This window comes from Falco punctatus (genome assembly GCF_963210335.1).
Source record: "Falco punctatus genome assembly, contig: scaffold_67, whole genome shotgun sequence".
Lineage (NCBI taxonomy): Eukaryota > Metazoa > Chordata > Aves > Falconiformes > Falconidae > Falco > Falco punctatus.
The window spans coordinates 150,283-222,371 of NW_027660125.1; the positions used below are offsets into that span (position 1 = coordinate 150,283).

General features: G+C 44.6%; 1 long non-coding RNA gene across 1 annotated transcript; it reads right to left on the reverse strand.

Annotated features, from left to right (window-relative positions):
* Positions 1 to 16,892: 16,892 nt before the first annotated feature.
* LOC308057913 lies at positions 16,893 to 44,697 on the reverse strand. Its single transcript, XR_013925515.1, has 2 exons — positions 44,168 to 44,697; positions 16,893 to 17,236 (listed from the first exon to the last, which is right to left on the reverse strand). It is a non-coding gene; the product is annotated as an uncharacterized lncRNA (long non-coding RNA).
* Positions 44,698 to 72,089: the final 27,392 nt, after the last annotated feature.

The following is a 72,089-nucleotide window of genomic DNA, read 5'->3' on the forward strand; positions in this document are numbered from 1 at the left end:
AGAGAGGCCGGTCCCAGCTTGGCCTGGGTTTGACTTCAGCAGGTGTTCAAAATCCTCAAACATCTGTCAAGTATAAAGAAGTAGTATTTTCATTCTAAGTGAATTCTCCAAGCAGCGTTAAATTTATACTTTCAAAAGTTACACTTTTTGCGAAATTACACTAGAAACTACATGTAAAGCTTTCTCCTTGCAATATACGCCATTCAAATACAAATGTTTCTGTCAGTCTTTCAAGTAATTTTAGTGGTGGTTGATTCTTGTTTTGCAGAATTTCTAAAGCAGGCTTTCAATTGGCAGTTCTTCCCTTAGGTTGACACTTGATTTTTTTTAATTTTTTTTTTTTGTCCACTATTGTGAGTATATGGGAAAAAATAGTCAAAATAATGATCAAACACAAAGCTGCTTCCTTGTTTGGGTACCGTGGGCACACCATGGACCGTTTTTTACCATGTCGGTGCTCATTGCTGATTGTTTCAGTTGGTAAAGAAGCTGACCTTCCATAAGGCTTTCCTTGTAAGTCAGCTTCAAAATGAAATTGCTGTAGTTTCTCCCAGAGGTAGATCCAACTGAGGTTTAAAACTGTTTTTAATCGTATTCAGCTTAAACCCCATGCATTTCTGAATCTGGTTTTGAACACTGACATCCTTCTTGAGTAAACAGAAGCTGCTTGTTCTGCCTGTGGGCAGCAGTTGTTTTAGACTTACAGAAGGCTTGCTGAAAAATTGTCGGGTCTGCCATAGGTAAGTGGCGTGCTGATTCACCAGTATTACTTCTGGTCACTGAATCCGTAATATGTAGGCAATGCTCAGTATACTAAGAAAATGTATACTAACCATAGTAAAAGTTTACGATGCTTTGATCTGATGAGACAACAAACTCCTTTTTCAACAAAATGGCTGTAATATGAAGATGGGTTTTTTTAATTTTATTTTTCTAGTGTGCACACTGGTGTGTGTTTCCCTATACAAACTTACAAATAACGGATAAATCACTCAAAGTTTTTTTTCTCTATCTTGTACAACTGATACCATGCACAACGGAATGAAGTTAGAATTCTTTAAAAAGTTGAAAAGTACAGTAAAAATATGAACTCTGAAAACATTTAACATTTTTTATGGTTTGAGTTGTCTCTGCAAGTTCATCATGTTGGAATATCTACTTTTATATCAGTGCTTGTTTCTCAAATCCTCCGTTAAATCCCAGATGTTCTTTGAAACAACAAGAAGAAAAGAGGCTCAGAGTAGAAGTGCTGTGTGAGAAAATGAGAGAAGACCTCCGAAGGAAAGAAGATCAATATTGTAAAGAGATGGAGGAGAAACAGAAACTTGAGTTACACTCTAGGAATTTAGAAATGGAGTTAAGAACACTGAGAAAGCTCCTGAAACAGGTATATTAAATAATGAATTAAACTCTTTGTCTTATTTTCTGCTTCTTTTCAATTGTATTCCAGTATGCCTAGAGAAGGAGGCGCTTTGTTCACGGAAGAGGCGTTGGATAACAATTGTCAGGTTTTGAGAACAGTAGGGTACAGTTGGTTCACAATTGGGCTGGTTTTGTTTTTTTTTTTGCTTTTCAGTTTATTATTCCTTTTTTCCTTTTTCAAAATTGAGGTTTCATTTGTATTTCAGGCAAAGCCTTACCTTTTTTTGAATTACTACAAAACATCCTGTATTTCGCCTTCTTAAATTTTCATAAGAAAATTTAAATTTATTTATTTATAGGTGGATTATCATAACGGTGGGGAATCAAAAATGTTTTCAAGTATGCAAGGGAGAATGGGAAGATGTATTGCTAGCTCTGTTTTTTCTTCAGATGCAAGCAGTTTTATTGTATTACTGTAGGTTGAAGAGGAACGTGATGAAACACAGAGACAGCTCTCTCAGGAAAAGAGGGCCAGAGCCCTTCAAGAAGGAATTTTGAACAACCACCTTGGGAGACAAATGGAACTAGAAGAAGAGACAAGAAGATCTATAGGAAAAAAATCAGAGGTAAGCAGATTTTTTTTTCTAATAATAAATTAAATTTCACCATGTTTGTTTTAAAGTCATAATAAATCTTACATAACTTTTTCTGTTTCTTGATGGTTTATTTACTGTTTACCAGTGTAACTTATCTGGGTAAATACCTTTCTTGTTTTCTCTTATGTCTAAAAGTTCTGGAAAGCAGCATCACTCCTATATGTACCTGAATTACTTGTGCAAGTAGGAAACTAATAGAAGACACTGTTTACACCGTTTCTTAACCTATCTGTTATTTTCCATTTCATAGACATTTTGTCATCACTTTTTAGGCTTTCTAGCAGTGAAACACCTAGCTACCTATGTCAAGGTTGACCAGGAAGAAAGTTGTTTGACAGTGTTTGTGTTTCCATTGCTTTTTTTTTTTTTTTAGTTATTCCCTTATTGAACTTACTTACTTCAAGTATGCCTTTCTTTTCCACCTCCACATAACTAAAATTTTATGATCGAATATCAGCAATGAATTCAACTCTCTGTAAGAGTTAGAGTAACTGGAGGAGAAAAAGCAATCATAAGCACTGTATTAAAAAAGATCTTGAAAAGAGTTTACTGAATTTCCTAAAGAATGTGCAGTGCCTGGAAGCCTTTTTGTTCTTGGCTGTGCTGCCCAATAAATACAGAGTGAATGTGTTTAAGTGGAAAAAAGTTATACATACAATAAAGAGGAAATATACAGGACTATTGCATTCCGGGGGTGATTGAGTTTTATAGCTAACTTCCAGTAACACAAAAGGATAAGTGTTCAGAAGACATTTGAGAAGGAAAATACCCTTTCTAGCCTTGTGTTTACCAGATCTGTAGCACACCTAATTCAACCTTAAAGGCAGTATTATAAAGGCATGCACATACAAGAAAGCGCTGTCATTTTAAAAGCTTTGGTTGCTGGTTTAAGGGGGGAAAAAAACGTAACTGTATATTTGGGATGTTCATTTAGGTTTTAAGGATATGTTGCACTTCCGTTGTGTACGTACGTTGTACATGTGCATGGGTTCACAGAGTAGCTTATTGCCTGAAACTTCATCTTTGAAGTCATGCTTTAGTACTAGAAATGTTAAAATGCAGTTTATTGCTGCAGGTTTTTTGTAGATTCATTTCCCAATTGGCTCTTTATTCATTTTCCCTGTCATTCAGGAATCCAGCACTGACAGAGAACAGGATCTGTTGTACAAGAATCAGTTACTACAAGATGAGATTGCTATGCTAAGGCTAGAACTCACTCAAGTAAGACTTAGGCACCAGGAGGAAGAAGGAAAATATTTAAAGGAAAATGAGACCTTGAAAGAAAAAAATGAAGCTCTCAAAAAGGAACTTAAACTGAACAAGAAAGCGTTAAGACAAATGTTTTTTCAGTTCAACACGGAGCTGGACTTACTAAAGACAGAATCTGCAGTGCTGACTTCCAAACTTGAGCAGACAAACAAAAGCAGAGACAGACTAGAGACAGAAATTGAATCATTTCGTTCCTCCCTGAACGCTGCAGTTCAAGAACTTGAACTTCATTTGTCATCAAAAAGCAATGCTGAACGAAGATTTCACAGAGAACGTGATGAATGCCTTTGCTTGCAAGTCGAGCTCCATCGTGACCTCTCTGACGTGCAAGAAACCAACAAGAGCTTGTCTCTGCAGCTGTGTAAAGCTAAAAGCAAAGCTAATAGGCTAGAAAATGAGCTTCACCAGTTGAAGCAAATGCTCAGAGAAAAAGCTTTGCTTTTAGAAATGGCAAAAAAGAATTAAGTCAAGGCCAGGGTCGGGCAAAGGAATGTGATCATGCTCGACAACTTGAGAAAGATCCAGTAAGCAAACTTGTAATAAAACAGGAGTCCTTGCAGGAGCGATTGGCCCAGCTCCAGAGTGAAAAACCTTTTTACTCCATCAGCAATGGGAAGAGATGCAGAACAAGAGGATCATGAAAGAAAAAATAGTGGATTATGTGCAGCACTGTTTTAATGACATTTTCAGCAAACTTAGAGCTGATAGGGAAAAGCAAGTTTATCTAATAGAAGAGCGAAACAAGGATTTAAATGCCAAGTGTACTGATTTAAGGGAACAAGTCTTTAAATATGAGACTGACGTAGTAGAAAGACAGGTAAAGTATATGCATAGAAAGAACAATTTAAAGTTTGTCCATTCTTGAAATTAGTTTGTTCCTAATGTATCCGGTGTAAGTTCCATGCATGGGACCAAAGAATACTGATTTGTTCTGGTTTGTTATGTTTCTCTCGGAATTGCGGAAAGTTTTGGCAACGGGGATATTAGTCCTCAGATCTAAGCAGAGAACAGAAAAAAGGTATCCAAGTCTAAGCTTTGATCAAGAAAGGTGATTCTTCTCTAGAACTTTTTTTCATCTATTTTCCTTAGTCCATGTTATGCCCTATAGAATAGTCTTAAGTATTTGATGGTTTTGATGTAAGTATTGCACTGATGACATGAATGAGAGTGGTATAAAAGGAGGAACCATCCAATACACGAGGGCTGAGAAATGAAGGTACAGAGAAGTGAAGTGGTTGGGGATAGATTTATATGAAGCTTCTATAGAGGGAAAAAATAGGTTCTCTGTAAGCTGCTATCAAGATTGAAGAGTATTAGTAATGTCCAGCTGTTGATTTCTGTATGTGTTTTGAGGGTTCTGAGGGGCCTACCTGTTCCTCAAAGTTCATGTCAGACGGTGACCTTAAGCTTTCCCTTTTATGATGTGTAGCCACACTCCAGCAGTACTGTCAATCATTGTAAACTGTGACTTGCTTTGTATTCTTACTACCAAAATAATGGGTTCCTTTTGAAGATCATGTGAGAGAGTGTGTGTGTGTATATGTATATAGCTATATATATATATATGAGCTATGCAGATTTTTGTAAACCTAATCTATCAGTACTTCTAAAACGAGCTGAGTAAGAAGACTACAAGAGGATGTGATTCAACATACCCTTAAAGTGTATCTCAAAGGAGCTTTCAGATATTTGTATTCATTTAATTGTATTTGTATAGTGAAGAAACAGAAGAAAGAACAATCTAACACAAAGTCCTGCCTTCAGTCACCAGAGTAATATTTGCAGTCAAACTGTGGCTCTTAGATCACAACAGATTTCTTTGGGTTTTGTCAGGAAAAAAATACCTGATGGCAGTGTGTTCCTGTGTATTGTTCAAGGAAGAACGATACCTGAGCCTTTTTTATGTGTTAGGAAACAGAAATCCTTGTGAACAGCTGCTGATAGTCAAAGGTTCTCAGCTGAGAAAGATGACGAGAGGTCATCATCCATGCAGATGCCTGCTGGTGGCAGGCAAAATTTCATACTTTTGGGTTCAATCTAGACAGGTCTAATTGTATAATAAAATAAGTTAAAGGCGTATTTCATGTTCTTAGAACTTTCTTCATGCTCATTTAACTGTTTCATTAGGGCATGTTTGGACAACTGCAGCAGGAGCTTGCTGATGCACCTAAAAAGCAATCTATGCCAGAAGCTTCACTTGAAGTTACTACACGCTACCACAGTGACCTGGAGAGAGACAAGCTGCGCTTGCAAAAGGAGTTGGAAAGAAAGTTGAAAACTAAGGTACTTAATGTCTGTAACTATATGAATAAATCTGAGTGTAGCTGTTGAAAGTAGGAGCGAATGTTGTCCTTTTGCACCACCTTTTGCAGTGTTCTTACGAAAACTGAAGTATAGAGGGAACCAGAGGAGCTTTGCAGGAAAGCTGTAGGGTGATTTTGTGTGTGTGTGCATGTCATCTTATCCCCCAAAGTTGTAACCTCATCCTGTCGTTTCTAGAGTATTCCTTCTTCCCACCAGCTCCAGCTGCTGTTCTTGGTTATGGTTCCTAAGGTGTGTTTTACACTCCACATCAACCTTGGCCATAGGTCTTGGATGGGTGGAGGAGAGCTTAGGCCTGTTTCTGTGTAAGTTACTGCATTGTCCTGCGCTCTTGTCTTTTCCGGCCACCTTACTTTTTCTTCTGCCACTGTTGCTTTCACAGACGCAGAAGCAGAACATGCTGGCTCTGACATCCAAGGACTTGCACAGCAGGTGGGAGGAGCACTTGAAGTCAAGATCCCACCTTGAAGAGCGCGTTGCTCAGCTGGATGAGGAGAAGGCTGAACTGTTGCAACAGGTGAGCCCAGAAAATTCTCCAGGCACCGGGCCAATACCCAGGAGAACCACATGCACCTTCTGGTCAGGTTCTTACATATCATTGCTTTCTGTTATCCCTGCCATTCAGGCTGCGAGTACCTTATCATTTGGGGGTCACGGAGGAAGCAAATAAAAGCTAGATGGGTATCTTTGTGTAAGTTCTGGAGTGGCTCTGTTGGGAAGAGTTCCCAGTGTGGTTTGCTATCAGTTGAGCACATCGAGCAAGGCCACAGTTCCCAGTTCTTCCTTGGATTTTGTGTGGTCATCTTCTGACCCCTTGGTTTCTAGGCAGGTTTATGTTTCCAGTGCGTGTATGGAGGAGCTGCTGTATGTTTTCAGTGTAGCGGGAGCTTAAAAGCCTTGCAGAAAAACATACTGAAGGAATGCTGGGTAAATGAACGAGTGCTTGGGAAACAAGCAGCGCCTGCCAGTTGCCAAGGGGCAGCCTTCCCCTTTTCTCCTTTTCTGTAGAGGGAAAATGGAAGAACAAAGTCAAAACAGCTGCCAGCTCTCCTCTGGTGTGGCTGAGAAAACACCAAGAGGAGGAAAACCAGCATGTGGCTAAGTAAATGCCCACACAGAAGAGGTGGAGGTAATGGCCGAGGGGAATAAAATGTTGAAGAACTCCAAAAGATCAGGTTCCTCCACAAGCCCCTGCCTGCTGGTTGGTGGAAGATCCCATGAAAGCTTTGGATGGATCGATGTTCTCCCATGAAGTGCATACCTACGTAATCCCTACTATGAGCAGAGGCACTGCCAAAAGTGTTCTCCAGCATCTTTTCCACCTGTTATGTCTAGAAGAGGATGGCCTTTGCTTCAGGCGAGGGCATCTGTTTCTGTAGTTACATATTGGTCTGTTTGATGTGAAACCTGAAGGGATGGATGGAATAGCCTCGGGAATTCCGTCCCATGGCATTCTGTGGAACGTGGCTAACGGATAGAGACGTCCGGCAGCTTCTCTGTGGAGAGCGCTAGATGCACAGACTGTACGTAGGTATTTTTCCTGTGCTCTGTGTGCGTGATACATCTTTCTTTTCTCTTTTGAAAGTGCGAGAGTGAAAGAAAGGAAGTGAAGAAGCTGGTAGAGTTGAAACGCCCAGTTGAACTACGTCTGGCCCAAGAAATGAAAAGAAACCTCGATCTGCAGAAAGACTGTAAGAGGTACGGCTTTTTAGCGTGGTGAAGAGGTATCCCTGCGTAGGAGTCATGTTTTATTAAACTTTAGTGTAAAAATAGGTGTACCTAACTGTGAGCAGATGCCAGCCTCGTGTTAGTTCTTGCAAGGTACTTCTGTACACCAGCCCCTAGTTTTCAATAGCTGCCAAAACAACTGCAGCTGCAGGTTGCTCTGCAGTTCTCCTGGGAAAAAGGGAGTCTTTCATTCCTCTTTTCAGGTGAAATCTGGACTCTCCAAGTGTATGTGGCACAGGAATACTGTTTTTTCCTGGTAATTCCTGGTGTGTCAAGTACATTAAAGATAAAGCAAGCTGTGTCTGTGCTGTTTACATGAGAGTATGTGAAAAAGTCCAGTTTTGTTCCTTTTTGCTTCATTGTTTTCATGACTAGTTTGCTGTGCAGGTTGAAGAGGCTGCTGAGCAGAGCTACGAAGGAACTAAGGGTGTATGAGGCGAGAGGGGGACTGTCCCAGCTGAATTTGCAGGGAGAAGTGAAGAAAATGGTCAATGAAATTGGCAGATTAAGAACAAAGGTGAGCTTTATTTTGTTTGGGTTATTGTGGTGGTTTTTCTTTTGTAACCTTTGTTCTTTCTTTATACTTCTTTTCATGTTGTTGATTTTGACTACTTTTTTCTTGGCTGTATTTCTGAAATTATTTGGCTGGTTTTTGATGTTCCTTCTATGGTCACAGTAGTAGGCGACTGTAATACTGATGTAGTAGGGGTAAAGATGGAAGTGTTACGTACACAGCAGTATCTGCGAGGGCGCATCAGGGGTAGGCTGTCCTGCAGAGGAAGGGCAAAGCAAGAGCCACAGCAAGGCTGGCAGGGTCTGTGACCACACAGGCCAGGGATCAGCCCCACAGGCCCTCACCAAGAAGAGCAGAAGAGTTCTGGGGACAGTTCTGGGGACAGTAAGCAGAGTCCTCCAAGAGTGCAGATCACCAGGCCAGTCCATAGGGATGGGCAGGTCTGCAGTCCTACTGGGACGTCACGTCCATGGGTGAGGGCCAGGGCTGAGAGCAGTGAAGGGCCAGCACAGGCCTGGCTGCAGCTTGAGGCCGTGGCAGCATCGTCGGGCTCCGACGGATGCATTCCCTCTCGGAAGAGAGGGGAGTAACGCCACCATCACTCGGAACAACTCTGTGCAGTTGGCCTTGCCCAAGGTCACCCCCTGAAGCCTGTCTCGGGCACGAGTTGAGCAGGAGGCAGGTGGGGGTTTGCTTTTCGGAATGGTGTCTTTGCTTCCCAGGGCACGATGCAGTGTGAGGTGATGCGGAAAAAACCCTGTAACTTGTTGCTTACTAGTAGCTGACTCAGTCCGTCTTTCCCTTGTCATGGAGACCCACAAATGCTTTTGAGGTTGCTCTGGCTGTTCGGTAGCATGTAACCTTTTAGCTGCTTCTCCGCTCATTACTGAGATAGCTGTGTTTCAAAGTTATGCTCCTTTTTAGAAGATATTATTGTAGAACGAGTCAACTGCCTTGACAGTGGCTCACTTGTAGTTCACAGGTTAGCAGCATATTTGTGTTCCTGTTGGAAGAGTTATTTTGAATGACAGGGAATGGAATTACGTTTGGGCAATTTTAAATAAGTGTAAAGTTTCTACGTATTTTAGAGACTTTCAAGTGTTGACTCTGGTGGTTTCCCCCTCTTTTTTAAAAATAAAAGATGATGGGATATCATGTTTTATGGTTAATAGGTATAGACGATGGATGTTTCTGGAGGGGGAAAGAAGGGGATAGAAGCTGTAGTTGACCATTGGGACCTATGGGAAGTCTGATATTTCCTGGAAATCTTTTGAAAACAAACTGTAGCTTTGACCTAAAGAGACTGTCTTCTGCCACCACTGCTGTAAAAGCGGTGTTCTGAACTACTACTTCCAGATCTATTAGCGTAATGGAAGGAAAGGGTATCCGTTTCTTGTCTTGTCAGTTCTGTGACGAAGCTTTGACCGTGTGACAGCATGTGACAGTTCCTCTGAAGCATGATACATGGTCTATTCCGCACGTCACTATAACTCGAAAGTTATAAAGTAGGTATGTTTATTGCGCGCAGATGCACGGGGGATCGCTCCTCCACAAAGCGTGCATACCCGAAGTGACGAACCATCCCACATTTATACAATGAAACAAATGAATATTCAATTAACGCCTATACATATTTGTTACCTAAACCCCGCTTCATATGTTAATTAGCTTATCAGTCCGTTTCCTGGAATGTGGTGGTCTTGCAGGTTTGTAGGTGATTCATGTTCTTGTGACCATCCAATCTTCTCCAGCAAGGAGACTTAGCACTCCCTCCTTCTAGATAGCATTTGAATGTCTCTCATCTTTTCTCGTTCTCTTTTAAATAGCCCCTTTGTTAGAGGAAGAAGGGCAGGCGTCTCCCCGTCTCCCCTTTGTTAGAGGAAGAAGGGCAGGCGTCTCCTCAAAAACTGTAGTTGTCTCCTCAGAGCTGTGTGCCTATGTGACCAGACACCGCACCCATGACTAGTCACCATACCCACATTCCTGAGCAGACATATACAATCACAGTCGGTGTCCATTGTCCCCATTTCACACTATTTCTCCATATCAATCCCCCCTTTTCTATCAAACTAAGTAAATTCTTTTACTTAAGCAGTCTTCCCGAATGATATAAAGCATCATACATAAGTGTTACCCTTTTAAACATTCTCCAAACCCACAAATATAACATAATGGTTAGTATTAAGGAAATTCCTAAACTGATCAATAAGATCACAAGAGTACCATAGTGTTAAGAATTCCTGTTGCAGAAGGTGACCAGCCAAAGAGAGTATCCCACCAATTATGGTTTCCATCCTGTTCTACCTTTTTTAAAACTTTCTTGATCCCCTCTACATCATCATGGATCATAAGAAGAGTTTCATGTCCCTTTTCTTTGGTTTCTTCCAGTATACGTTGTAAATCTGCATGTTTTAATAGTTCTTTTATACTGCTTATATTTAGTCCTATGGGGGTAGGAATTATCATCTGTGATAGGGTAAAGTTAGATGTAAAATTACAGATACAGTAATTTGAATATTGTGCAGTCTCCTTTACCTCCCCATCTACAGTTATTGTGTTACACTTAGTTCTCAAACACGCACATCCCTTCCCTGCATATATAATTACTGTTTTCAAGTTTGCATTTGGTTGGGCCTCGAAATGACATATTTTCTGATCTGTATCTAAACAAGTATCCTGAGCCATTATAGTATTGCTTTCACAGAGGAAGGCCTGCTGCTCTCGCATAATACAAGATTCTAAATCTACTGTTTGCCACTTGTCGCCTGTCTTTCTGGCCCATGTTCTATGTTCAAAAGGTTATTTTCCTAGGCATATTATAAAGATGGGCTCGGTTAAGGTAAAATTGTGCCAACATTCCCGTGAATTAAAGCACATGGCTGTATTTAGAAGGGTAAATTCCTTATCTACCTTTCTGACATTAATCAGGGTGTCTCCTGAAATCTTGGTGTTATCTTTTTCATTATATGTTTGACACCCTACTTTTATCCTATCTCCTAATTTTCCCCATAATCGGTCGACTTTGTGTACATCCTCCCGATCCCATTGATTCTTTTGGTACACCTCATTTTCAGAAAAAAAAACCACCATAGCTAGTTTCGCCTTTGAGTCCACCTTTCCCATTATTCCAGTGTGTTTTTTCTGGGCATGATTCCAAGGCCAGTTATCAGGCTCTTGGTTGTAGGCAAGAGAGAGGGTACAAAAAAACACAAATGGTTTAAACCCACTATTGATCATTTTAAGAATCTAAACGTTCCTCATATATACATATAAAATCTGTTTTGATCAAAAATATCTTTGTTTGAGTTGGGGCTTACTGATAACAAGTTGGACAAGACTGGCCACTGGCTCAGTCCCAGACTCTTTTGTTCTATATTGTTTGTTGTGGTGCCCTTCCCATATGGTGGATCCACAACCGCTCAGGTTCACTTACTTGCCACCCATATTGTTCCCATTTGTCCGAGTAAATTTGAGTTTCAGTTCTTTTTTTATCTGGGGTTACTTTCCACGAAGTTGCAGGGGCTTTCTTGATCCGGGTATGGTGAATCCAAGAATTCTGTCCCTCAACCTTGATTGCAGTGTAGGTGGTGAGTAGGACTTGAAAAGGTCCGGTCCACTGTGGTTCCAGGGTTTTATCTGTAAAACACTTAACGTATACATAGTCCCCTGGTCGTATATCGTGAACAGGTCCATCCAGACCCCTACTGCGTGTTCCCATCACATGCTTGCATTATTCTGGACACAAAATGTGGTCCTCTATCCGAGGACATTACCGCTGGGACTCCAAACCTAGGTATTATCTCTTGGAGTAGTATTTTGGTCACTTCCCGGGCTTTAGCAGTTCTGCACGGGAAGGCTTCTGGCCAACCTGAAAAGGTATCTGTTAGTACCAATAAATATCGATACCCCCCTTTTCAAGGAAGTTCCGAGAAATTGGATCTGCCAATGTTGCCCTGGAACATTTCCTCTACTAATGTTCCCTAGTTTTATTTTATTTGCTTTATTGGGATTATTGGATAAACACATTTCACATTGCTGAGTCACCTGTTTTATTACAGTATACAAGTTTTGCCCTATCAATTTCTGATTTAGACTTTTATATAAAGCATCAGCTCCCCAATGTGTCTTATTAATAATAGGGCTGTGGTCCATATTAAATTGGATGGTACCACTATACGACCATCCCTCAAATAAGTCCACTTACTTAATTTTATTTTATCATTCATATCCTGAATTACCTTTAAGTTTTCTTTAGAATAGTTTGGCTCTTGATCTGTACTTACAGTTTAGATTTTATTGTCTGGTATTAAAGGATAATTCCTCCTTTCCTACCTCCTCTGTTACTCGTCTGGCCTCATGGTCGGCCAGGCGGTTTCCAATTTCCAAATCAGTGCCTCAGAGTGGGCCATTCCGCACATCAAGGTCTGGCATGGCATATGTTCCCACTGCTCAGTGCCTACTGGGTTGCAGCCAACAGCGGAGCTCAAGATTCTTCTTGGTGGCAAACACAGAGGCCAACCCAGTCTTGCCCTTGACTATGGTAGGAGGCACCTGACCAACCTTATTCCTTGTACTTCGTTGTCAATGCAGTTTCATCTGCACATCCCATAACAAGTCACTGTCATGGCAAAACACACAGATTTACATTAGTAGAACTACTACAGAGTGTATTTTATTTCAGTTTTTCTGCCAATATCCCCACAGCCTTGCTGACCAAGGGATATTGTTTTTATCTGAACTGGGCAAGCCTCCCCCTTATCATTTTTACTGTAACAGGTAAAACATTTTTCACCTTTTATTTTCGGATACACCTGGTTAAAAAAGTATTTTACTTCAGGGAGGTCCTCTTTTCCTCTTTTCTGTTGAATTAAAGATAAGCTTAATGTTTCAATTACTTGATCATTTTTAACTTTTAGTTTCATTTCTCCTTCTTTAAACGTCTAGATGTTCTAATAAATCTCTTCCCAACAAAGATTTCGGTGAATTTGGCATTCTTATTTGTTTTCTTAGTTTGTACTTTAAAGGTTTCAGGATGTTTTCCTGGTGGCCAGCAGCTCCCACAACTGTAACAATTTTTTTTTAATTATTATTATTATTTTTTTACTGAAGTTTAACAAATAAGTTGGTTTTGTATTCACTAAAATTCCACCTCATACCCATTCCCTGCCCTAGAGGGGCCGTTACCGGTCCTGTTGTGCTGCAAATGCTGCAGCAATCGGGGTGACATTGTCAGGTCCTTCTGCTCAATCGTCAGCAACAGCAACCCCCTCCTCCCCACCAGCAGAAGGGTTCGGGGCAGGAGATGCTCTTCCTGCTCTGCAGGTTACACAAGCCTGCCTCTGCAGCAGCACTTCTGTTTTAACTCTTTCTTACCCTGAATGCACATCTGCTACTTGTTGCTTTAAGTCTGTGTTATTACATATCAGCCTTCGCAGGCAAACAGCAAACACCCTGCCATGCATCCAGCGTGACTCAGCCGCACCTTCGAGGGGATACGGGGCTTTGTACAAACTCACCCCAATACTTTAACACTTTCACAAGGTCTTTGATTCTACACACACACACACACCTGCCTCAGGTTTTACATACATCAGTACAAATTTTTATCTTACAACGTGTTTCATTCTGGTTGCTCCACAGAAGGAACCGCAACCTGAGCTTTTAAACACAAAAATTTCAACACGAACATCTTTCTAGTTTAGGTCTCAGTTGTTGGGTTTTTTTTTTCTATCCTTTTCTAGAGCCATAATCAAAGATCAGGTGATGTTAATCCCGCACTCTTTCTAGTGCTAGTACCATAGGATCCCGAGGGGGTACTAATCCACAGTCCTTTTGCCACTCAGGTTTGTCCTGGAGGACGAAGAACATGTCTGAATACGATACTTCGTCCCATTTTCCCTCTCTCCTCAGAAACAACATTAATTGCAGGAGAGTGTTATAATCTAATGTTCCTCCCTCCTGAGGCCATTTCGCATCACTCCAATTTATACAAGGGCCACTACTGATTACAATGTTTAATCAATTTCCTTCTATTTTCGGTACCACCATGTCCTACGATATCACTCCAATGTTTTAATATACAACCCAAGGGCGATTTTTCACAGGGCTTACTCCTTCCATTTCCCATTTTACAATTTTAATTACTTTGTTTTTCTCCGGCTGCCTTAGCCACCCAAGGTCGGAAACACGGATAGAGCTCCTTACTCGTATTGCACTGAAACGCGTGTCTCAAGCACTCTTGTACTCACACTCAGTCAAAATAATTAAGCTATACACGGAAAATCAAAATGCGCATCTCAATCACACCATTCACACTCTCCGGGCAGCCCGCAGTCACACAAGCAGTATGTTATACGGTACCGTGCACTTATGTACAACTTTTAGGAACACTGACAGTTCACAAAGTATGCATTTCAATGAACAATTGCCAAAAAACAAACAACAAACAAAAACCCACATTTTTCCTGGTCTTAAGCAGAGTGTTAAGTTTTCCGCTATTTGCCACGAATTACCAGAATATTATTATTTTTCAACATACATTTCATAACTCCAAGTTTTGAACATGTAACAAGACAACACATAGAACAAACAAGACACAGAGCGCTATTTCAGTTGTTACATTCTAGGAATTCCCCAATTCTTAAGACAACCTAATGGAAGTTTTTAGCTTCCCCCTTTTTTTTTTTTTTTTCCTATGCAAAAGTTTCCCTTTTACTTTTGCTAAGAGGTCCCTCTTGTTCCTGTGAGATTCCGCCTTATTCCGTCCCGCCCCCCGCTTTCTGTCACGAGGCCTCTGGGCTTTTAGGAATGGCAGTAACCTCGTGTTTGCTCGATCTGCCCTCAAGATCGCTAGCGGCCACCCCTTGGTCAGCAAACCCCCTCCCAAGGTACCTTTCCTCCTGGGGACTACGCTGCGCGCCGGACGTCTCCGTGTGTCTCACCAGCCGCCCCGTTACAAAACATACCGTTTTATCCGCGGATCCAGGGGTTTCTCTTCTGCTCCCGGGTGAACAGCTGAGAAGAGGAGGCTCCTCCGAGGAAATCTCCCAGGGCGCGCCTAGGAGCGTCCGCTCCGCAGCTGGTCCCTCAGCCGAGCAGAAATCCTCCTGCCTGGCTCGCCAAAACTGACGTGCGGAATTAGACTCTATAACTCGAAAGTTATAAAGTAGGTATGTTTATTGCGCGCAGATGCACGGGGGATCGCTCCTCCACAAGCGTGCATACCCGAAGTGACGAACCATCCCACATTTATACAATGAAACGAATGAATATTCAATTAACGCCTATACACATTCGTTACCTAAACCCCGCTTCGTATGTTAATTAGCTTATCAGTCCGTTTCCTGGAATGTGGTGGTCTTGCAGGTTTGTAGGTGATTCATGTTCTTGTGACCATCCAATCTTCTCCAGCAAGGAGACTTAGCACTCCCTCCTTCTAGATAGCATTTGAATGTCTCTCATCTTTTCTGGTTCTCTTTTAAATAGCCCCTTTGTTAGAGGAAAAGGGGCAGGCGTCTCCCCGTCTCCCCTTTGTTAGAGGAAGAAGGGCAGGCGTCTCCTCAAAAACTGTAGTTGTCTCCTCAGAGCTGTGTGCCTATGTGACCAGACACCGCACCCATGACTAGTCACCATACCCACATTCCTGAGCAGACATATACAATCACAGTCGGTGTTAAGCGTCCCCATTTCACACTATTTCTCCATATCACTTGAACCAACAACAAAAAGCAGTGGCAATTTTGACTCACATGCTTAACTGCCTACCAAACAAGGTGATTTAACTCTTTAATGCTTTCCCTGCTGTCACTCCGGACAAGAGAAGAACCGCTGCGACACGTTCCCACCACAGCCTTCCACTACATCAGCATCTACAGAAAGACAATGATCGACATTCAAAGTGTAAACAATATCATCATCTTTTGGATTAACATTATACATAGGTGGAAGGGCACACCAAACAAGAACTGGTTCAGTCAAAAAGTTCGAAACATAGTGTGCCTTCTCTGAACATACCTCTGGGGTCATTCCCTTCATTCCCTCTCTTTTTTATGCAAAGAGAAACACTTCCACCAAAACAGAGAAGCCCTTATTTACATCTCTGAGCCCGGACACAAACCGCAGCTGTATGCGCCACCAGGCTCAGGGCAGGAATCATTCATGCCGTTACACAGCTATATATCTCTACAAGCGTGCAGACACCTATTAAACACTAGATAACCGTGTTTATCTTTCCTATTCTCCTTCACAATACCTAGTTGTTCTCTCATTATGAATCCTCCCTTCCCGCACTGCTTTGCTTAACTCTTTAACAGCCTCGTATTGCACAGGCTGCCACTCTGCAGGTTGATTTGTCTGACAAAATACTGAACATGCCATAGCGACTCCCAAAACCCATCACTGAAGTGTTTCCCACTTGCATTCCTGTCACCAATCCCTCAGACTCCCTTTCACCCTCCCCAAAAATACAGTCAATGCATCAGGAGAGACAAGGGGGTGGGGGAAAGGTCTAGCTCCTTTTCCAGATCTATAGGACCTGGATCAAAAGGTTTATCAGTGTCAATGGAATCATTGTCCGAGTTGTCCTGTTCCCGTGCTTGGTCCTGTGTTGTGAGGGTCGCTGCAGTCAGTGACAGAAGCTTTGGGGGCAGAGGAGGTGTGGACGGAATCGCCATCACTGACGGTGTCTTGAGAAGAGTCGCGCTGTCGGTGGAATTTACAGCTTCCTCTGGTTTAGCACCGTTAGTAGAATTAGTCCACACTTGGCAAAGAGTAGTCAGAATTTGCCACCAAGATGCTAAATGCATTCCCGACACGGAGCTCCCCTCCGCGGCAGCATCATACAATTGGCTGCTGTATGTACACACTTTCATTCTTTCAGAGTCTCTAAAGTTTCTTGGCTGCTCACCTGTCTCGATGAATACAGGTGTTATCCTCGGGGTTTAGGTTGTCCGCCTGGTCCAGCCAGCCAGACGATCGGTCAGCCAAGCCGTCTCCTCCGGAACGCAGCCCTCTTCCACGAGCTGTCTTTTTTATCAACCAGCTCCGTCCTTATTCTTCCAAGGCTTCGGAACACCACCATAGGGGTCACCATTTGAGGAGACTGAGGCACGGACTCCCGGATCTGACTAGAAGACCCTTCATGAGTCCATATACGTCTCTTTCTGGGGACGAAGCCTGATTCCCCGTTACGGATTTCCCACAGCTCACCTCTCAACTCCGGAGGGATTTCAGGCCGGCTCCTGCTTCCTTTCAGCAGATCATTCAAAGTTCTGTGGGATTTGCTGCATGTCGCTCAGATAGGCGATTCGAGAGCCCTTCACGTCAGATCCTTAAACGCATCACGTCGGGGTCACCAATTTGCGGCAAATGAAGAGACGGGACGCAGCTTGATGCAAGCAAATGTCAATTTATTGTACAGAAGCACGAGGTTTTATAGACTTTCAGAAGCTGCGCGTTTGAAACAGATTGGTTCTTGAAGCTAAGCCTTGCAGACTAGGCAATCCCTGATTGGTGGTTAGCTGCCATCAATTAACAGCAAGGTGTTACCTTTCCTTGGCGCCATCCGTCTCCCACCCCCCTGTGCTCTGCAAACATGCCTCATCATGTTAATTGTTGTCTAGACAAGCTCGAGCACATTCCCCTCAGCTAACTGATTGCCATCATGGTCCTAGTTTCCAGACCGCTCCTGCACTCAACAGCTAATTAACTCTGGGACAAAATACGGTCCCGTTGGTAGGTCCTGTCAAAGACCTGAAACGAGAGCCGCAGAACTGCGGGAAAAGCTGAGGGACGCTTAGCACAGGCTCAGGGAAGTCAGAATTCTAAATCGGTCTGATGTACTGATCCTGGGGGAGGGAGACCCCTAAGCCGGCAGGACTGGTGGCAGCTGGGGCTCCAGAGAGGTATTCACTGGGATCTAATGGATGGGCTCCCGACCCAGAGACTGGAGAAATCTGTACAGACATGGTCAGGGCACAAAGTTAGTTTCAAGCCACCCCCTAGTGCCCCACCATCAATAGGCATCGTGGAAAAAGCTGATGAAGTAAAGAAACTATCCTCCATCCCCCGAAGGTGGGGGGGGAAGGGAGGGTGAATGTTTATTAGGCAACTCACCTTAAATTTGAGAGGAGATTTAATGATTACAGTGGCCGTTGGAAGACAGAAAAAACCAGTACTGACACAGGAGCACAAATCACTGCACTGACGCAGAGTGAGGCAGAGCAATGTGGAATTCTGACTTTGCCTAAAACCCCAATTGTCCTAAATGCTTTAGGGAAAACTCAGTCGGTCCCTGTGGCCTTGGTAACATTATGGATGCCTGGGGAGGCAGACCCAGGTAACACCCAGGCTGCAAAAGGCCCTTTCCCAACAAATCTTTTGGGCATAGATGTGCTGAAGGGCAGGCAGTGGTATGATACCCAGGGGATTTCATGGTCCTTTGGCACTCCTCAGATCAGAGAATTAGCTGAAACGTCCTGGGCAGAAGTGCGCCTGTTGCAAGCAGCACCTACGCTCCCCCCTTCCAGGATGACTGATGTGACAGCCTGTCCCTTGCCGTTAGGGGCCCGGAGGGGATAGCTCCTGTGACTGAGGATCTTAAACACCAGGGCATTTTAACATTCACCCGCTCCCCATGCAATTCCCCAGTGTGGCCAGTTGGTAAATCAAATGGGAAGTGGAGACTGACTGTAGATGATCGTCGACTTAATGCAGACACTGTTCCCTTGGCAGCAGCGGTGCCTAACGGAGCTGAGCGCATCTCACTCGTTCAGGAGCAGGCTCATGCGGTGATGGCCACAGCTGATGCGAAAGAGATGTTTGTCATGGGTCCCCAGCAAGAGGAGGACCGTGATCGTTTTGCTTTCACATGGGAGGGACAGCAGTACAGCTTCACTCGCCTCCCTCAGGGATATAAACATTCTCCCACCTTAGCACGTCATGCTTCGGCACGAGAATGAGCCCAAATTCTCCCAGACCTGGGAGTTAGAGTTTATCAATACATCGATGATGTTTTGATAGGAGGGGATGAAATTATTCCAGTACAGGTGACACAAGGAAAGATTATACAGCACTTAGAGTCTCTGGGACTCCAGGTACCAGAGGGAAAGACACAAACTGCTGCAAAGGAAGTGAAATTTTGAGGGATATGGTGGAGAGGAGGTTCAGCCTGTATTCCTCAGGACACCCTCTCAACACTAGAGCAGGTAAAAATTCCAGAAAATAAAAAGGAGCTGCAGCATGCCTCACGCTTATTGTTCTTCTGGAGAAGACACATCCCAGACTTTGCAATAATTGCACGACTCTTATATGACCTGCTGCGGAAAGGAGCAGCTTGGGAATGGGCTCCGGCCCACGATGAAGCGTTACAGCTTTTGGTGTCTGAAGCAAACACCCACCGGGCTTTGGGTCCTGTTCACCCCACTGACCTGTCCAGATTGAGTGGGGGTTTGCACACTCAGGATTGTCCGTTCATCTTTGGCAAAAAGGACCAGAAGGTCCTGCCCGCCCGATCAGATTTTACTCCAGGAGCTTTAGGGATGCTGAGAAACGGTACTCTAATTGGGAAAAAGGGTTGTTTGTAGTGAGTGTTGCTCTCAGAGAAGCGGAGCGAACCATACGCCAACAGCCTCTAATTTTAAGGGGACCTTTTAAGGTAATTAAACCTGTGTTCGCAGGAACTGCACCCTGCACCCCCCACCCCCTCCACCCGGGGTTAGGGTTAGGTTTTTGATTCAGACTATTAAGTACAAGACCAGGTGTTGTCCATGATCAAGTAGTCTAAAAATAGTAAAGCAGTAGCACTGGAGTCTACCCCAAAACAAACCCACTTGTTTAAAAAAGGTTTGGTGAAGGAGTATGGCATTATACAGGAAGATGTAGCATTTCAAAGACAGTAATAATATCGGTGAGTTATGGATTTACGCTAATGTATTTATTCAAACAGTATAGTACAAAGTACAAGTAATTAAGCTAATGTTCCAGGAGGTGACACTGCTCTGGTCATTTTCAGCTGTTCACATTATAGAATTCTGATCATTATAATCAGTGATTAATTTTTTTTACTTGAATGCCTTTTGTATTGTTGACTTCCATTTATTATGAATTTTCTAGTCTACCAGTGACTGAAAAAATGTTAATTAGATTATGCTTTCTTTCAAGGAAAAATGAATTATTTGAGAAGAGGCCGATGCTTGTTCATAGTTTTAGCATTTTTGATTTTATTTAAGACTTTATAACAAATTACTAGATATGGCTGACTATATTCGGGTTGTGATTTGATACACGAGCAGAATATACTTTCATTTTATATTACGTATTATATATTAGACTTCTCTTTTCCTGGGATGGTAGATTGAAATTGTCATGGATAGAAAGAACTTGAGGAATTGCAATCCAAGTGGTGGTGTCAGCTTTTTGTAAATGCTAAGGTTTTTTCAGACTAAGCAAAGGTATTTGGGAGGTTATATATCTATTTTCAGCATCCAGTGCTTAAAGGGAGTGGGGGACATAACCTTAAATTTAAACCTCCTCTTGCCAGTTCAATAGAATTACAGGTGAAATGGTTCTAATTTCACCTTTTTATACTACCCAATTGAATGAATACCAAGGTGGGGGAAGTATATCAAATTACTTCAGGTGAAAAGTGATACATGCACTTACTCATTTGGTTCTCTCCAGATTTGGAATTAAAAACTTTACCACTTATTACATGATTCATAAATCTTTGTTGAAGGGAAATGCAACTGTTTCATACTCTTATGATTCTGATGCTTTTGATAATTTGAAAATGACTATTATAGAAATATTTAAAACTCCGTTTCCAAATCTGGCTAGTTTCTGTTACCATCGACTTGTTCCTCTGTTATGTAATTAGTTCTGTGACTAAAAAAATAGCCTGAAATTTACTGTCCAGTGAAACGGATAAGTTCTGGATACCTATTAAATGCAGAACTTGAAGGGTAGTTATTTAGTTATCGGACTTGCCAGCGCTGGCGAGAAGAGCCGGCCACGCAGCCTCTTGCTGCTCAGCTGCTCAGTACGAACCGCATCTGACCGTGCAGTTTGTCTAACCCAGTCAAAAGGTCAATTGTCCCAAACAGACCCTACTCAGCTGTGCAGCACTTGGAGTACACCAGGGTGCTCAGTGGCTCCAGGGACTCTGCCAGCGATGAAACCTGCTACTGCTGAGGCGGGGGAGCCCCCAGGCTTGGTGGAGGAGCGAGGAAGAATGGCACTGAGAAAAGAAAGGACAGGCAGCTGGGAATTCTTGCTTCTTCCTTCTGCTCCCCCGGTTGCTCTCAGCCTAAGGGTGGCCGCACAGATGCGTCCCCTGAAGGCCATCTTCTTCAGTCCTGTTGGCCATCAGTGTTTCTGGAGCTGTCGAGCAAGAGTGTTAGACTCTCTAGACACAGAATTCTAGAAAGCTCTCAAGAAACAAGCTCTGTTGTGCTTCCAAACTAAGATGCACAACATTTTGTGGAATTCTGATACTGGTTTTTGTTTAAATTAGCATGTTATCAGTTTCCTCTTCCCGCCACCCACCCCCTGATAACTGGAACCCATATTCTTTCCTGAAAGGTGGAATTTTAAGAGGTATCTTTTAAAGGTAATATGGATGATGTTGAAGTATTATATTAGTCACTGTTTGTCCACCAGGAAAAATGCTATCAGAAGAAATTATTCTTATTTAAATGAAGTTTTTTTCATGCTGTCACAGCTCTATTTTCTGTATCAGCTGCCTTCATGTATAATAGTAAAAATAATACAGGCTTATAAGTAATGATACTGTTAAAGCAGAATACCAGATTTTGATATACACTGTACATACCCAGCAACACTTCTGCAGGGTTGTACTGTGTAATATTAATGAGACTCATATGCTTATTTTTAATCAGTTTGCATGGAATGTGTAATATTAATGAGACTCATATGCTTATTTTTAATCAGTTTGCATGGAATAGGAAGCTAGTGTAGGGAGCTTTGGTGAAAATGGCATAAATGCTGGAAGAGTTTAATGGGAATTTTTAAATAATCCTAGGTCCAAAGCCTAGTCTTTTTTTTTTTTTTTTTCAGTCTCGGGGTTGATGGAGATTGGGTTATAGAAATACAGAATTTTTTTAGAATAGGATTTTTTTAATACCATCCTGTTTTATTTTCTGTTGTGCATTTTTTTAAAGCAATTTTGCAGTATAGAGAAATACTAAAGTAATCATGACAACGAAAGTACCGTATTTCTTTAAACGACTTTTTTTTAATAGTCAGTGCTTCTCAGGGTAGGAATTGTGCATGTCTGCATTGCTGAATAGCATGTAGCATGGTAAGGCCTTAACTGGGGTCTGTGGTTACTCTTGCAGTCTAAATAAAAACTATGTAAAAAGCTCCAATGTAAAAACGGTTATACTGATGGGTTGGTTAGAAGGCATTCCAAAAGGGAGGTTTATTAGTATTACTCAACTAACAGGCACTTGGCTTTGTTTATTTACATTGCATGGCTTCTTTATTCAAGCAAGATTTATTCCTTAAGGTTGGATTAAATCTACACTTAGGCTCATTTTTATATTTAAAGAATTATTGGCCTTATCATCAAGCTTTAGGAGAAGGCAAATCATACGGGTTTTCTGAGCTTGTTTATGGCGCCGCTTGTTACTTGTCTTTCTACTCCACACCAATGCTCACGTTATAGGTAGATTTTTTTTACCTCTTAATTTTATACCCTAATACAGACATTTCCAACAAAACCTGTAGCTGTACAGTAGTTCTAATTGTCTGTTATTCATCTTTTCCTTCTTGTGAAGGAGTTGATACTGACTATTATCAGTAACACGCTCCAGGAGTAAGTGGATAGCAGTTTTACAACAGCGTATCTGTTTCTCTGACTAGTCACCTAAAGTTCTGTCCCTTTCTGTGCCATTCTTAGCCTGCCCTTCCCTGCCTCAGGAACGCTGCAGGTTCAATGTTCTACTATGAAAGTTACCAGATATGGTTTTAGAAGTTAAAATTAAAAGCATGTGCTGCTATGTTGTATCTAGAAATTAACAGCAAGATTTAGGTTTTAAAGCAGAGAAATACTGTGCTTAGTTCTCAGAAATATCGACAAACTTGCTTCTGTATTTTTCATTAAGTATATTCAAACGTGATATGAAGTGATCTGTCTTTTTATGGTGCGCCCCAAAATTGTTTGAGGATCTTCAAAAGCTATTTAAAGTAGAAGAGGGGTGGTAGAAAGTGCTTTTAAAGTATAAAGCTCCTGAAGTATTGTGGGTAGGAAGGTTAAAGTAAATTAGGTACAGAACAAATGTATCTTTGTGGTTCTTCCTGAATAATGGTTTTCCATGACAATTTGCAAGTGACACATTCGCTGAAAAGCACCTTGAACGTGTGCCACTCATAATAAAGGGGCAACATTAATGTCCAAGGTGTAAAGTATGAGAGTGTTCCTGTTTACTCCTGTCTCTGCTTAGAACAGTTTTGTACTTAGTCTTCCTTTGTATTTTAAGTTTCTTTCTATACAATGTCTTCAGAATGCTTCTAGCATTTAAACACATTTAAAATGTAAATACATTTAAGTTCCTTGTTACACTTCACAGGATTGTCTTGTGTTTGCTGCTAATAAAAAAGTGTTAAAACAAAAGAAACAAAACAAAAAACCTCTGAGGAAATTTTTTCATGGATTAAGGTTTTGTATAATGACTTTACGTGTAGAACTAAATCGTTTAAGCATGAATGTGATGTCTGCTTTTTTGTTGTTTGTATGTAACCTGAAGATGTGTTGCAGTATGTTGAACAAGTGTTGCAATTCAGACTCGGATATAAAATTTGCAAGTGAAATTTTTCTACAGTAAAGAAAGAAAAATTGTACTGCAGTGACTCAGATTTTTACAGGGTACTAACCTTTTTCAAGATTGCAAGCAATATATTTGAATTAAAATTTTGTTCCTCCTTCAGATTGCTTTGTGGAGGTGAAGAGGGATATTTTAAACGCATGCTGTGTGGGACTGCTGATTTATATGTGTATGTACAATTGTGTTTTGGAATGTCTTCAGTAAAGCAATTTTTACAAATGGAAGTAAGTCAGTTTTATCTGGAACAATTCTATATTAAAATTTTTAAAACAGCACTCATAGATTCGATGTTATCTTTAGGAAATACACAGGCATAAAGTCATCAAACAATATGTTCTTGTGTCCTGATGTTTTTCCATATGATAATACTGAAACATGTCAGCTTCATTTGTTGCAGGAAACAGAGGGCTTGAAGGAACAGAGCACCGAAAGCCAAATCCCATCCCATAACTCTTCAAACTTACTTTTCCCTCTCTCATCCCCACCCCGCAATCATATTTCCTGGAGTTCCCATCCATATTTGCATTCTTCTGGTCTCTCTGTTCTTTTTTCCTGAATCATACTTCTGGGGTTTTTTGTAGAGGAAAAGAACTGCTGAGAGAATGCCAAATAAGCAAAACTACTGTGTGTTGCCCTTGCAGTTCCTTCAACAGCCTTTAAAGTACTGAAGATTTCCTGGTTAAGAAGTGTTATACTACAAGGTTTATCAGCTGTGCAGTGTTCCCTGGCCAAGCTGGGAAAGGGTTTGTCAGAGGACTACATACTCTGCCTTATTTTATCTTAAAAGAAAAGTAGCTCTTCCTTGGTACCGTATTCAAACTGCCCAAACTGGTTTGGGAATGGTAGACTAGTGTGATGCTTAACCCTCCTCAAATGCTGCACAGCCTGGCTTCTGTTCCCATTTGATGTCTGCAGCTGGACGCTGAGTGTAGTCTTTCAGCTTCCAATGCTACTCATTTCCTTACTCCTTCCATATGTAAATAGCAGTTGTATGGGCTCTGTTCTCTTGCTTTCCCTTTTCAGTTTGATGATTGTAGAACCCTTTTAAGGGGCTGTTGAAGGAAAAGAGTCTCTTATGGAGCCATCCAGCAACATGACTTGGTTATTTGGTACCATCAGAGACAACTGAAATATGACTGAAACACATTTTGCAAGTAAAAAGTGACGCTGTGGTCAATGGAGGAATTTTGAAGAACAGTGTCCTAAATTTGTCTCCTCTGGAGGTTACAAGTCCACAACTAGTTACTTACACTATGAACAAAACATATTCTTGGATTAATTTATCTGATCTAGTGACATATGTAAGATCATATCTAGTTGACTGGGGAGAGTTGTGTTAGGTCATAGCGATCCTCTCATTCCTACTTCATCGCTTCTCAGCTTAACTGTGGCAGTTCAGTGTACGTGGCATGAAGTTACCAGCATTAAAGAAACGTCGGTTCTGTCGTAGGTGTCCTGCTGTAGCACACTGGGTATCTATACAGAAATGATGATCTATCTCCATCTATGTGGAGTCTAGAGAACATCTCTTCCAGAAACCACTTGAGAATTCTTCAGCGCCTGGTCCAACACTCCCAATCTGTTGACCTTTATTTCTTAAAGAGATAAACATACAGCAGAGTGTATGCGTGAGATTATACACATGTGTAAACACACATTAGGTTATTTTTTTTAAAGAAAGGAAACCTGGTGGTGTGTGATCAATGTACTTGGATGCATATGCTTCTTTTGAGGGTGAAAGGTATTAGGTGTGCTTTTTAATGATGATCAGTTCAAGAGCTTGTATTAACTAGAATTCCTGGAACTCTTCAGCCATTACACAGAGACTGGCATGTACTCAGTCTCTGTCAGGTGTAAATTCAGCATATGCAAGTGATGCAGCTGCTAACCTCCAGTACGCCTGCAATAGAGATTTTTCACTTACTGATGTTTGCCTAGAGTCTAAAAATCAGTATGACTAAAAATGTATGTTTTCAAATATGCTAGCCTATGATGTAACCTAGAAGTCACCATTATCACCTAAATCATACCTGATTTCATCTGCTCATTAGCTGCGTTTTCTTGCTCAGAATCTCTCACTGTCTTCATTTCCATCAAAACAGGCAGCTGAGTGGGAAACTTGGGGACTCCTGTGTCTGCTTATTTTTACCAAAGGAACTTCTGTCATTTCATAAAAACTCTCATTTTTTGATTCAAGTACAGTTTTATTTATTTTACTTATAACACTTATGTGTGTTTCTAGAACAGTGTATGTAGATTTGGAGAACAGGAGGAGAAGGGACGACAAGAGGTCACCTGCTCTATACACCAGCCTAAGGACAGGCTTATCTCTCTACATGGGTGCCAATATTTTCTGTTAAAACCTCTATGATTAAGGTTTTAAAACAGCCCCGGTCAACACCACTTGTAATACTTTACTGTCCTTACTACTAAAAAGGATTTCATAAGGCTGAGTATCTTCTTTTGATATCTTTAGTAGCTAATACAAATTTCCCTTAAGCTTATTAGTTGTCCTATCCACTGTGGACATGAAAATTGCTCTCGCTTTATGCAGCAACCTTTTGCACGTGTGGTACACATTTGCACATCACATCTCTCTCCAATTTTTTCCTTTCTTCAGATAAACTGGTTAAATCCAATTTATCTATCTTTTCCTAAAGCTAGAAACCATGATCACCACTCCTGGTATTTCCCCTACCTCCATTTTTCTCAGAACTTTCTTGAAGGATAGAGCCCAAAACTATACATGGTACTGCTGGGCTTCTTTTCTAAAGTTGCTTTATAATAATGTTTACACAGATATCATGGTCAACTTGTCTAGTAATTCCTCTAGAGCCTGTGAGACTCTATGCCTCTGCTGAACTTTGTTCCAGTCTCAAAGCAAGCTGTGCAGTGACACCATCTGGTTTGGTTTTGCCTATAGAGTTCTTCCGCATTTAAATTGCTGTTTCAACCTAATTCAGTTTAAGCTGCTTTATACAAACTCTCTCCTTTCCTTGTAATAGCTTTGTGTCCTCATTCGGTGCTGCCCACACAAGACTTCTCCTGTTTTCAGGAATAGAGCTGGCGTTTCTCCCACACGAAACGTTTGTGAGGAGGGGGCTCAAAGGCTGTTGTCTTACGCAAGCAGCTTCTTTCTTACAGACTTCCATGAAACTCCATTTTATCTTTTTTTCTTTGTCAGTAATCCAGAATAAAAGGTTAACAGGAACTGTAGAGTTACATATAGCTTTACAAGCAAGAACTTAAATAGTTAGGCATACTGACTTCAAGGGGGAAGTCAGGATAAAAAAAAATGTAAACCAAATAATACTGTGGCTAAGAGATGAAAAACATATTACTGTTACTGCATTTGTGAAAATGGTAGCAATTTTTATGGTAAGTAATATTTTTTTCTCAAGGTACTACAGTTGAATGTGATTTACAGAAATGAGCTGTGGTGTTTTGTTGGGGTTTTCCCCCTTTTCCCTGTTAGTGGGCAGGAAAGAATCAAAGTGCAGGGAGTTTTTTATTGCTGCATTTGAGTATGGTCTTTTTGAACAACCTGCCTGCCGAGTTTGTTAGGAATCTTACTTAGATGGCACTGTTTGTTACACTTGTTAATAAATTGTTATAATAGTTATATATATATATTAAATTGTTAATAAATAGTAGCTTGAAATGTGTGGGTGAAGTTGCACTGATAGCTGAGCTGATTTAACAGCTCAACAGTGCCAAACAAAAATCTTCCTCTTTTCTGCCGGTGTGCCTTCCACCTCCCCTTGTATAAGCTTCATTCCGAATGCTCTAAGATGCTGCAGCTCGCTAAACTATTAGACAAAAGAACAGTTCTTTGCCAGATTGTGGAGCTGGATCAGCTTAGCACAAGGGCTAAAGAGCACCAAAAATGGCTTAATGCAGAACTAGAAGTTGGTGCATGGGGAGGAAGGAGGGGTTCAGGTTTTGAAGAGGAGCTGATTCTTCATCCTTTAGTGGACCTGAGCTATTAAGTTGGCTCCAAGGTATGCAATGCTACCCTTTGAGAAGCTGAATTGTACAACATGTTTTTCAGGAAAAAATGTTGTGCCCAGAAGTTGTGGTAAATTCTTCTGAGTCCCTATCATGTGTCCGCCTGCCCCCCCCGTCAAAACTAAATGCATGATTTGAGTCGATCTGTCCTCTTTAAGACTATACGTATTTTCTTCTGATCTGTTTCTGTTATTTTTTAGAAAGGCTTGTCTTTTTTTGTTGTTGCTGTTTGAATTGCTGATGCAGTAGCTACCAGAAGGCGGAAGATGACCTCACCAAAAGCCAAGAAAGGCACAGCATCCAGAAGGGGAGTCCAGAAGTAAATTATAGATGGAACAACAAATTAAGCTGCTCTTTGGCTTACCTCTGGGTTGTCTTTTTTTTTGGTTACCATAGCACTGGAATCTATTTCTTTCCTTTTAAAGTGATGAATCCTGAAAACATTAATGTTGTTTGTACCTGTTTTGAAGAATAGATGTTTTATTAAAATAGATGTTTATTAATTAGATTTTTTATTAAAATATTTGCATAATTTACGAATACTTCAATACGAATGCAAAGTTTTGCCAACTTTGAAGTGAGGATGTGTTTTCTTTATACACACAAATCCATATCTTAAAGGCAAACTAAAGTGCTTTTTCTGCTTTATAATGTAGAAATAAAGCTTTATTTACTTTTGTTGTGGGTACTTTACAAAGAACAGTGGTGTTGCATCTGATTTCTTCTAATTTTGAGTAAGTCCTATTGAGGGCCACTTAGATGTACACCAAGAGGAAGTCTGAAATGGTAGAGACACCTTTTAAATATTTTTCGAGTGTTTGAATTGAAAAAAGAGAACGTAAGACAAAAATCACGTCCTTGCATTCCAGTTTGTTACAAAATAAGTTTAAACAATTATTTGGAGAACAGGTAGTGAATGTTAGTTATTTTTTTCATAGTATTTGTGTTTGTGTCACTTTTCTAATTATTCAGATTTTCTCTGGAAAGGAGGAGACCAGTATTTCAGACATAGAGCCCAGGGCAAAGAAAAGAATAAACCAAAATCCAAGGTCCATTCTCAACTGCCCCCTCAGGTTTTCTTTTTATGTTAGTGAAAAGTTGTAATTGTTAATAATTTTGTAAAGTGTCTAGTTCCAGTGAAAGCTTGACTTGCATGTGCTTCTCATAACAAAATAATGGTTTACCTTTTTTTCATAGTTGAGAAGCATGTAACCTACCAAAACCTTTCTTAAAAGTACTTCCTTGCCTGGCTTTGAGTCTTGTTTTCAGAGTTGTAAGTAAAAAAATGCAGTGTTTAATTTTGGTGTGAAATACCACTACTTTACATTTAGATACTGCAAAAAAAAAAAAAAAAAAAAAAAAAAAAACAACCAAAAATTGTTAGGGCATGAACATTATTCTTATCAGGGAGACTGCTTTATGAAGTTCGGCAAACCAAAACAAATGCATATGAGCCAGTGGGTGGTGTATTTGTGTGGATGCCCAGTGCTATGCTTGCTTGATTTTATGGCTGAATCGCTACTGAAATAAATATGTTACAGCATAAAATGTTGAATGAACGCCGAGGTTATGTTTTGAAAACATATGTTTTGAATCAAATTCAGGATGGGTATAAGATATTTTTTAGATGGTGCTGCTTTGCTAATTTTTACAGGAATAAGTTAATATAAAATATTAACATAATTCCCGATGTCTGTTACAGCTAGCATTAAGGAGGGTCAGTTACTTTCCTGAGTAGTTTGACAGACTTTACTCACTGTTTTATCCTAGTGAGCTGCCAGATTTGGGATGCCATAATAAGAGTAATGCAATTAGGTTTTCTGCACGTTGTCTGGTTGACTTCTTAGTTAAGAGTTTCTTTCCCTTTGGGAATAAGACTAGACAGCCTGTCATTTGCTATTACTAATTCTGCTTAAGATTATCACTGGAGCTTTTTTTGTAATTAGCTGTCTTAGTTGGCTCTTAAATTTTAATAGCCAATTGAAGCTACATTTTAGCCAAGTTCCATACCTAAATTGCATTCAGTCCATTAACAAAGTTGGTTAAAAGGCTCTTAAAAGAAAAGCCAATAGATGGTGGTTAGCACTTCCATGTTTGCAGCAGTAGCAGTACCAGCCTCCAATGAACATTCTCAAGAAATGGCACTTCCTTCTAGCAAAGGAAAAGAACAAAGAATGACCGAAATTTGTTTTGGGAACAAAGGCTGATTATGCAGAATACTTGTAGAAAAAAAATAAAATTGAAGTGCGTCTTTTCTGGAAGAAGGTGGGAGAGATGCAGAAGGGAGAAATTAATGGTTCTGCTCAGACTTGACAGGGTCTGGAAAAGCCAAATAAATGAAGTTACGTTTTTCTCCATTTCAGCTGATCAAAATTATTAGCAAAACCATCTGAAGCACCTTGTGGTGGAATCGTCACCTTGCTGAGTTTAGTTTGTAAAACATCCTGCCAGACATTAAAAAAACTGTAAGCATGCCAGCACATAGGCTCAGAGCACCGCTTCTCTAGTTGATAGACCCTATAATTTTCTTTTATACTGAAGACCATGGCTGGATACCTCAGCCTCCCAAATAATTTAATGTAACATCAGTCTGAATTTTTATCCCTAATAACACTTGTTTAAATTAGATTTTTCTCCTCTTTTCTTTCTTTAAGGTGTAGACAGGAGATTAACAGCCTTTGGATCATCCCGTGACAAATAATGGCTTTCTCAGACTTTTCTGCTTTTTAAAAAATAAATAAATCTTTACTGCTGTGAAGATATCAAATATTAATACTGCTACAGTTTTAATACAGAGTCTACTAGTTGCTGATGAGTTGTTTCAAGGATGGTTTGCAATGCCCTGTATGTGTGACGATAGGTAAGTATCAGTGGCTTCATTGCAGGAGGCGTGAGGCAAAACCCAGATTATGTCTGAATAATCAGTGTGTGTGTGTATCTATCTATCTATCTATCTATCTATCTATCTATCTATCTATCTATCTATCTATCTATCTATATGCTTTTACCAGCATATATAGTGGGACATCTAAATTAGAGTTTCCAGAGTGCACCACTTCCATTGTTCAATAAGACGTAGAGCTGGAGCTCTTTGAACATGAGTTGGATCCTGTTGCTTGTAGCTGACCTGCAGAATCAAACCGACTGGAAATGCTCTGTGGCAGTAAGTGCCGGTTCCTTCATCTCTCTTGCTGTTCTGGGGGTGCTGGGCTCTCTGTGACGATGCAGTACTCAAAGGGGGAAGGAATCTTATCTGTCTGAAGGTTGATTTTCATGATGTCCTTTCTCACAGGTAGGGAGAAAGCAGATGTGGTGGGATCAACTTCTTTGGAAATTCCTAGAGTCCTAGTTGATCTCATGGATAGCTTTATGCAACCGCATGCTAACTCACATGCATTTCAGTTTTCTTCCCCCATATTTTCAAGACTGAGCAGCTGAAGATTTAGAAAGATGATTCTATGAATTCTTGCTTCATTTTAGGCCTTCTTTATCTCTATAGATGATACCTCTATAACAACAGTTTTGGGGTTTTGCGTGTTTTGTTGTTTGGTTTTTTTTTTTCCTTTTCTCCTGAAGTGATACATAAAAAAGGGAATATACTATTTCTGTGAATTGTTTTGCCTGGATGCAGAATAAGCCGGACAGCTTAGAAAAATGCAGCAGCTCTAATTGGATGCTACAGACTAGTTTTTCTCTGCACTGATGGGCCATGTTTTTAAACATGAAGTCAACCAGCAGTATTGCACTTGTACTTCTTTCTAGTTGTCTGTGTTTCATTTTATCTCAATCCAAACCTGTCTTCTTTCAGACTAGAGCATATCCTGCTCATACAGGCTTTCATGCCAGATTTTAATGCCCTTGCATCTAGGTCTACTGCATACAAATAACTGAAGCATTTTCAAATGGACCTCAAGTTCCACAGCTGCCTAAGCTGCTGACAAGTGAATCCTGACAGCTTTTTCTCCATCATTGTGAATGCTGCAACAAGCCAAAATTGAGGTTTTGCATTTTCTCAGGGATATCCCAAACAGTGAAAGAGTTGTGGAGGAACTGTTATTTGATGGGAGAAAGATTGCCTCCCGTATTTCTGCCCCTTGTGTTGGAAGGTCAGCTTTCCAACCCTGCAGACCTCAGCTGCTGTGATGGGTTTTCACAAGTATACTCAAAAGAAAAGTGACAAGAGCACAGTGAGACAGCTGTGAAGTGTAGTAGAAGTGAAAAGAAAATAGACGTTTATGAACTTTCCTGAACTAATTCCTTTTGCCAAACCACTCCAGACAGGAAGAAGCTGGCACAGTGGTAATCTGCATCTGCAGCTCCTGAGAGAAGGAAAATGCTGCTTTGGCAAATGGAGCAAGAAACCTAGAAAATTAAGGATTAATATGTTCATTTATAGAGAAGCAGTGAGAACACAGTAAGATGAAATACAACCAAGGAGGATGCATTTAGAAGACAAAAGAGCCCTGGAAGGGAAGGTACTTAGCTTTGTTCAGAATGCAAACTATAACACGCAGTTCTTGGAACTGGTGAGTTGCACAGCTGAATGTTAAAAGAAATTAGTTCATACCACACGAAATACACAATCTGTGCCTTGAAAACCTGAAGGTACTTTTCTTTTCTGCCAGGAGAGGAGTGGAACACTGGATCTACTTGAAAGTAAGTAACCCTCCAGCTAATTTTATCTATCTGCTGCTAAACTTCAACAAAAATAGTTTTATTAATAAACTGAATTCCTTTCTGAAAACAGATATATCTATACAAAATAAAAATGCCTTTATTCCTGCTTTCTCACTAATCTGTCATTATGGAATTGTTTCCTTTGGAACGGTGAAGGTGGATCTGCACTAGCACATGTGCAGTCCCTGACTCGCTTCTAATAACGCTTGGTGATAGCCATAGTGACAGGTATAGAGCAAACGGCACCACATTCAGAAGACAATATGGTGCTGAAAATATCTGGACATGGTCTAACAACTAGTTCCTTTTGTCACCTTTTCCTTATTCGCCAGCCTAGATATTTCCAAGGGGGAAACTTCTGGACCTTTTCTGGTGCTATACAGAGACCTGCCGAATTCACGGCATCTGTGACAAGGGCTACAGCTTTCTCCATGACTTTGTGATGTTGTGCTGCCACTAAAAGGTCATCTATATAATGATACAATAACACAGTAGGCATAGCATTTCGGACAGGACTGAGTATTTTTGCAACGTACCATTGACACATTGTAGGGCTATTTTTCATACCTTGTGGCAGTCCAACCCACTGATATCTCTGCAATGGAGCTTGCATGGTGATGCTTGGAAATGAAAAGGCAAATTTCGGGGCATCATCTGGATGTAACGGGATACTGAAAAAACAATCTTTAAGATCTATGACAGTTAGATGCCAATGTCGAGGGATCATAGTCGGGGACGGGAGCCCGGGTTGGAGGGCTCCCGTATCTTCCATAGCATCATTAATTTTTCTAAGATCATGGAGCAAGAACCACTTGCCAGTTTGTTTTTTAATAACGAAAACAGGTGAATTCCATGGGCTAGTAGAAGGTACAATGTGTCCTTGGGACAGTTGTTCTGAGACTAAGTTTTGAAGTGCGCGAAGTTTTTCCAAAGGAAGGGGCCATTGATCCACCCAAATAGGAACATCAGTCTTCCAAGTTATTTTCAGGGTGTCGCGCACTTCAATGGACCCATCTAAAAATGTGTACGGATGGACATTCCCGATTGTGACAATATATCACATCCCCACAAAACCATAGGGACAGGCAGCACAAAAGGTTTAACAGAAGCCACATGTCCCTCTGGTCCTTGAATTCGAATTAGTTCCAAACTCTGACGACTGTTACCGGTGCCCCCTATCCCAGCCAGTGTCTGAGAGACATTAGTCAGTGGCCATTGCGGAGGCCATTTGGCTTGAGAAATTACTGTGACATCAGCTCCAGTGTCAATGATCCCATTCAGTGCTATTTGTTGGTCATTGTAAATAAGGGTACACTGATACATAGGTCGCTGTGGAAAAATAGATTGTGCCCACAAAATGTGAGGCAACCCTGTAGAACCAAAACCTCCTCTCCTCTGCAGAGGGTGATCAGTGGTAAGAGAGCTTACCCCTGCCGGGATCAGAATCAATTGCGCTATTCTACTACCCTGAGATATCGTACAAGGTGGAAATGGAGTCCATGCCATGATTTTGATTTTGTCCACACTGTCAGAGTCAACAACACCCGGTAAAACAAAGAGACCAGACAATGTTGTGGAAGACCTACCAATTAACAGAGCTTGTGTATCGGGGGGTAATGGTCCTTTGACATTTGTTGATAATAAATGAACCGCGGAATCATGCAGTGTTACTGTGTGTGAGGTTGCCAGGTCCAATCCAGCGCTGCCTGAGGTTGCTGGACAGAGACTTGAGGTGTCGGTGCTTCTCTCCGAGCTTGTTGAAATGTCAGCTGTGGCACTTGTGTCTGTGCGCGTCGCTGCCCCGTGCTCCGTGGTTGGTTTCCCTGTATCGGTTGTCCCTGGAAGTCATACTTAGGTCAACATCGATTAGCATAATCACGCCCTTTCTGACGTGTCGGACAAACTCCAGGACCAGGAGGTTGTTGTTTGTTCCCCGCAGCCCGCGCAAGACAATTTCTCTTTAGATGACCAGGCTTACCACAACCATAGCAATTCCCCACACCACGCATCGTTGCAAAAGCAGCAGCCATAGCTTCAAACTTGTGGTCAACCGTACCGATTCGGTTACATGCTTCCACCATTTCCACCAGAGTGGGGTTCGGGTTGGGAAGAGACTTCAGTAGCCTTTTACAATCAACATTAGCATTTTCAACAGCTAGTTTTGTTATCAATATATCCCGAGCTTCCGCATTATCTACTTGACGTTCCAAAGCCTGTTTTAGTCTACCAATAAACTGCATATAAGGTTCTCGAGACTCCTGAGTGATGTTAGTAAAGGCTTTTTGTGGCTTTTGTACGTCAGGGACCTGGAAAAAAGCCTTTTTCGCCTCTTCTCTAATTGCCTCGAGAGCCGCACGGGGGCAGTGTTGAGCCTGCGCTACCGGATCAGCACGTGCACCGGTGCCCGCAAGATGCTCTATTGCCAGTGCAGCTGATGCAGCATCATTATGGTTAACGTACGTGAGCAGGAGTGCTTGCAGTCCCCCTCTCCAGTGCGACTCCCATAACGTGTACTGAGTCGGGGTTAGCAGCAATCGTGCTAAAGATTTCAAATCATGAGGAGTCATGACATAAGTATCAAACACAGAAGATAACAGACTTATAAAACAGGGAGAAGAAATACCATGTTCCGTAACCGTGCGGCGCAGTTCTTTAACAACCAAAAAAGAAAGAGCCTCCCATCGTGCTCCCCCTGCCCGACCCTGAGAATACAAGACCGGAGCAACTATAGTTTTAGCCATTTCTAGATCCCCCTCCTTTAAGGCTTGTTCCTTTATTTTTGCCCACACATCACGTAGATCAGGAGGGTATAAATCAGGTTCTTGTTCAGGCTCTACCAGTCCTGGGTCAAAGGGATCTTCTTCTGGCAGATACCCCACTGCATTGACACCCAGGGGTTTAGAGCACTGTGATTTAGAGGCTGATAAGGAAAGGGCTAGAGGAGCTTGCGATTCCTCCTCCTCTCCTTCCTCTGCCTTTTCTTTTTGTGCTTTCAGAGTCTCAAAAATAACTCTCCACGAAGAGAGCAGACGGTGGGACTCAGTATTGCCTTTTGTCGCAGAATCCCACAATTTCACCCCTGTGTCGTCCCAAAGTTCCCGCGTGAAAATTGTAGATGCGGTCACTGCAGGCATATTTACTTGCACCCACTTAAGCATTGCTTTAAGGTCATGCCCAGAAATACTTTTCTCATGTTTGTTAGGGAGACCTTTCATAAGCTCATATACGTCTCTTTCCGGGGACGAAACCTGATTCCCCATTACGGATTTCCCACAGCTCACCTCTCAACTCCGGAGGGTGTTCTGGCCGGCTCCTGCTTCCTTTCAGCGGATCATTCAAAGTTCTGTGGGATTTGCTGCATGTCACTCAGTCAGGCGATTCGAGAGTCCCTCCACATCAGATCCTTCACCAGATCACGTCGGGGTCACCAATTTGCAGCGAATGAAGAGACGGGACGCAGCTTGATGCAAGCAAGTTGTCGGTTTATTAGTGATTTTCTTACACTTGTATACGTTTCTACTTTCTACATATTACACACTGAATGGTTAAATCTTAAGCGTAAAAACCACTGATTGGTTGATATTTAAGGCACACCGTTAGAACAATAGAAACTTATTAGTTTATCTAAATCTTAAGCGTAAAAACCACTGATTGGTTGATATTTAAGGCACACCGATAGAACAATAGAAACTTATTAGTTTATCTTGACATAGCAATAATTTCTATTCCAAAGTTAAGGAGTTTCTTTCTAGGCGGCTTTCTTGATTAACAAAGTTACATATCGGCGCCATCCGTTCCCTTATCTGGCTACTTGTTTCTCTGTCCGCCTGGCTGCCTCCTCAGCTGTAACGGCTCAGGGGTCTGCAGTTAGCTTGTTCCTTGGTTCCCAGGGCTTGTGCCCTACAAGTTCTAACAAGTCTCTGTTCATCAGGCTATCAGTACTTGGACTCCTGTCCTTGAGGCCTTGTCCTACAGTGAAGTCTTAGGGTTAAGTTTTAGGGTTAAGTCCTAGGGTTAAGTCTTTGGGTTAAAGTTTTAAGATTAAATCTCAGGGTTAAGTCTTAAGTTAAAGTCTTAAGTTTAAGACTAAGGGTTAAAGTTTTACGGTTTAATCTCAGGTTTAAGTCTCAAGGTTAATCTCAGGGTTAAGACTTAAGGTTGAATCTTTAGGTTGAGTCAGGGTTAGGTCTTAAAGGTTAAGTCCGTAGTTTAAGTCTTGGGGATTGTGGATAACTGGCTAGCTGAAAAAGTTCACATAGACATAGTCCAGCTGGCTGGACAAAAATGCACATCGCGCTCAGCTTATCTGAAGTAAAGCAAAAGTTACACAATAACAGGAAGACTGCAGTGGGAAAAGAATGTTGCAGGTGGGAACAGATAACTACAGAAGAGAAACTAGGGGCGGGCTTGGTAATATGTATGAGCTAATTATAAGAAGGCATAAAAGGTGACTGTAAGGGACAATAAATGAAGTCTGCTGATCACTCATATTGAGTGACTGTGTCTTCCCTCCGTCGCAACAAATGGCGCCCGAACAGGGACCCTAGAGAGGTCTGAACCTGCGAGCCACGGTTCGACGGAGATTCGGGTACCGGTCCTGAAAGCAGCGCAGGAGGCGGAAGGGCACAGTCCCCGCGCCCGGGAGCACCTACAGAGGGTCCCGCCGGCCACACATCGCCGAAGTCTCGCAAAGGCTGCAACAGCGCTGACGAAGGTGTGGAGAGACAAGCGACGTACGATTCGCTCATATGCTTTTTAGAAAAGCGGAGCGTGCAGGACATAGATTGTAACAAGGAATTACCCGGGTTATTAGCGTATGGGATAGCATCCGGGACCCCCGCGGCAGCGGCGAGCGGCGGCGCACAGCCCGGCAGGCCCCTTCCCGGCTGCGGTTTCTCTCCAAGGCGGCACCCCCCCCCCGCCCCCCCCCTCCCCCTCCGATCGGCGCCATGGCGATGCAAGCGGCCAAGCGAGCTAACATCTGGCTGCCCCCAGAGGTCAATCGGATCCTCTATATTCGGAACCTGCCGTATAAAATCACAGCGGAGGAAATGTATGATATATTTGGGAAATACGGACCTATTCGACAAATCAGAGTTGGAAACACTCCTGAAACAAGAGGAACAGCTTAAGCTTCTCAAGGAAAAATACGGAATTGATTACAAACCCACCCCCCCAAAAAAAAAAAAGTGCTTCAGATGTCCTCTACAAGAAATGGGTTTCTGCCTTGAACTAGCAAACATCTCTGTGTTTAAAATGAAGCCTTTTTGCCTTGATGGAGATAATTTATTCTGTATTCTGTATTTATGCTGTATTCTGAATGTGGAAATTGGTTGGGACTAGGAGGCTGGCTTAAAGGCATTTTGCAAACGGGATTATTATTTTTGATCATTATTGTAATAATAGTTTTTTGATCAAAACCAGCCAAAATTATTTGTAAACATTAAGCATATCTGAAGAGAATGCCTTTATTTGAATCAGCAGTTAAGGTGTAGTTTAGTCTGATGCTGTGGTTTTATCTGCTCCTGGTGAATTTTTGAAGTGATGAAATCAGAGATACAAGGTATACTAAGAGTTATGAGGTAATAAGGTAATAAGCTAAGTAAGGGTGCTGGCTTTTATATCTACAAGTGCAATATGCATTTATGTAGCAAAGAGAAACTTTAACAATAATGTTGCTTGAGCGAGATGTGCATGTGACAACTTGGGAAAAGGGATATCACAACTGGAGTGCAACAGTGTTTCTATGTCTGGCAGAGTGAAATCTTTCAAGACCTGAGTTTAGACAGTCTAAAATAAATTGTTAGTATTCAGAAAACCCATCTTAAGCCTCTTTTGCTTCCATAGTGTTATGGAAGTCAACTGCTATTGTAGAGAATTAATGATTTTTTAATACATATTAACAAATACTACTATTTTAACTTGAGGCAGTTGAGTGAGAAATACTCACGTGTAGCATTTGAGGGAATGTCAGCATAAATCGCACTTACAGTAAGACTGCATTTTTAATTACTGTACTCGTTAAGATTTGATGATGCCATAAGGCTAAGGCCTTTTATCACGGATTGGTTCTGAACTAAAAGGTGTGTGCACACGTAGATATGCACATTTGTGTTATTTTCCTTAACTGGCTACAAAATAATATAATTAGGTTGGGGACTAGATCTTGGGAATTTGTCTATTGTACTTCTGTTTGTTAAGGAACGTGCATAACACACAGCACCCATGTAGGCTTGGCTTGTGGCATAGTTGTCAAATTTAGCATAGACATTCAGACAGATAAGCAAGGTACTCTTCTTGTGTGTATCACCTACAAGCCATTATGGCTTAGTGTGTAAATCTGTATGTAACTGTTGAAAAATCCACTTAAGAATGTATATAGCTTAGAACTAATTTTTCCCTTTGTTAATTCTTTGATATCAATGAGGTATTCTTCAGAAAATGTATGGACTGGTTGGTTGCATAAGGGCAGTTGTTATTTGGACAGAAAATTGTTAATGGTCAGGGATTTTCCACTAAAATATTTGCAAATATTCCTAGTCAAACATCAGTTTGGTTTCTTTTTGGGTTTTGAGCTTGCATTAGTCCATGTTCAGAACTTTAAAATTACCTTTGAATTTTTTAAACTTTTTATATCACTGGAACAGAAAGAGCATCTAAATTAAAGCTTCAAGCTAACTTTATTTTTCAAGTATTTCTGGAATTATCCTTCTGAACTGAGATTTTATAAGTTGGCTGTGTATTTTCCTGTGTTAAAACACTGTTATTGAAAATGGTCAACCAAGCCCATGTCGCCCAAAATAAAAACGGGGGAATTGTGGATAACTGGCTAGCTGAAAAAGGTCTCATAGACATAGTCCAGCTGGCTGGACAAAAATGCACATCGCGCTCAGCTTATCTGAAGTAAAGCAAAAGTTACACAATAACAGGAAGATTGCGGTGGGAAAAGTATGTTGCAGGTGGGAACAGATAACTACAGAAGAGAAACTAGGGGCGGGCTTGGTATTTAGGCAACTAACCAATAATGAGCTTAACTTTTGTAATATGTATGAGCTAATTATAAGAAGGCATAAAAGGTGACTGTAAGGGACAATAAATGAAGTCTGCTGATCACTCATATTGAGTGACTGTGTCTTCCCTCCGTCGCAACAGGGGATAATTCTTAGGGTTAAGTCTCAGGGTTAAGTTTCAAGGCTAAGTTTCAATGTTAAGTCTCAGGGTTATGTCTTAGGGTTAAGTCTTAAGGTTAAATCTTAAGGTTAAGTCTTAAGGTGAAGTCTTATGGTTAAGTCTTAGGGTTAAGTTTTAGGGTTAAGACTTAAGATTAAGTCTTAGAGTTATGTCTTAGGGTTAAGTCTTAAGGATAAGACTTATAGTTACATCTTTAAGTTTACGTCTTAGGTTTATGTCTTAGGGTTAAGTCTTAGGGTTTTGTCTTAAGGTTAAGTATTACTATTAAGTCTTAGGGTTAAAGTCTTAAGATTTAATCTCAGGGTTAGGTCTTATGGTTAAGTCATAAGTTTAAGTCTTAATTTTAAGTCTTGGGGATAAGTCTTAAGGTTAAGTCTCAAGGTTAATCTCAGGGTTAAGATTTAGGGTTAAGTCTTAAGGTTAAGTCTTAGGGTTCAGTCTTAGGGTTAAGTCTCAGGGTTATGTCTTAGGGTTAAGTCTTATGTTTAAGTCTTAGGGTTAAGTCTTAAATTTAAGACCTAGGGTTAATTCTTAGGGTTAAAATCTTTAAGATTAAGTCTCAGGGTTAAGTCTTAGGGGTAAGTTTTAAGGTGAAGTCTTAACATTAAGTATCAGTGTTGTGTCTTTGGGTTAAGTCTTAAGGTTAACTTTTAGGGTTAAGTCTTAGGGTGAAGTCTAAAATTTAAGTCCTAGGGTTAAGTCGTACAAGGTTAAATCTCAGGGTTAAGTCTTAAGGTTAAGTCTTAAATTTTAGTGTTAAAGTTTTAAGGTTAAGTTTCAGGGTTAAGTCCTAGGGTTACTTCTTAAGGCTAAGTCTCAGGGTTAAGTGTTAGTGTTAAGTCCTAGGCTTAAGTCTTAATGTTGAGTCTTAAGGTTGAGTCTTAGGGTTGATTTTTAAGGTTAAATCTTTTGGTTAAGTCTTAAGGTTAAGTCTTAATGTTAAGTCTTAGGGTTAGGTCTCAGGGTTAAGTTTTAAGGTTAAGTCTTAGGGTTAAGTCTTAATGTTATGTCTTAAATTTAAGACCTAGGGTCAATTCTTAGTGTTAAAATCTTTAAGTCTCAGGGTTAAGTCTTAAGTTTAAGTCTCAGGGGTAAGTCTTAAGTTAAGATAGGATGAAGTCTTAGGGTTAAGCCTTAGAGTAAAGACTTAAGATAAAGTCTTAAGTTTAAGTGTAAGGCTTAAGGCTTAGAGTTCAGTCTTAGGGTTAAGTTTTAAGGGTAAGAATTAAGGTTAATCTTAAGAGTTAAGTCTTACGGTTAAGTCTTAAGGTTATGTCTTAATGTTAAGTCTTAGGGTTAAGTCTCAGGTTCAGTTTTTAAGGTTGAGTCACAAGGTTAAGTCTTAAGCTCAAGTCTTAATTATAAGTGTTAGTGTTAAGTCTTAAGGTTAAGTCTAAGGGTTAAGTCTCTAAGATTAAGTATTAGGTTTAAGTCTCAGGGTTATGTCTTAGGGTTAACTGTTAAGGTTAAGACCTAAATTTAAGTCTTAGGGTTAAGTCTTAAGGATAAGTCTTAAATTTAAGTCTTAGGGTTAAATCTTAAGGTTAAGTCGTACGGTTAAGTGTTAAGGTTAAGTCTTAAATTTAAGTGTTCTGGTTATGTCTTAAGGTTAAGTCTTAGTGTTAAGTCTTAAGGTTAACTCATAAATTTAAGTTTTAGGGTTAAGTCTTTGTGTTCAGTCTTAAGGTTAAATCTTAAGTCCTAGGCTTTGAGTCTTAGGGTTAAGTCTTAAGTTTAAGTCTTTGGGATACGTCTTAGGGTTAAGTGTCAGCGTTAAGATTTATGTTTAATTCTTAAGTTTAAGTCTTAAGGTTAATTTTTAAGTTTAATCTTATGGATTGAGTCTTAGGTTTAAGTCTTAGAGTTGTCTTGGGGATATGTTTTAGAATTAAGTCTCAGGGTTAAGTTTAAGCTTAAGCCTCAGGGTTAAGTCTTAAGGTTAAGTCTTACGGATTGAGTCTTAGGTTTAAGTCTTAAGTATAAGTCTTAAGTTGAAGTCTTAGGGTTAAGTCTTAGGCTTAAGTCGTAGGATTAAGATTCAAGGCTAAGTCTTACGTTTAGGTCTTAGGGTTAAGTCTTAGCGTTAAGTCTTATGGTTAAGTCTCAATGTTAAGTCTTAGGGTTCAGTCTTCTGGTTAGGTCATTATTTTAGGTCTTAGGGTTAGGTCTTAGTGTTAAGTCTTAATGTTGAGTCTTAGGGTCAAGTTTTAGGGTTAAGTCTTAAGGTTATATGTAGGGTTAACTTTTAGGGCTAAGTCTTACAATTTAGTCTTAGGGTTAAGTCTTAAGGTTAAGTTTTATGGTTAAGTCTTTAGGTTAAGTCGTAGGGTTCAGTCTTACGGTTAAGTCATTAGGCTAGGTATTAGGGTTAGGTCTTAGGGATAGATTCAAAGGGTTAAGTCTTAAGGTTGAGTCTTAGGGTTAAGACTTAGAGTTCAGTCTCTAGGGTTAGGTCTTTAGGTTAGCTCTTAGGGTTAGGTATTAGGATTAAGTCTTAGGGTTAAGTCTTAGCTTAAGTCTTAAGTTTAGGTGTTAGGGTTAAGTCTTAAGATTTAGTCTTAGGGTTAAGTCTTTGGGATAAGTTTATAGAGTTCAGTCTTAGAGTTAAGTCTTAGGCTTAAGTCTTAGAGTTAGGCCTTATGGTTAGGTATTAGGATTATGTCTTCTGGCTGTTTTAAGATTAAATCTTAAGGTTAAGTCCTAGCATTAAGTCTTAAGGATAAATCTTAGAGTTAATTCTTATGGTTAGGTCTTAGGGTTAGTTCTTAGGTTAAAGTCTTAGGGATAGGCCTAATGGTTAAGTTTTAGGTTAATTCTTAAGGTTAAGTCTTATGGTTAAGTCTTAGAACTGAGTCAGGATAAAGTCTTAGGGTTAAGTCTTAGATTTAAGGCTTAAGGTTAAGTCTGAGGGCTAAGTCTTAGGGTTAGTTCTTAGGGTTAAGTCTTGGTGTTAAGTCTATAGGGTTAAGTCTTAGGGTTACATCTTAAGGTTGAGTCTTTAGGGTTCAGTCTTATGGTTAATTCTTAAGGTTATGTATTAAGGTTATGTCTTCAGGTTAAGTCTTTAGGTTCGGTCTTAGGGTTAAGTCTTAGGTTTAAGTGTTAAGGTTTAGTGTTAAGGTTAAGTCTTAGGGTTAAGTCTTAGAGTTCAGTCTCTAGGGTTAGGTCTTTAGGTTAGGTGTTAGGGTTAGGTATTAGGATTATGTCTTAGGGTTAAGTCTTAGCTTAAGTCTTAAATTTAGGTCTCAGGGTTAGGTCTTAAGGTTGAGTTTTAATATTGAGTCTTAGGGCTAAGTATTATTACCAGGAACAGAGGTATATTACTGTAGGGTCTTGCAACTGGGTCTTCTGCAAGATCGATCGATCCATCGATATATAGTCAGACAGACATAAAAATTACGCAATAGCTGCCCTAAATGTTTCAGAGATTTATTTCCATCAGTTTAGGTCATTGAACTTCCTACAGTAGTTATCTATTTCCTCATGCTGCCAAGAACTCCATCGTGTTTGCCATCACTAGTACCAATTGCTCTGTTCCTTGTTTCTTTGGGTAACTTTGGAGTCTTTGCTGTGGAAACAGGCTAGTGTGATGAAATTTAGCACATAGGAATACTTCATGGTTTGCTGACTCTTCAGCAGGGGTTTCCTTCCTCCACTCCCTGCCCAGATCCACCCCTGTTCTCTTCATTCCTCTGTCCCTCTCCTGTCCCTCTCCTGTCACCACACCGCCCCATCTCACCCCCCTCTGCTGCTCAAAATATTAAGGGAACTAGATCTGTATTGAAAAAATTGGGGTTTCTCTTTCCTCTCCTGAGGATTTACCACCCAGAGCAGGCTCAGGTTCTGATCCTGCAAACTGCTCCCCAGTGCTTGGATGCTTGCTCTGGGAAACAAGGACAGCTGCTCAAATTCTTTTGCAGGCACAATCTTTGTTTAAATTCTAGTTGAAATGAAATGAAAAGCTGTCATCAGTCCCACCTGTGGCACAGAGAGACACCTGTGTTTCACGCACATGTCTGCACAGAAACACACGCAGAGGGAAAAAAGCCCGGTACTGCTTTGTGCAAGGAAGTACGTAAACTCTCCCTATCAGCATTGCTGCTTTGAGCAATTGAATCGTTCTACAGTTATCTGACAAGCCGACACGCTGCCCATCAAATCAGAACCAGAATGTATGCCATTTGCAAGATGGGGCAGCAATAAGCTTTCAACCACTTTCCAGCAAGATCAATTCAAGCAAGGCTGTGTATTCATGGATTTTCTCCTCTGCAGAGCCATGAAGAAAACATGAAACGCACTCCCCAAAGGCAAAGGAGCAAACTGAGGGAGAGCAGCTCATTGGCGCCTTTCAGAGCTTCAACAGTCTGGAGAAAAGGGAAAAACACCCATACAAAGGTAAAGAGCAGCCAAGATGCACTTTTATAAAATGCACATTGGGGCCTCTTCCAGATCTCAGAATGACTTTCAATATTGCTTTGCATGACTATTAGACCAAGGCCTAAAGTGGCGTGATAGCTTCTGCTTGCCGGGGCATGGTAAGATCACTCAAACGAGCGACAAGGTAACAAGTAAACACCAAAGGCAACAGCGGAGCTTACCGTTTCCCTCCACTGGCGACCAGCTGTGCAGTAAACCAGCTTAACCAGCCTCCCTAAGGATGGCTCTAAAGTCGCTGAAAAGGAAAAAAAGAAGGTAAGTCCTTAGCCTGGAATGTAAAGGCACCCTCTTGGCTTCCAGGCAGGTGGCACAGATGGCCCAGCAGGGTCATGTCCCCACATTCCAGGAAAGATAAAAGAAACACAGGACGTCTTTGTCGGGTGGGTTTGATGCATCCTTTCCATTTGGTGAAAGCCTGAGGAAGGATGTATTCCACGGTAGGACCGGTGGCACTTTAGACCTGAGGTTAAAAAAGTGCTGCACTTCAGTGACGCTCCCCAAGCTGCTTTCACCACCAAAGAGAAAAAGATTTGCTCTCTCCAGTATGGTGGGAATGATACCATAAAGTCGGTCAGGGAGAAAAACCCTCTAAGACTTGCTTGCAAGTTTCAGAAGGCCGGCATTCTTTATGGCAGTGCTGGGAGCACGGGGGAATGTTTCCTCTGAGCGTGCTCACCCAGTTCCTCGAGGGTACGCACTACGGACAGCAGAGCACTTGCACACTCATAGCGCATTACACACGCATTTTCAGTCTGGCACGGGATGGGTTACAAGTTGCTTGCTTTAATGCAAACGAGCACACACCCTCAGACAGCACTGCTGAGGTTTTTTACTAGCTCCCCGTGCTCCCCAGGCGGGGCCTTGCCCTCTCTCGGGGGGCTATCTGAGTCAGAGGTCACGATCTCCCCCCACAACAATTACCTTTGTCCGAATTCCAACCAACTTTCCGTGGATCGCAGCACTCTATCGGCTTGTCTCCTCCTGCGACCACAACGTCCTCACCCAGAGGCTCTTTCTGCATCACCGAAGAGAACGCAGATCTTTTCCCCACCCATTCTTTGTTCCCCATCCTTCCCAAGGCTGACTCCCTGGATGAGAGGTCCCTTACTTCGTCACTTCTAACAGCTTTAGAGAGTCAGCTTGGCCTAACCTTTGTGCGCAGGTGTGTTTAACGTAGAGCTACACACCAAATCAGAGCGTGGCAACTGGGGAGCTCAGACATCTTGTCCCTTTGCCGAGCCAGCAGCTTCCCCTTAGCAGAATCCCTGGACATAAATGTATATACAGTGGAATCTATACAGTGGCATCAAACGTCCCGCCAGACACCACATCCGTCCCTAAAATCCTTCCCCCCAAACAACCCTGAAAGACTTCCCTTGACACCCTCCTCCACCCCAGGCTGTTCCTGAAATCATCCCCCACCTCCACCTCCCTGCCCTGGCCCTAAAACTTCTCCCCCAGACCCTGGTCCGGCCCTAAAGTCCCTCCCCCACCCTCGGTCCGTCCCTAAAGTCCTTCCCCCAACCCCAACACCTTCCCTCCCGTCCTTCCCTAAAGGCCTTCATCAACCTTGCCCATCCGTCCCTAAAACCCTTCCCCCAGACTCCCCACTCTGTTCTCTAAATAACACACACAGCCTCAACACCTCCCCCCCCGTGTATCAATACGCACCCCCCCACATACCCCCACCTCCCCCACTCCCCCACCCCACCTCCCCCCACCCCCCATACACCCACTCCCACAAACACACATCCTTGCCCCACACCTCACCCTCACACACCCCGCTCCATCCCTAAACACCTTCATCGATTCCCACCCGTCCCTCCCTAAACCCCTTCCCCCCGCCCCCTCCCCTGCCCCCGTCCCTCTGTCCCTGGCATGGCCCAACTGCCCAGCACCACCAGACCACTCTGGCCCAAACACCATAAGGCAATGGTTCCCACCTGACAATAGCAAGTCGAGGAACATTTTTTTTTTTTCCTAAATAGAGAGCGTTTTACTTTGTACGCTGCCGACTACAGCAAATTATGTTTTGCTGACCGGCTGGATACCCAGCAAAGATGAACTCCACATCAAATATAATAAAATCTACCAATTATATCAAATAATGGAATATATCAAATGCAGTTTCTTATATTGCAATAAAAGAAAATAGCATGCAATATGATAAAAGGAACCAGTGGCAGTTACTGTGAGCGATATGATAAAAGAGCAATAGGAGTGAAGCATCCATTTGTTATCCCAAAGTGTTAACGTGACTAAGGAAAGGAGACATCACCAATTCCCACCCCAACAACACCCAGGCCCACCCTTCGGCTGGGAGCCCCCTTGCAGCCAGTGCCAGGAGTCTCTCGGGAACTGGGAAATTCCCCTGGAGAAGGTACCAGGAAGGAATTCTCTCGCTGCTTCCCACCGTGCATGGCAGCCATGTGAGGCACAGCACAAGAGTTCTGCTCCCTGCTTTCTCTGGTGAGGAAATTGACACAGCACATTTACACCCATACAGAACCAAAAAACATGGCTTGGGAAAGTGCAGGGCTGCTCCCCTGGAGAGGGTTCCAGGAAGGAATTCTCTTGCTGCTTCTCACCCTGCCCTGGCAGCCGTGTCAGGCACAGCAGAAAAGTTCTGCTCCCTGCTTTCTGTGGTCAGAAAACTGACCTCTTTTCCTTGGCAATAATGCACAGCCCAAAAAACTCACCTTGGCAAAGTGCAGCAGTGCTCCCTGGAGAAGGTTCCAGGAAGGAATTCTCTTGTTGCTTTTCACCCTGCCCTGGCAGCCATGTCAGGCACAGCACAAATGTTCTGCTCCCTGCTTTCTGTGGTGAGCAAAATTAACCCTTAAGTGTTGCAGTCGTTAAGAGCCCAAAAAAGTCACTTTGGGAAAGTACAGCACTCCTCCCATAAAGAAGGTACCAGGAAAAAATTCTCTTGTTGTTCTCACCCTGCCCTGGCAGCCATGTGAGGCACAGCACTAAAGTTCTGCTCCCTGCTTTCTGTGGTGAGAACATTGACCCATCATGGTTGCACTCATAGAAAGACAAAAAAACACACAATGGGAAAGTGCAGCACTGCTCCCCTGAAAAAAGTGGCAGGAAGGAATTCTCTTGCTACTTCTCACCCTGCCCCAGCAGCCATGTGAGGCACAGCACAAAAGTTCTGCTCCCTGCTTCCTGTGGTGAGAAAATGGACCTCTCACATTTGCGATCACGCAGAGCCAAAAAAACCCCTCACTGTGGGTAAGTGCAGCAGTGCTCCCCTGGAGAAGGTGCTAGGCAGGAACTCTCTGGCTGTTTCTCACTCTGTCCTTGCAGCCATGTGAGGCACAGCACAAATGTTCTGCTCCCTAGTATCTGTGTTCTGAAAAGTAACCCCTCACATTTGCAATCGTATAGAGCCAAAAAACCCCTCACCTTGACAAGTGCAGCACTGCTCCCCTGGAGAAGGTTCCAGGAAGGAGTTCTCTTGCTGTTCCTCACCATGCCCTGGCAGCCATGTCAGGCACAGCAGAAAAATACTGCTCCCTGCTTTCTAAAGTTGGCAAAATTGACCGTTCACAGTTGCACTCATGTAGAGACAGGACTTTCTTACTCAAAAGCAAACCCCAAAAAGCCACGTAGCCTTGGGAAACCCTTTATCCTTCCGTGTGGCTGGTGACTTCCCATGGCTCTTCTGCAAGGCAGGAGAAACAACCATGAATTTGGAAGCCCACGTAAATTCAAGTACACTTAGTCCTCTGACAGTCACTGCTTATGGGCCAGCAGTCCTCTCACCCCTCCACAGATCTGCCTCTTAGTCCTCTAGCAGTCATCCTCCATGGAGGGACCACAAGTCCTCCATACCTACCTACCAACTCACCAGAAATGAGTCAGACCACGCCAGAAGTGACACTGCCTGACCTGCAGGAGATATATTAGACCAGTAACGATGGTTTCAAGACAGAAAAAACACCACCATCCAACAGTACAGCAGAAAAACAACCAGAAGAAACTCTGTACACAAACCAAAGGCACCCATCCAAACCCCACAAAGGCAATAGAGGTGTAAAAAGGCACTCTCCACAAAGAAACCCACCACACAGTTCACAAGATAAGATATAAATGCCATAACCCCACGAACGCAGGGCCAACAAACCCAGATTCTGTCCATAACAATAACACACTTTGACACTAACTCGCCTGACCTCTGGCATACCATAACCTTGTTGCCCCCAAACCACAGCACATTGTAGCCCTAAGGCAACACTAGATGGAACACAACGTCCCTTGAGATCTCTGCCAAGGCCTTCAGGTGGTCCCTGACCTCAGGCATCACAACCTTGAAGTGGGAGCCAGACGGAGGCACCAGGACATCACCGGCACCCATCTTCACACCCTGAAACAGGGCCTGGGATAAACGCTCCTGGGGACAGAGGCTGAGGCACTCGGAGGCTTTGAGCCGGCCAGCCACCATCACAGGGCTTCAGCTCATCATTTCTGTGTCAGAGCCACCAGGCAGGTGGCCCCATCCTCCCTGAGAGCCCGCTCAGGGCACCTGTACCCAGCTCCAGGGGGCTGGACACACAGCCTTGGATCCATGGGGGGAGGGGTGCTTTAATCCTGGGAGCAGGATTTCTAACAGTGCCCCTGGGGAGGAAAGCCTCCTCAGGCCTGGAAGCCTGAGAGACATCCCTGCGCTGCTCCACATGTCACCAAAAGCTGGGGCTGAGGAAGGCTGCTTTGGGGCCCGTCGAGGGAACCAGCTCCCCTGGGCTGCTCTGCAGCCACCGGCTGCTGTTGCTGTCGCACGGGTCTCAGTGCTGCTCTGCAGTCGGCCGTCACCTCCCCGTGGGACACTCCCCAGCGCAGCACACGTCTGCACTGGCTCTCCCTGGGGACAAAGATCACAAGCGAGGGATGGGCTTGGCTTTGCCCCCAGTCCCAGGCTGCCAGCAGAGAGACCTGCCACCCCCGCCCCAGCTGTGCGATGTGGGCACCACGTACAGCTGCAGATGTGGGTCAGGGCAGCTGTGGGCAGGGGGCAAGCCCCGTGGTGGTGCCCCCGGCACTGGCAGCAGGCAGAGCTGGGGAGAGCGAGGGGCAGCCCAGGGCAGCCGGCAGCTGGTGGCGGGGCCCGTCAGGGTGCAGCACCCTCAGCAATGCCCGGCTCCGTGCGCCTCGGCCCCAGGGCTGCAGCGCAGGGCTGGCCCCAGCTGGGGCTGGGCTGGGAACAGGCAGGCAGGGCCCCTGGCAGCCCCGGCACGCACCTGCTCCCTGCATGGGGCAGCCTGGTCCTTTGCAATCGACCCCGTGGCATCCAGAGAAGAGCCCTGCCCTGGGCCTGAGCCATCGCTGCAGGGATGAGGCCTTCCTCGGCGTCCGTCCCTCAAATCCCTCCCTCCGGCCCCCACGGTCCGTCCCTAAAACACTTCCCCTCGCCCCCAGTCCCTGCGAGCGGGGAATCCGCCTCCCCAGCTGTGAGCCCGGGCGGCGCAAGCCCCCCCAGGGCTCACCCTGCCACCCATGTGGTTCCTGGAAGAAACACCATCCCACCATGCCCGCAGGCAAACCGCTATCCCTATGGACACAATGGGGGCAGCCGGCACGGGGGTTGGGGGTGAGGGGGTGGGGGTGGGGGTGGGGGGGTGTCACTCTCGGGGCTATCCTAGTGAGCAACACTCAGAGAGGCCAAAAACTGGAGTGCAGGGTTGATGCCGGCATTACAGCCGGCCGCAAGCGAAAGGCACTCAATGGGCATGGGCGCTGCTGGGAGGGAAAGCGCCACATCAGGACGGTCGGGAATCTCGGCTGGCTGGGAGGGAGCTCCATCGAGCGCTCAGAGTCGAGGCTTGAGATCCTTGCAGCCACGGAGGTTTTTGCACGGAGAGCTGCGCTAAGCAAGGCCCGTTTATCACTTTGGCTGCAACACGAGGGTGCTGCACCCCTGCATGGTGCTTCCCCTGAGCCGACAGAGAACTTCCTCTCCTGGGCTTTGTTCCCTCTGGGACAGCGGCTGTGAGCGAGGCAGGGCTGTCAGATATGCACAGCTGGGGTCGAGGGGCTCAGAACGGATAAACCCCCCGGCCTGCGCCCGGCCCTGCCCCTCTCTTACAGCCGCCATGGCAGTTCCCCTGCAGCTGAATAGAACCATCAACGCTCTGTCTTCAGTGGGGTTTCTTGTACATAGAAAAAAGGGACAGCACAAAGCGTGAAGCAAAGCCAAGAAGGTGGCACCTGCTTTTAAAAAAGAATACATTCAGTACATCACAAAAAAATGCGGTGGAACTCACTCTTCCAATTGGGTTAGGCAGGAGGAAAATGGATTTGGAAAGCAAATAAGAATCGCTCACTTCAAGCTATAAGGTGGCTACTAAACACAGACTCTCCCGTGCATGTCCTGCTCATTAGTTCCACGCTTTGGAAGTGCCTGCGGTTTCCCTGAAGCACCCTCTCTGGGTTACTCTTCCAAAGGGGTTCCGGGGACATCTGCATAGGGAAGCTGCCTGAAGCAATCACCGTTTGTTATCCTGTCAGGTTTCAGCCAGGGCAGATAGCCTGTGCATGCAGGGACTACAAACTTTTTCTGTAACTACAGACTTTTTCTATTAACACACTGATCTTGCAGAGAAGTCATGCACTGTGCAATTAAAAACAGAGAACAGTGGGAAACTAGGTTTGGCCTTCAAGGCATTTCTGACCTAATTACATTGAACTTTATTTGCTCAGAAGCCCTTAAAAAGTGCTCCAGTTGAAGGCAGTTTCCTGATCAGCTCTGGGTTCAGACTAACTCCTATACACCTACAGCCGTCCAACTCTGAAAAGTCACACAAGGACTCCCTAAATCACCCCAGCTTTGAAGTGTCGTTTCCAGTGCCTCCCCCTGGGCCAGAAGCGTTTCCTTGCTGCCCCAAACGGAATTTCAAAGCTTCAGAGACACCCTCTGGAGAGCCTGCCCCACCTCTCAGCACCGTGAGGGATACCTCGTTGTGCTGGAAGCCGGGACAGCGCGAGGCAATTCAGCATCCTACAGCCGGATGGCCTCAACGTTCGGGGCCAGCAAAGCACCCTGCCCTGCGCACTACTGCAAAAGCAGGCTGAAGGAGGTTGCTGTCCTACCAGAGCTGGAGGGGAAGAAACTGCAGTGAATATCACAGCAGGTACGCTGCCTGCAGCTGTTAGGTGCTACTGCTCAACGCCGTCCCAGGTAAGGAGTGCCGACACTTTCTTCAGCCTCACAGACCCCCTGCGAGCCCAAGGACCAGGTCTCACTGATTTAGGGCTCCCACAGGTGGGAATTTGCTCTCCGAGGAAATGCAACCTTTCCTCCCCAAAACATCAGCTGGAACATGGATGGAACCAGAATGGGAAGCACCGAGCTCCATTACCCTGAAGCCCAGGGGGGACACCCTGATGTCGTGGATGGTTTACTTGTCCTATGCCATTCAAAAAAGCACCAACATCCCTCTGAAGCTGTACATTAGTTTTACCCTTGGGCCGTGTATCTTACTGAAATGAATCTTCCCAGTGAACCTCAGCTTCTCCTGATCCTCCTCTTCTTGACTAACAAAAGCCTTCCACTGGAGTGGGCTATGACTTTACTCCGATTGTGGATGACGATGGATCTGTGGTTTGACAGCGTGATGTAGGTCTTCCCAACTGTCACAGAGTTCCTGTCTAGCCTGATGTTGACATCTTCAGCTGCTCCATGAAGGCTTGCATGAATATCTTCACCTGGAATAAAGCAAAAGGGAGACTTTGCTCATCACCCTTGCTGATGGGAGTACAAGGAACAGAGGAAGCCACAAGGAACAGAAGTGTCACAGCCTTTAGCTATATTAGCAGTTCCACAGATCAATACATTTATCACATCCTGATAGCTGCACGTGTACAGCATAAGGATGTCCTGGACACCACCTTAAGCACCTTATTTCTGGGTGGGCTTGTAAAGATTTATCCCCAAGGTGACACTATCTACAGGGAGACTTTTTCAGATGTGCCCAGGTGGCCTTTGGGTTGTGATCCCACGCGGGTCACAGGGAATTCTGCATCTGAGTCATTCAGGTGACTGAGGAGACCCCACCTCGGTCACGGCTCGCCCAGAGTCTCCTGCAAGCACGCCACCAGGGTTGTGTCTCTCCTGATCCCTTGTTGCCAACATGACAAGATGCCTGGGGCACATAGGCAGAAGAGGGAGGTGAAGAGAAACAGGCAAAGCGACAGTCCACAGCAGGATGGGACGCAGATGAGAACTTCACTGTGTTGGAGCAGCAGTGCCCTCGCTTGCTGTGGGTCTGTGAAGATAGGTCGGAACCAGACTGGTGGGGCACGGCCCACACCAACCTGTCCATCACAGCCCTGCAAGTCCATTTCTTCTGCCTGGAGCCTGTCGGTGCCTATGCCCGAGCGTGCAAGCCTGCACCGAGTGTTCCCAAGCTGTCCCACAACCCGAGCGAGCACACCTTTGCTTTCCGCCTCAGACCGAAGAGGAGAGAGCCCCTGGCTGCGCACAGCAGCCAATTAACGCCTGGAGTCTTGCTGGAGCACCTGCCAGCCCTTCACCCTCCAGAAGAGACCCCCACCAAAGCGCCCTCGCTGCCAGAGCTTCCAAACCTTCATTCTTCCCAACCAAGCAACTCCCAGGAGTCAACTAAGCTCAAACTTGAGCACCGAGCCTACTCTGCCTGTTGCAGGTGAGGGTCTCCCAGGTGAGAAGCAAACCCCAAACACGAGACATTCTCCATTGAAATGGCACTTCTGTGGAGCGTGTTTAAAGCCTCAGAGCCAGCCCCAGCTGAGAAGGGCAGCGACCCGGCCATCCCTGGAGAGCATCCCCCTGCCGAGGCAGAGCCTTCTCCTCGCTGCACGGGTTACAGCAAGGCAGCCAGGGGATGGACCTCCCTTTCCAAGGCTGCCACACAACAGCACGGGGGAGAGCTGGCTGCCTTCTGGGTGGACTCCTTAAACCCTAAGCCAGACACAATGCGGCGAATCACAGTCGTGCCAGAAGAAAGAGCCCCCCCTCTCTTGGAGGGAGGTTGGGGAATGAATCACCCTTCAAACAGATCTCTGCAGCCATTCCTTCATCTCCACACATGGAGAGTTCAGCCTTCGTGCCTGTATAACCTCAACTTCTCTGCTCTTAAGGGAGCCCAGGAGGAGTGGGAGGGATTCGTGGCCAGACATGAGTTATGTTGCGAGAAACAGCAATGTCTCCAATGACTGGACAGCCTGCTTTCTATAACAGACAACTCAGCGTACAAAAATAAGGTTCAGAAGCGTTACAGAGGCAGGTGTGCTTTATAAGCCTTGCCTTCCCCCTCCGCTGAATCCTCGGCATACGTTGGCAAGCAGAGGAAGCAGGACCCAAGAACTGGGAGACATGCACAGTGCTTTGAGCATGTACAACTCAGGTTCATGGAAACATGACATGAAAAATGCTCTACGAGACAACTAACTACTGCAAAATAAACTCCACGAAAACTATCATGATCTCCCTGTCTAGGCCCATGGACAGGTGGGTCTTGAAACAATGGGTATAGTTCTGATCTTAAAAACCAAGCTGAAGCCTTTGAAATGTAATCATTCTTTCTGCCCTTCTCCGAAGTACAGAGCAGCTTCTATACAAAGACTGAACAGGATTCCTCAACCTAGAAATGATATAGGAGACAGGTAGGTTTGTAAAAGTATGAATGGCCTGGGAGAAAGTGAACGAGGAAAAAATTGTCACCATTTGTCATAAAACAGGAACCCGAGGGCCTGAAATAGTATTAGTCAAAATTAGAGAAAAGTAGTACTAGTACTTTTCCAAGGAATATTCCTTCCTTTGGAACATGCTGCCATAGCTGCCTACAGACGCTCACCGCTATAAATCCACAAAGCAACTGGACAAAGGCTTGGAAGGTAAAACCATCAGAAGTGATTAAACAAAGACGTGAATAAAGCCTCCAGCACAGAAAAATGCTGCCTCCAGGGCCCACGAGGGAGAAAGCATACGCACTGCCTGCTTCTACACGCTTTGCTGAGCATCCCCTACTGCTGCTCTCCTGGAGAGCACTTACACTCCTGGCTGCAGGCACCGAGGACGCTTCTGAAGGCTGGAGGGCTTTGCCGGAGCACCTTCTACCACAGAGAGAAGGATCTGGCATCGTGCTGACTGTGTAAACCCACAAACCCCCCGGTACAGACGAGAGCGTGCAGATGCCAGCGAGTCAGGAGGGAGCAGCAGGTCTTTCTGCCAGGCAGATAAACTGGCACAGAGCAGAGCTGTCAGGGTTGGCCCAGGGCAGCTGCAGGCTTCATGTCCTGGGTGCCAAATTAGATGTGACATTTATTTAAGACTCTTGGTTGTTTAATATATAAGTCTGGAGGAAAAAAAAAACAAACCACAACAAAACAATCTCTGTACTGTAACAGCAATGTAGCCCTAGGTGTTTCACTTGACGGGGCAATGTCCATGGGTCTGTGGTTTGGGATGCTTTGCTGCCATGAAAGCATGTTTACTGAAGCCAGACGTACCTGCCCTATCGTTACTTACACAACACGATCTTATTACAGGCTGTCAGTTCTCTCATTCTTACATTCTTACATGAGCAGGACACAGCTCACTCTGCAACCTGAACAAAGTGACACCTGAACTTGAAATTAAAAGAGAGGCTTCTTATACAGCAGTAGAGCAGATGCTTTGGGCTGTGCACTCCTGAACGATGCTCTCTGAGACAGCAGGAACACCACCGTGTTTTATTCCAGCATCCACCTGCACGGCTATGGACACCAGTATCTTAGCACATCACGGTAACTTTTAACTATCTGAAAGTAAGAAATCCAGCACTGGGCCATCCTCTGTGGGGCCTGTTGTGCAGGAGGAGAGGGAATTTACAGAAGAGCTAAAATATCTTTCCCTTGATCAAAGCAAACCCTTGAACACGATTTCAAAACAAATTTCAGGTTTTATGAAGAATGTGTTCCTAGCATTCAACAGCCAGTACCTTCCTCCATCGATTACTGCTCTAAATATTAGGAATCTGGTAGCCAGATGGATACGGCTGAAGAGAAACAAAACAGCACTCTGCTGCCTTTCGTCCTCACCATAATATTCTTCTTCTATCCCTGTAACTCTCTCCTTGCTGAATTTGGATTTTAAACCTTCTTAGGAGTGCATGACAATCAGGTTCAGAATATTTGGGTAACAGGGAAAGCAAGTTTAAGTTAATTTGCCCAGTTTGTCAGAAAACTATGCCTGGCTCTCACCTCTTCTAAAAGAGGCAGGTCCTGCTGCTTTTTCACTGAAAATACAAGCAAGCAACGAAAGCCAAGCTCTTCACTCAGAAGAGTGTCATTGTACCTCCACATCGACCCTCGGAGCAGCTCTTTTGCTCCTGCTACTATCACGATACCCAACTGCCTCACCATCACCAGCATATTCTGGTTTTTCAAACAGCATGCAAAGGTCTACTGGTACCACTTCACCACCGGAGACGGGAGTCATTTCACCAGGCTAGCAATCTCTGGAAAGCGAGAGGAGTCCCCTGCAGCTGGATCCAGCCCTCCCCACCATATGCTTTTTGCTGCACCTCCCATAGAGCTACCTCGATCAGAGTCAGGAGTGCTGCTCTGAGCTGTTTTGCTGTCAGGAAGCTAATGGCATCACCTTCAAAGTGTGCTGGATCTCTGACAAAGGCCACCTGTCAGTCCCCACGTTTGCATTTCCAGCACTAGAGCAAAACACAGGGCAGTGACAGTCATTTTTAAGTGTTTCTCTGAGGCAGTGTTCATGAGCTACCTGCAGACATCATTAAAACCATCGTGCTGGTTACTCCAGCCCTAGGAGCAGGTTGTTTATAAACCTCACCATTAAATAACTGCTGCCAACACAGGGGTTTCTGCAGGACCATTGCCCAGGCTACAACAAAGCTCAGGGCACCCTAATCATCACTGCTGCCACAGGTGATGCTGTCAACAGCTAAAGTCCCCAGCAAAGCCCCCTCTGAGCCCATGCAGCCCATTGCAAGGAAAGGATCTGCTACCCCAGGGCATTGCAAGCCACCGTGAGACAACAGATGGGGAGGAAAAGGGAGATGGAGAGCAATGACCAGCCACAGCGTCTACGGGACAGGTCGCAGGCTCTTCAGACAGCTCTCCTGCACTTAGGAGTCACTTTGCTTTCCACCAGGCTCCTTGTTGTGCATCCTCCTGTAATGGATCACCCAAAGTATTACCCATTACCTCCTCCGCACCGTGCTTAGGAAGGGCTGTTGGCTTTGTTACAGGATGAAATACTCCAGCGCAGGAATATCTGGCAGCCAGCACAGAGGCTTTGTGCTGCCCAGCGTGAAGGACCCTCGCAGAATGGATTGAAAGGACAATGAAACTGTTGGATAACGCAAGACAGCGCTGCCGCATATCCAGGATGCCGTGGGCTATTTTTAATCATTATTGGTACTACAGCCATGGTACGCTGGGGTCCCTGATCAACTGAAACATTGCTTTTGGCCCACGGGGAAAAACAGAGCAGGAATCTTCATTCTGATTGCCTGGCAAAGGCATGTTTAATACGCCACTTCATAAATCAATCACCCTTCAAGCTACTCCTCTGCTTCTCAGCAAACGCTGATTGATCCACGAGGAAAGGAGACTAATGAATGGTCAGTTCTGCCCTGAAATGCATCCAGGGTTCATGGCACCTAAGAACATACTAGTGATTTCCATTGATGATAGAAGAGACAAGCTGCAGTCCAGGATGCCCTGCAAAGAGATGAGAACTACATTCTTCCAGAAATCCTTCACAGGCTAAGAACGGGATAGGTGGCGTCACATGGAAGTCTGCTTCTGGGGATGAACAAAACAGCCAAAAGGGGACTTTTAACCTCCAAATAGCCCTCTTAGCACCCACCCCCCAGCCGTGCTCCTGCAGTCAACTCCACAGGTTGCTTTAGCAGCATTTTTGTCAGAAGGGGTGTTACGTAGTTTTGAAGATATAAAGCCATGGGAAAAAAAAAAAAAAAAAAATCAAGCAAATGAAGCACAAACCTAATTTCTCTTCTTCTACCCTCAAAGCGACAGACCATCGGCTTTGAAACACAAGGTCCTAGAGAGGGGCGAAGGCCATACTCTGTTTGCAAGAAATGTAACAACCTTATCTAAAACAGTATATATAAAGAAAAATCATTGTTACAAGCAGTTGTGGAAAAGGGGAACAAAGACAGGAAACTGTTGTTAACTGTTAGCTGATCTGACATAAAGGAACACTTTGGAGACCAATTATACTCGCCCATCATTCTAATTGATTTGAACTATAAAAGCCTATATAACCAATTATTTGTATAAAGTATTAGTTACCAATCCTCAGTCCATTGCAGTGCTGCTGTGATTAAGATGCAAAGTCAACATATAATTGCACGAACTCCTATTTACACCTTTTTTTGCCTACAGTATATGCCACCCTGCACTTGCTTTGAAGCAGACATACAAGAACATAAAAGTCCGACAGAAACTAGCCAATCCTGCTGGGAATTCTCACAAGTGAAGGAAGAAAAGCACAACATGCACTCACAACCCGAGACAAGCAGAAAGGAAAATCCCTTTGCAAAGTTCTTAAATGCCTGGCAGTCCAAGGGAAAGCTAGAGCAGCCTCTTGTAATAACCACGGTGTCAGAGCCTGGCTTACACCTTTGGATAACACAGGAAACAAGATCTTTAAAAACTCACCAAACAAAACAAGTTTGTCTGCGTCTGCTAGCACTAAACACAAACGGAAATAATAACATCAGTTCATGCACTACAGTGAAGCTTTAGAGCCAAGAGAGGATGCTGCTTAGGGAAGCAGAAGGTTTCCCCACCTCTCAGCACTGGTAAGAAGCCACTACCAGCCTGCCTGGTGTTGAAGGATCAGAGAATTGCATGGCGATGAAGAGCTACAGACCTGACCAGCAGTGGCACACAGCGGTGGCCACCAGAAGCTATGGGGCTGTTGCCGTGAATTTAGCTCGATAGGAACCGAACACACTGCGACATCAGAGCCCCTGTGAACGCTCACACCAGAGTAAGGTTAAAACCAGAAATGGTTTTGGCATTCCCACCCTGGTATCCCGCACGACACAGGCACAGCTCAGGTCAAGATGCAGCGAGGCAGAGGGTTTGCTCAGGCAAGTCCTGAGCCTACTCCGCTCCGGCTGGAGTCGGTACAAACCGCGAGGGCTCAGCAACCTGAGTGATCTCAGGAACGTGAAACACAACAGAGCGAGGGCTGAACCTCAGTTAAACCCTGCTGCCTATCCACATCCATCAGTGGGTTTGCAGAGAAAAAAGACAAAGGAAAAGGCTTGATCTAAAGGCTAAGTCAATAGGATTTTCATTTTGTTTTCAAACAAGTTCCCAGAAGCTACTGATGGCAGTGCCAGCCTGGCAAGATGACAGGACCTTTGGTAGAAAGGGGGTTCTTAAAGGAAAGAGAAGAGAGGCATGCAGAGATGGTTGTCTTCTCCAAAGTCTGCACAAAACCACAGACTAATATCACAGCGAGGTAATGTTTTACTCTTGTGAGTAGCTGAGATGCCCAGAGGTGATGGCACATCCGTGCTGCCGTTACTTGTTCAGCCTCAAACATCAATAAACACGTAGGGCTGGGATTTAATGAGCTTCCTGCGTGTGTACAGTGGCCACTAACACACCGCCAAGCCCTTGCGGAGGTGGCCTCATTTACCAAAGTAAGCCGATTCAGCTAAGCCCAGCATCAATTTCAGCTGAAGAAAGGGATTCAGCACCCCAACACATCGACATTTCCGGCTGGGAACCCCATGCTGATCTGTGCAGGAGCTGAGCAGTCGGTAACGCCCCTGACAATTCCCCTCGGCCCATACGCAACGCGATGCAGCCCCTACTGCAGTTTCCCACCGTGGCCGAGATGCACAGGCTGTGCTTGCCCTCCTGCCAGCCGAGCACACCTGGTTCTGTAGTTACCGTCATCTTCACCAAACCCAAATGGCTCTAACACACCACATCAAACTCTCTGTCGTGCCACAGGTGACTGAAGAGCTCCACATCAGCTCCCTAATTAATCGTGTTTCATATGCCTTGATTTTTCCTGTGATCTCATGCCTCATTTCCCCCCATTTGTGATGAAACCTCGGTGTTTTCTCAAGCTGGCGGTTATCACTCACAGCTCCAGAGGCTGCCGCAGCACAGAGAAGCTGCCTGTGGTTGGACCGAGAAGGGCTGAGGCACCTCAGGGCAGTGGCTCAGGCCGTCCTGTGTAGGGCAGAAGACCCAGATCCTCTTCTGACATCCCCTGCCACCCTGAGCACTGCTGCCGCACTAAATACAGTGATCCCCAGCCAGTTCTTCCAGATCTACTGTTGGGAGAGGGGTCTGCCAGAGTCAAGAAATTACTCAATACGAGTTATGCATCTTGCTCATCTTTATTGGCTTCTAATACTTCTTATACAGCCTCAATACACAAGCATGTTCCCAAAGCAAACATATAATTGGTTATTAGCCCCTAAGCACGTGCTGCTCTCACACCACTAATTATCTTGATTAGAACAAGCATTCTATCCATGCAGCTACTTGCGTTAGCCATGTTTTAGCCTTGCGGTTTGCTACTCCCTTTATTCCCATCCCGCTCCCTATCTCCCTTGGCCTTGCGCCTGTCTTCCCTGACAGCTGCAGCTTGTTACAGCCACGGCCTGTTAGTACAACAAAGTTACTTGGTCTCAGGATTCAGGAATAGATCAAGGCCACTTTCTTGTTAACTTCAGCACAACAACTTCAGCACAATTCTAATTCCAGGCCTGGATTGTGCAGATCTTTAGGGATTCTATGGCCACGCTTCTGCAGCCATTCTGCCCTAAGGAGATCTTGTCTATCGTGCAAGTGTTGGTGCTGGCTTAGAGGAAGGGGAAGATCTGAGGCCAGCTCGTCACGCTTACTGACCAACCCAAACCACACATCCCAGTAGCTCTCCAGTGCTCAGTACCAAACCCCCCTGCAGCAGCGCCCCGCGTGCGGGCAGCCTAAGCAGCAGCTGCTGGCCAGCCTTCGGGACTGGGGGGCTGGCGGGACCCTGCCAGGGAGGAGACGGCTCCGGCAGGGCTTGCTTCTCCACGCTGCAGGCTGGAATCACCACCCCTGACGTGTTTGACAAACACACAGATGTGGTGCTTCGGGACACGGTTTAGCGGTGGGCTTGGCAATCCGGGTTAAGTTGGACTTGGTCATCTTCAAGGTCTTTTCCAGCCTCAATCATTCTATGATTCTACGAGGCTGATGGCATTTGCCCCACGCCTAGCAAGCAGCAATGGGGAGGAAACGATGCTGGGGACCCCCTGCTGTCAGGGCCAGGCAGCAAAGCTCAGGGGCAGGGGAACAAGGCAGCCAGAGCCCTCCCTGACCCAGGGCAAGGCAAGCTCTGCTCCACATCATCTCCAGCTCCCAGCGTGCTGCATTGAAGAAGCCTATTTAGCTGCTCTCTCCTGCCATACAGGAATAACCTGAATCTGGCACAGAGCAAGTCTTGCTGCCCAGGGCTCAGGAGGGGAGACATGACTTCACCCACTTCCTATGGGGACAGGAACTGAGCCAGCGCAGGAAAACTCACTCTGATTAACAACCACGGAGCCAGAATCAGACCCTGCTCGCACCTTCTACCTGCCCTTGAAGCAAGCAATTAAGGAGCCGAGGCTGAACTCCCCCAACTGTGCCCTGGGCGTGCAGAACCACAAAGGATGCTCTGAGCCTGGGTCTGCCATCCACAGCAAACAAGCCAAGATTTGCTTTAGCACAGCTCCTGCTCAGCAGCTGTCAGCCCTCCTGCAAGCTGTGTGGGAAGTTGAGGGAAAACAGGGTATTCATCTGCCAAACACCTAGATGGTTCCTCAGCAGGCTTTTAGCACAAGGCTGGAGGCTTCCAGCAGGACTAAAACCACCGAGAACTACTCCTGAGCCACACACGTTACCTCTCTTCTGGGGAAACCGCTTTTTGGGGCTCTGAACCAAGGGGAGACAGAAGAGTAATGGAATAGACAGTCCTGCTTGAGGGCTGCCTCCTCTTGGGTATGCTGTCTTCTAAAATACTCCTATGGGTATGGGTTCTGATCTCCCTCCTCAAAGAGGGTGAGATCCTGCCCCCAGGCTTTTGCTTCTGCATTAGACTCACAGAGCTACTGAAAGAGAGCCATCTGCATCATTACTTTTATTACTGACAGCAATAAAAGCATCTCAATACATAGTGTCTGTCAGCCATGCACAAGCTCAGTGGTGCTTTGCTAATTACTGAAGTTTTCTGTGCTGACAAAGAGATGCCAAGGGATGCAGCAACCAATGGGGAAAAACTGCACAGAGGAATTTCAGTGCCGCACCACAGATCCCCTGGGCTAGAAGCGTGTTGTAGCACCTTGCCACAAGGGCCAGTGGGCACTGCAGGCACCCACATACAGGCACAGGATCTGGTCCTACACCTTGAAGACCACCCATCATACTATACTAGGTACTCTTTGGAGACAGGAGTCTAATGTGAGTCAGCATTTAGGGAGCTCTGAGTAGAGAAGCAATTCTCCTTTCACAACTCCAAGCATCTCTCCGGCACCTCCTGTCTCTGGCAGCCTTCTGCACCTGCATGGAGCACCTGCCGTAGACGTTATTGTTTCTGGATGGCACTGGACTGGTGGATTTGCTTTGCACCTCTGTCACACCTCTGGGAACCCGTCATGCATCTCCTCAGCCACGTGTCCCTGAGCAAAGCTCACCTTCCCACACCAAGCTGGTGCTACGCTGCCAGGTTGCAATAAATGTTGTTACTGCAGCAAACTGGGTTTGGTGTACAATCAGCAGCACTCAGGGCAAGCAGCTTGGGCATCATCTCACTTGAGCAGGACTTGACAGCTGAAAGAATATCGAAACTTTATGAATACTGACTTGGTTGAGACCAGGACTTACCTCCATAAACTTATTTTCCCACATCCACACGGTCCACACAGGGTGGGCTGAACGTCATCTGGGAAAGGCCAGCTGACCGACAGGACTTTCAGTGGAATTGAAACCTTTTCCAAACCTGTACGAGTGCTTCGCACGCAGGTTTCAGAAACCCTTTCAAGTACCATAATCTGATGTTAAGGTGCTGGGCAGGGATATGCTGGAGCCCAGAACATCCCAAGTCACCCTCATTTCAGTACGAGCTGGGATTTTTCACACCCAGACACATGTACACAGGTGAAAAGAAGGAGTTTAGGCATGTAAAGCACTGAAGGACAAGTTTTCATTGTAAATCATTACGCTCGTAGCAGCAAACATTTTCTCCACACTCATCCATAAATTTGTAGCAACAGAACCGCCACCACACACACAGTCTATCCAGGGGACAGTACCTGTGCTCCTAACCAGCCCAAAGGACACACAATTTAAAGCAACCAAATCATACGCTAAGGGAAAAATTGTGACTTGTTCACATGGAAGAGCTCCATGCTTGCTTAAGCAATGCTAGGGACAGATCTGACCCAGCTTCAGCAGAAATTTAAGCAATGTTCACCTGATCCTGCGTAAGTCACCCTAAGAAGGGTGTGATCCATTAAGAACTACTGCTGCCTGCGAGCAAGTCAGTACCGATACACAGCCAAGCGAGGGAAACGCCTCCCAACACAAACTGCTGTTTTGCTCTTAGCACTTCTGTTTCTTAATAAACACTCTGTTGGTGGCTCCAAAAGAGCAACCCGGCTGCTTTCTGTACGCGCGTCACAGGGAGCCTGCCGTGGTGCCGGACACATTAGCCAGGGCTCGCCGCGCGAGGTCAGGGAACGCTGTCTGGTGCTCTGCACTACTCCTGCAATAAGCTCTGCACCACACCTCGAAAGACTGATTGATTAAACGTTTCTGCTTCACTTTAGCAATTAATCTCAGCAGCCTTTCACTTACCTGTGTGCTTCAAAGCTAGAGAGATAATCCCTTCATTATCCCCTTGCTCTCCTTCGCAATTCGTAGTTTATTTCAAAATAACTGCCACATTGTACTGGCAGGCAGGAATGAAATCCTGGGTTCTTCTCCCAGGGAGCTGCACATGTTCCTGGGAAATCACCCATCTCAGAGCCAGCAGAGAGTTTATCTCCGTGGCCTACCCACACAAATCACTTTTGCAAAGATTGACTACGGAGGAACCAGCTGTTTCAGTAAGAACAAGACTCTCAGGTTTTTCAAAGCAAGCCACAAAGATCCTGGCCCTAATTATTCGCTCACTCTGTTCCGTCACAAAGTATAAACCCTACGGCCCTAGTCTCCACTGTCACTGCTCATCTGCCCCAGAGAAATTCTATCCCTCTCAATTTTATCCTATAGATTCTGTATAGGCGTACAAATAAGGCACTTTTTTGTGCTTCCCTAGCTGATATTTCATTTATTCTTCCTAGAAACTGTTACCCAAAACAATAAGCTCCTCTGAGTGAGCATCAACCATTCTCCGTGAATATGTCAATAACTGAAAAACGTTAGACAAAGCTGAAATAAGTCGTAAGGCTACATAAGCGTTTGGAAGATACAGGAGCATTTGTAACTCCACAAACCCAAGACAACTAAAATGCTCTTTGCCGGGCTAAAGCAGCACACAGTATCACCTCGGTTAGGACACCACACTTCCAAGGACCAACGCTGAGGAACAGGGACAAACCAAACCTCCCTCTCAGGCGAGAGGAAACACACACCAAGTGCCTTCATGCAACTGAGGAAGCGTCTCGTTCGGCACCACAACGTACCCCTGCTGAGCCAAGGCCGACAGAAGCATTTTAACATGACGCCTTTTCCTAAAGATATTCCCCACTTACTCTTGAGTGAAGCTTAAAGCTGATGGTGTTTCTGTGGCCTGATCTTGGCTTCTCCTAGCCTAATATAAATTTTACACCTATCTCAGGAGGCAGCGAGCTCTTCCTCCCATATCCCAAGAGCCCTCAAGTCCTGGCTGCATTAGTCCTGATGTCGTGAGCTGTGGGATGCAGGTGGGTAGAGGGCAAAAAGAAAGAACAAGGGTCTGCAGCAAAACAATGTAGAAGCAGTGCAGGGGACAGATGTGTAAGAGACAGCGGCATTGGAGCGAGTCTGACAGAGGCACGCATTCCCACGTTGTGCTTCAAACGTAGCACCGCCAAGGAATGAAGCTTCACACGTGCATATGCACACCGTAACGGAGAATCAAGGTTCCTCCCGCCTCCGACTCAGCAACTCCCAGCAAAACCGGATTCCAAAAAACCTCATTCCTGCTTGAGGGGATGCACTTTAAAAGCCCCCCTAAACACCAACTATTTGTCACTTTTCTTTGAGGCAAAGCCAGGACAGGGGAGATACACCTGGAGAGGGAGTTAAGGTGACCAGGACAACAGGGAATGATGGTAGATGACAGTCATGGGGGGGCTGGGTGGAGAGCACCCATCCGACACCAGCATCCCCCAGGGAGAGGCCGGCACACAGCCACACAGAACAAGGGCACACTCAGCCTTTGTCCCTTACCTGCTCACTTGAAGCACCAAAACATGCAGAGGTTCTGAAATACAAGGTTTTAGAAGTAGTCTGCAAAGCAAGCTTCACATTTTTCTGCTTTGAAAGGTCTCTGTTTTGAAGGACGCAGAGACTGGGCACCATGCAGTGCCCAGACCTTACCTGTGTCGTAGTGTACTGTCAGGGACCCGGAATAATCACCAGTCTTCTGTGGGTGGAAGTCCACTGTTACTTGCACGGCATCGCCGATCCCAAGAGTCCCAGCAGAGCGATCAACAGAGAAAGGGCTGCAACACGGAGAGGCACATCAGGATTACTGTGGGACATTTGGGGACTATGCTCCTTCTGCCGTCTAGCTCACTCCAGCTCACCTCTATTAGCAAGGGGCCAAGAAACCACAGTCAGCAGCAGAAAAAGAGAACATACAGGGCCAGGAACTGAGCCACCGACCCAACTCCTGAAGAGCTCCAGCCTAAGCTATAAAGATCCTAAGCTATAAAATGACCTCGTCTCCCCCATACCCTGCATCCAGTTCTCTGCAGCAAGGCTCAAGAGTCTGACTGCTAGCGGTACGATCGGAGGAGGGTTTTTGAAGGGCACAGAGATGGCAAGAGTTATTTGCATGCACAACTTGACACTGAGTTCCTCAGGAATCCGTCTTGTCCTGCCACCTATAAACCTCAAGAGATACAAATGTCAAGACAATGCCTGTCCCAGTGAGATTGCAGCCTGGAAAACAGACAGGGAGAAGAGAATTTCTTCTTGAAGACCAGAGAATAACTGGAGTTTAAGTTGCAGAATTCAACTCTTTTTTTTTTTTTTTTTTTTTTTTTTTTTACCTTGAAAGCATCCTGGTTTTGCCTAAGAAAGGGCACATTTTATCAGTGTTTCAATGAAAGCTGCCCTAAGCCAAGAAAAATCTGTAGGAGTGCAAAGGCACATTAGAGTGATACAGAAACAAGAAAACAAGACACAAAAGGAGTATCCCATTTACAGCCTGAACAATTAAATCTCTAGCTAAATGAAGCACCATTACCAGGAGCATTTCAAGGCACCTTTAACAGGAGGTTTTCGGTGTATTCACAAGCAATGCAATCTGGGGCTCTGGGTTGTGATCCAGGCTTGGTAACTTTTGCTTGGCCCGCTGGAGAAATTCTGTGCAATGCGTTGGAAATAATGATGAAAAGGTTTTGGTGTACTTTGGATTTAACAAGAGCAATCATGATTTGTGGCCAGGTAAACAGCTCTTGGCTGACAGACACATAATTCAGTCCTTTAATGCTCAGGGAAAAGTCAGATGCAACATGTTTCTGCACAACAGCAGCTGGGCTTTGTGGCTCTTGTACAGCCTCACTTAGAAAGCAAAAGTTATTTGGTTTAGCGCTTTGCTGGTGGTCAATTAACCTTAAAAATATGTTCTGCAGAGTTTCCCAGTGATTGGGGAATGCAGCCCACAAAAATAATGTGAAAAACTGGAGCCATGTGCAAGCTGAGCTTCGTTCATGTAAGCAGTGACAGCTGATGAAATTGCTGGAGTTCCTGCTCATTAAGGAGATATTGCTGCAATTAGGGGCCTGACCTGCTCCCATTACAACTAGCAAGAACATCACCAGTGACTAATGGGGAAGCACTGGGCCTGCAATGTTCACGTGCTGGACCTGAGACTTTTGAGAGGGAGGAGGAAATCCAAGGTGCCACCAGCCTCAGAACCGGACTGCTCTACATGGCCCTGCACCTGCACTGGGGGTTGTGCCTGGTTATACTGGGCAGGGCTCTGCTGGTGCTTGGCTGGCATCACTGCCTGCTGGGGGAAAGGCACAGAAAAATTCCCCCCCACCTCTTTTATTTTGTTGTTTTTACCAGAAACATTGCCGGAACAGAAAAGTTGCTGGTTAAGGGCCACACTTCAGCACTACCTCCCACCCCATCCCCTTCCTACTCCATCCCCTTGTCTGCATACCCCTGCCCTCAGATAGCTGGGATGGGAATGACACTCCCGAGGATGACTTCAGGGGATGCCCGAGAAAGTAGATACCTTCACATCTTCAAATTACCAGAGAAGAGGATCCCACCGAGGTCAGGACTCATTCTCAGGACTGAGAAACAGAGCGCAAGTCAGACGCTGCACCTCCTGCCTCCCACCCCACGCTGTACCCACAGGACAACTTGGTTCCTGCTGTAGCAGGAGCTTGTTATCCCTCACATAGACCTGGTTCTCAAAGACCCAGAGGGATGCAATGTCCATGCTTAACCTCAACTCTGAACTTCAGTGCACGTCACTAAGCTGTTCCCTGCAGCCTACAGATAAGAGATGCTAAGGAAACGTCCCTGACACACTAATAGCCACATGAAAGCCACTGCCAACAGATGAAGCTGGCAGGCTAAACTCTGGCCTTTTAGCCATTAATTGTGAGCTGCTCTTTAGGATAATTCTTGTCCTGTTAGATCTACCCTGTTAGTGAATCACTACTGCTCCTGAAATGACAGGAAAGATAAGGTTTGGAGGTTTATTAATAGCTCTTCTTCTGACATCCTTTTTAACTATGCCCATTTGTATGTTTGCTTTGTTGTACAACATCTAAACTGTCACAGGTCCAGATCTCCCAGCGGTGCCTTGCAATCCCCAGCTTGTATAAACTCATCTAGCTGCACCAATCTGAGGGAGACCTTCCCAGCACAACCTGCTGAGATCTTGCCCGTAATTGCCCTTCAGAAAGGGAACAACACCAGGTTAGTAAGCAATTTCGTTGTGATCTATCTTGGTGTTTACATCTTGCTTGCTTTCACCAGGCATCAGCTACCCATCTTGACAAAGCCGGGCAAAAGTTAAATCCCATGAGGATACCACGGGCAAAATACTCCTGACAAGTCAGAAACACAACTGACAAGTGAACAACGCTGACAATTCTGTGGCTCAGGATTTCCCGACTACCGCGCTGCCTTTTCTCCTGCAACCATACGTTTAGTCAGTGCAGTGTGCAAGGAGGCTGCAACATACTTCGTCCCATGGTATGTTTCTCTTCTACAACCACAACCCCTTTAGTCCACTGGTGCCTTAATTTGCATTATAAATCATCTGAGTATGTGAGAATTGATTTCATTAAAAGCTGCCTTCAACCCCAAGACTGACAGTAAAATTACTGGTTTGAATTGCCTCATCTGTCAACTAAGACCTATTGCAGGAAAAAAACCCAAAGATCATTTAATCTTGGCATACAGAATGTTTTGGTAATGGTATAAAAGCCAAAGTCGAGCACTGTAACCATTCCAGTAAACACAGTCTGTTAGGTCAAAGCATCCAAGACTCCATCTCCATACTGAAAAAATCCTGCACAGAGCCAGCATCTGACAAGCTCTCTCTTTCCCTCTTTCCCTGCACATAGGCTCTGTTGTCACATCCCTGTACATCCCATGGTAACTCTCCAATCCCACGCCTCCATGTAGTATAATGGGCACTGCAGGGAGGGATGCAAGGCGGCTCCTAGCACTGTGCCATGTAGGATCATTTCCTGAGCTTCCAGAGCTTGATGGGACATTCCTAAATGGACCTTCTCAGACAGATCCTCTCTAACCCCGTAGCACAGCATAGCACAATGTAACATCAGGAAAAGGCAGTGCTGCACTGAGATCTGCTTCCAGGCAAGCTTGGGGGAGTACAGTCGAGATACCGGACTGCTGGGCTGCTATTCAGGGGACACAGCAGAACTGCATGCAGCCGAGGGATGGGAAATGCAAACACCTGTATTTGGGGTGGAAGAATCCCTGGCAGTACAGGCTGGTGGGCACGAAAACCTTTCTACGGAAAGGGAGCTTAGGGGCTGCAGCACAGGACGTACAGGGAGATGCTGGGATAAATGGCTTTGCACAGCCTTGAGAAGGAAAGACGAAGGTTGGTATCACTTGGTCTTACTTTTCGTGTTGTGTGCACACCTGATCAAACTTTGACACTTGCTTTGAGCAGTGTGTTTGCTCAGATGATCTCCAGAGGTCTCTTCCAAAGTTATTCTATGATTTTATCTTCTCCATCAGCCCAATTCCATTTCACATGTTCCCCAAATTTCCAATATTTCCTATACACCTGTGCATATATATAGGCAGATGGTAGACAGACAGGCATTAGAGGAACTCAACCTTTAAGAAAGTTCCCAATGAGGAATTCATTATGACATTTTGCTGAACACTTAAAGCCAAAAAAAAAAAAAAAAAAAAAAAAAACCAAACCAAAAAAACAGGAACCTCAGAGTATTTAAAAAGAAATCTGAAGGAAAGTGGGGGTGACCTAATTAGAATAAAAAAGTAAAACGCTGCTTATATTCAAAGATCATCAGTTTGAAATTTCAAACTGGCTTTCAAAAGTTCATAACGAAATGGAAGAGATGACCGATGCCTTTGGCTGACATGGGAAATCTTACCAGCTTTTGATCTCTGCGCACATGCAATCCAGTTATTCAGAATCGTACTTTCTTGTGTAGTTTGAAATAAAGCTTTCGTAACGCTTCCCATCCCTTTGTTGCAAATCAGGACTGAAACATTCAATTGCTGAAGTTCAGCATAAAAATCGTATCAAGCAGGATTCAACATACGCTGGATCACTCAATAGAAGAGTTGGCAAGGACGTTGCCAAGAGATGCTACGCACGACTGGGTACTTGTTTTGGTGGTGACGACTAGATCTGGAAATCCCAGAGGGAAGCTGTACAGGGATTTACAAGTTCCTGCCTACGTATTTCCACAGTGACAAGCAGCAGCCTGCTTGAATAGCATCCTGGAAGCCTGCTTCAACAGCCTTGCCAGGCTTTGGTAGGAGCCTCTTGGACCCTCACGCTTCCCAGGAGAAAGAGCAAAGAGCCTTCTCTTGACCCCTGTTTTCCTGGGGAAGAAACCGAAGCAACTCAGGTGCACTAAGGCAGATGGCACGTCTTTGCTGCGTTCTGGACCTCAGCTCCTGCACCAAGACCTCTGGGACCAAGCAACTCGGAGCTAACTACCAGCCAGCTGAACTGGTTTCCTTGCAGGTGCAGTGTCAAAAATGCATTACCTTCTCCAGTCCAGCAAACTGGAAAAACAGTGACTGTCTTCTGAGACCAACAGGAACAGTACAGGCTGTCCACAACGCCGCACATGTCAGGCACCTGACCAGGAGACTGCCCAAATACCACGTGCTTGTGGCCTCCCAAGGAACGTGTATATTTGGCCAACAGGGCCACATACCCATTTCAGAAGGCACTGAAGATCAAGGAGCTTGCCGGTAGCTACTGCAAAGTGCTAGAGCACTTTCCAGGAGATCTGAGAGAGACAAAGCTCTACAAGAGGCTCCCAACCCACGCACCAGGTATTTGCTGCATCTTTGGCCTGTGCCCCCGCTGTAAGGCATTCCTCTTTGAGGCTGTAGTGCAGCTTTGAAGCCACTGCCAGCTCATCTCCGCTTAAGAGCTCATTCTAATGAAGAATATTGGATCCCAGGGACCGGATCAAACCTACTGGAAAACCAGGTTCTGGACCCCACAGGGTTTTTGTCAGGGTCTCAATACCAGTTGCTTTGATCTATCATCTCTGATTGCACTCGCTACTCTAGACAAACTGCTGATAAAGCTGCTGATAAATTCTTAAATGTCTCTTCCACCAGCTCAGAGCTTGCCCATTTCTTAACACTGCCCTTGGTCTGCAGGAACTGAGCTCCTAGAGCTGTCGTCTGCCCCGCAGGATCTTCCACAGCCCAAGGGCAGTCCAGCTGCCTTCTTACAATTGCTCTTTCAGTCTAACAGAATCAGCCTTGCACGACTGTGCACTGAAGACACCGTTGCACTATAAAACTCCACTCTGCAGCTTGCAGAGTTTAAGCAGAGGTTGCGCCATGCTTCAAACACTATAATCAACAGCAAACCCCACGTGCCCTGCCCATCTCCAGCCACGGCAGCAGCACAGCAGCTCACATGCTCTGGTTCCTTTTTGTCGCTGTTTCCCAACTATATTATCACACCACAGTGTTTTGCGCAAAAAGAGATGAGCTCCCTACCTCTGCGTGCTGATGCAGTAGCGGGCCACCCGGTTACCAACGTTGCGAACCAGCAGCGTTTTCTGGGTGCTGTACTTGACGGGACAGGCTGAGAAGTTCACCTGGTCGGGGAAGTCCAGGATAGCTCGGGCACCTATAGCTCGGATAGGCACAACAAACTTCTCCCTTTCTGTGATGCAGATGAGCTCGTGGAAATAATCCTGCAGGGAAAGAAACAATCTCAGCACAATGCTTTTAGCACCATTCCCACGGCAGAAGGAAAACTGCTGTTTTCTAGGACTGTAGCAGTATCATTCCGTAACGCAACAGTACCTTTTACCTTCATGACCTTTCATTCCAGTAGCATGACTTGCACAGGGTCGTTAACTTGCAAAGAAACAAGCTCACTGATTCACCCGCTTTCGCAGCAAGCTGACAGCACCACAATTATCTGATGCTTTGATTCTGAGACACCAGAACAGTCTCTTCATGCAAGGGATCACAGCACTAACGCAACCTGCTTCGATCGCCACCGCAGACTATTGGAAGCACCACTGAGAACCCAGCTGTGCCACAGCACTAACTCCAATGCCAGCAACGCGGCGACCTCGTTGAAGCTTGGCAGGGGATGCTCAGGTACACTTTCAAAAGGACTTCACCACATGCATAGTCAACGGTCAGTCTTTGGTGAAATACTTCACAAGCTGGGCACGGTAACTGCGGCAGCGTCAGGGCAGTGTAGGGTACGGCTGTATTTCCTGCCCCTTCTCACAGCGTTATAGGGCCAAGGCTGGGGACACGCACCCTTCAAAAGCCACCTGATCCACCTCCCCACACCAGAGCTGGCTCAGCTCCAGACCCAAACTGTTTTTGCAAGAGGTTTCACAAGTACTTAAAAGCACTAACAGTTCCACCCCTGCCCTCAGCAGCCTACGCCAGCTCTGCGCTAGAGTTAAAGGGTGTTAGTTCTTCCTGTGTCTGAACTCCGTTTCCCTTTACATCTCGCCCAGCCTCAGGGGACACAGGAGACAGCTCTGGCTGATGCCTTAATCACACCCCTCTGTAAGGTCTGTTCTAGAGGAGTAAGTGACGGGGTGCCTGGTTAGCACACCCACCCCAGGCAGGCGGCATCGGGAGCTGCACACGGGGGACACTCAGACACCCCGCCAGAGCAAAGCCGGCTGTGCATTCCCAGCCACTGCCTTCTGCAGAACAGAGCCAGGCAATCCCCCCCCACCCCGGCTGCCTGGCGTTTAGCAGCAGGAAGGCAAATCAAATTACCAAAATCATGTTACTGTAGAGATGAGCAGAGCAGTCTCCAGATGTATGGCGTGGCGTCGCTGCGCTGGAACTATCACCTTGCCCCCACTGAAATCAGTGGTAAATCTGCTGCCATAGGGCCAGGAGCCATTACCCCCAGCAGCGCTCTTGTTGATGAGCTGATAAAAGCTCTGCTTCTCATCACTCACTGGCTGCCCTGATGTTTTCCTCAGTGCTTTTAATTAATTTGATATTTTTATCATTGTTGAAGCAGCAAGCACTTTGATTTAGGAATTGCATACAGCAGCAAACTCCCTTCAGCAGAACTGATCCAGACTCCCCCACAGCTGGGATTTCTGCTCCCATCCCCATCCCCTCCTGGAAGGG